The sequence below is a fragment of the Petromyzon marinus genome, unplaced genomic scaffold (assembly GCF_048934315.1).
Source record: "Petromyzon marinus isolate PM22_M1 ecotype Great Lakes invasive population unplaced genomic scaffold, UKy_Petmar_22M1.pri1.0 PM_G_Scaffold_91, whole genome shotgun sequence".
Lineage (NCBI taxonomy): Eukaryota > Metazoa > Chordata > Hyperoartia > Petromyzontiformes > Petromyzontidae > Petromyzon > Petromyzon marinus.
Window position 1 is genome coordinate 579,838 of NW_027423048.1, and position 72,089 is coordinate 651,926.

The following is a 72,089-nucleotide window of genomic DNA, read 5'->3' on the forward strand; positions in this document are numbered from 1 at the left end:
TGGCTCTGCCTTGAATAACTCACCCACGAGCGAGGAGGGCCTTTGACAGACCGCGCGGTGTTGTACGGTAGAGCGTAGTGACCCGTGAGAGTGCAGCGATCACTCAACATAGACGTTGGACTTCTTTCGCGCCGTACGTGGCAATCCAAACAATTCCTTACATGGGAAAAAAACCAATGAATAACGATTGAATGATTACCAATCTATTATATAATTACAATACCCGCTCCGCCTCAAATCACCGCACCAGACTGGGTTAAATGATGACGTCACCCTGCTGCTGCTCTATTTAAGACCGGGAGCAAGTGGAGAGGGCTTCACCATTCTGGCAAATCGCCCGTTGATACTGAATGTAATTACCAGCGAAACGTCGTACTACTCAAAAAATTTAAATGATGTTGATTCACTCTTCAACACACCGATTGGCTAAAGCAGTGAACTATTTGTCTTTTTTAAACGTGACACTTTTTTTACTGTTTGGCCGTGTCGGGTGGTGGAGAGTTAAAACACATTAAATAACACGATCTAACCCAAAAACCTTGATTGTGAATAATATTGGTCGCGAAAGCCTACGTGTTAAACTCAACATAAATAATATGTCGAGAAAACCACGTTTACGCATCTGCGTGAACGTGGACACAACGTTGCGGACATAACCCACCCCCCAAGTCTATCACTGTGGCAGTCAGAGTGATGGCGTTGGGGGCAGGGTGTCTCTTGATTGATGAGGAGCGAGGGACGCACGTGGGGAGGGGGGCAGGGCTTTGTGGAAAGTGGCTGCAGGTGTGTGTGGGATGAGATCATCTCGGGAGCACGTGGACTCGTGATGAGCACGCCGTGATGACTAATTTGACAAACAACAAGATCTATAAAAGGGCCCTCCGCTGACACTGCGGGGGTGTGGATTCCACTGCCTGCCTGCCCGCCTACCTGCCCGCCTGCCTGCCTGCCTACCCGCCTGCCTGCCTGCCCCACCTGCCTGCCCTGCCTTCCTGCCTGCCAGCCTACCTACCTGCCTGCCAGGCTGTGTACCTGCCTGTGCACCTGCCAGGTGAGACTGCCGACGACGGGGAAACTCGTCCACGGCCCGTGGAGCACGTCCCGAAGTGTCGCACCGTTTGCAATCGGAATGGCGCCACATTGCGGGCGAGTTTTTTTTCGTCTTCACGCGAAAGGATTTCGCTCCTTAGCCGCTTCGCCCCGAAGGGAGCGAGCGAGTGGTCAAACTTCCGGCCTTAAAAATATAAATCTGATGAACGTAGGTGGAGTCAATTCTTGACCCGATTTCAGTTCCCTCGCTCACGGCCAACGCCAGTGACGATTATCTGAACCGGTCCTGGGCCTCCCCTAGGTATACTCGGCCTCAAATGAGCACACCTGGTGCGATGGGTAGACCTCGCCACAGGGGAGACAAAGGCGGCCGAGCGTGGCGCCGCTACTCGCTAACGGTACTTGCCTCGACGGTCTAAGGCTTGCACGGGGGACCTTTGTCTTTGTGTGTGCGTGTGCAAGTGTTTCACGGTGGGGAGCATGAAACTCCCCGGCCCATCGCGCTCTTCAGACGATACCGGGGAGACTCATCATCCTCACATGCCCTCACCCCCCTCCACCAGCAGCCACGCTCCATTGAGACTACCGTAGTTTCAAGCATGTAACCCGCAGAAATTCAGATAGCCCGCACCTCCATATACCCCGCATGCATTCATAGATTTAACGTCGTTACCGCAGCTTAATTCCATCGTACCCACCAGAGTGACGGCAGTCGAGTTGGTCACGATCACTGTGGCTAGGAGATGTTAACTCCCTCGCCTGGTACGCAAGCGGTCGTGGGTTCGATCCCGCGTACCACGCGAGGTAATGAACATCTCCCAGCCACCATGGTGGTGATGATGATGATGATGAGCGAGACGTGAAAACTCAAAACATACGGCAGCGGGCATCGTCAGGGTCGAACCCACGACCTCTTGTGTACCAGGCGAGGGAGTTAACATCGTCACCACCGGGCCGCTTCTCTTCTGCGCAGCGCCGCTGACCACGAGGATTTCGATGGATCCCCTGCGACGTGTGGACTGGTTCCCGCTGGGGCTCTGCGCCTTGGCACAGCTGTGGGCAGTCGCCAGCGCCTCCTTGTGGTGACCGCAAGCCGCCGCCACTGCCGCTGTCTTCGTCCTCACTGCTGCGATGAGAGCTCACAAGTTTCGACGTCGATTTGAGCACCCTTCTTACCTTGCCTCTATTTTGCACACTCAATACGGTTGTTGTACGGGATTTTTTTTATCGTGTGCGTGTATATACATCACATATACAGTATCTAGCGCGGTATATTGGGGCACCATGGTGGCTAGGAGATGTTGACGACCTCGGCTGTTATGCAGGAGGTCGTGGGTTCAATCGCGACCTTGACACATGCCGTATATTTGGAGTTGCTATATTTTTCCCCGTGGTCGTCTTAAGAATTTTTATTCCGGGGTCCTCCGATTATTCCCTCCACATTTAGAAGCACGCGTTGAGAGTGTTTGCCTACTGCTGTAAGTGTCAGCGTGATGATCGCCAGGTCGCCGCTGAGGAAAGAGTCACTTGGCTCGGCCGGGGTCTTGCGCGCTAAAAGACAATCGCTTGTTTCCCATCCTGCGCCCATGTAGCGTCCTCCTCCGGCGTGCGGCACGCACACGCACAGTCGGAGACGATGCAGTCGCAGGAGGCACCGTCTCTTATTTCCGTTACACCAACTCCGGCCTCTCTCTCTCGACCACGCTGCCGTACAGCCGCGGCCCAGACACGACCCTGAACCGCGTTGCGTCGACCGAGACGACCAACCGCTGTCCGGCCGCACAATTACCGGTGAAGGCGACAATGAGAAGAAGAGTCCATTCCCAGTACCGGCAGCCCGGAGCGCTCTCACCGCTGCTTTTATATTGCCCCTGGCCCCTGGCCTGGCCTGGCCCCGCCCCTGGCCCTGCCCTGGCCCCGCCCCTGGCCCCACCTCCCTTCTCAAACCAACCAGAGGGTTCCAGGGGCCTCCCTCCCTGTGAGGTCTTCCGTGACCCTTGCCCCGGTTCCTCCGCCCTGCCGGCACGCAGCGGCCGTGTGTAGACTCTCGACGGCGTGAGTGCACTTGCTGTCCACAGCAGTTGCCGCCGCTGGACAGCGGTCGGCGCTGTGTCACTACACAACTTCAGAGAAGAATAACTCGTGTGTGTGTGTGTACATCGTGTAATATTCAAATTTACAAACCTGTAGAAATTCCACAGATATTTGCTCTATTTAACTTTTTATCATGTAGCACTTTTTCAGGAGAGGCCTGGCTATCGCACTTTATAGCTCAAGAAAGTGGCCGATATCATCATCACGTGCTGATTTATAGCAGCAGCCAAATCACTCCAAACGCGTAGAGACGTTGATTCTAAACCAGAGGGACCTGGAGATGAATCCACGCAACCACGGGGAGAGACATGCAAACTCAAAACGTACATGCAGCAGCAGGCATTTTTTAAGGGGTTGGGATCGAACCCACAACTGCCTGCGTACCAGGCGAGGTAGTCAACATCCCCCGGCCACCGTGACTTCCGCCCCCATCCCTCTGCAGGTCGCTCGCACTGTGGGCCCCCAACTTTGACCCCTCCGAGTATCGGCCGCTGTGCATTTGGGTGCCGGGGCTGTCTCCCGCACAGCGCAGAATATGCCTGCGGCACCGGGACCACGTGGCGCACGTGGCCGAGGGCGTCCACCTGGCGCTGTCCGAGTGCCGGCACCAGTTCCAGGGCAAACGGTGGAACTGCACCGTGCCTAGCGCGGAGGACGCACTGGACCTCGTGGCCGAGTCGGGTAAGGGGTCAGAGCGAGCCCGCCACATCCACTCGCACCTAAGGTGCCCGACCGCTTCCCCGAGACACGCACACAGAAGCTTTTTTTGGGGGGGAAAGGGGGTGGGGTCGCCCACCTCCCACCCCTACGCGACTCTGCTTCGGAGTTCCCGCGTTCCTCCTCCAGGGGTTTCCCCCTCCCCTACGCGACTCTGCTTCGCAGAGTTCCCGTCCTCGGGCAGCAGGAGATGTCCGCGGGCGGCCCAAGCGGCCGCCCCGTTATCCCGATGGCAACCGCCTTCGCTCTGGGCCAGTGCCAGGCTGCGGCTCGCTCGCTTCACTGCTCCTGACGCTCCTGGCACGCCTCTTGGGGGTCCCGGACGTCCCACCGGCCCTAGTTCGCTCCCCAGGTCGGCCGCTGTAAAAGCAGCGATCGTAATACCCGTCACCTGATCGTTTCCCTGTCCCGAGATCTATTCCGCGGAGTTGGAGACGGCGCTCGGCTCCTACCCGCGGCGACGATCCCCCTGGTCCCCACTCGTGTCGGTCCTTGAGGGTGGGAGCTCTCCCCAGCCGCTCGTGCTGCTGCCGCTTCTGAGCTGCGCGCCCCCACGCCGCCGATTCGGGGGCTCTCCTTTCGCAGGGCCGCGGAGCCCATTGTTCGGTCCCCGGGCAAATCCCGTGAGAGGGGTCTGTCTCTAAATAGGCGACGTTTTCCCTACCACCTGCTTGGCGTGTTCTCCCCCAAAACCCCTTCCCACACCGGTCTGGCCGCACCGTCTCCAGCTGACGGGGCGGGCTTCACGCACGACGCCCCCCTGGGAGTCTCCCCAGGCTCGCGCGAGGCCGCGTTCGTCTCCGCCGTCACCGCTGCCGGAGTGGCCCACGTGGTGGCGCGCGCCTGCCGCCAGGGGGCCCTGCAGGGTGCTTGCTCCTGGGTCGTTCCCCACGCCATGAAGCTACCGCCGGATGCTCGGCGGGGCGGCTCCGGAGACGACGTCGAATACGGATACCAATTCGCCAAGTGGTTCGTGGATGCGGGCGATCACAATCGTGGCAGCGGGCAAGGAGGGGAGTCTTTGGCGATGAATTTGCACAACAACGAGGCCGGCCGGCTGGTGAGTGGGTGAACGGGTGGGTTGTGCATGTGTGTGTATTGTCATTAAAAAAACAAATGTAATGGAAAAAAGTTATTTTATGCGATCAATGCAAATTAGGTTCGGCTTTGTCGGCTCGGGTTGTATTACCAATCGTGATTGATGCAATGATTCTCGCTTTAACTTTCACCGGTTATATTCTTGGTTCTTTCGGTGAAGTCATGTAGAAGGGAAACAATAAAATAATAAAAAAATAAAAATATGAACATTAAAATTCTCACGACGTTTCGACTGCAACACAAACAATCATCATCAAAATTTGAAGAAAAAAACACAACTTTTTTCAAATTTTCTTGCTGTGGTTTTCACACCTGATGATTGCTTGTGTTGCAGTCGAAACATCGTGAGAATTGAATTGGCTTATATATTTATTTATTATTTCATTTTTCCCTTCTACGTGACTTTACCGAAAAAACCAAGAATATGAATCCCTGCAATCACGAAAGCTTTAAATCAAAATTTTACCGGTTTATGTTTCAAGTACAATAACGTCTGGTCGCAGGATACAGTTCTTACATTTAAGATTATTGTTATGCATGAATCTTGATTTGAAGCTTTCGCGACTGCAGGAATCCACACCCCTTTGGGTTCTTTCGGTAAAGTCATCACGGAGGTAGAAAAAATAAAACGTCCACGCTGCTTTGATCGCAACACCACAAAGCGGTCGTCTTTAGGGCGAAAAAGCATACCCCAGCAGTTGAACTGCTGGAGCAGCGAGAGAGCCGTTACACACAGCAAGAGGTGATGTTTGTGGCGAAGGGCACGCTGGGTCTGAGCTGGAAAGGAATTCCATCCCCGGACGCAGGCACAGGTGCCGTCGTGACGTCACCGCCACTTGTTAGCGAACGGCGGTTGGTAGTGGCGATTATGATGGTGGCGGTGAGTGTGGTGGTGGTGGTGGTGGTGACGATGATGACGGTGGTGGTGGTGGTGCTGCAGGCGGTGTACAATCTGGCGTACATGGGCTGCAAGTGCCACGTGTTATTTGGCACCTGCATGCTGAAAATCTGCTGGCAGCAGCTCGCCGACTTTCGCAGCGTTGGGAACTTTCTGAAGGTGAGCTCACGGCTGCAGGTGATGAGACTGCACCCAGAGGAGGTGAGTGTGGGGTGGGAGTGACGAGGATGAAGCCTTCTAGATTTGAAGTTTCATGACCGCAAGGATATTTCGGTAAAGTCACGGAGGTAAAGAAAATAAAAAATAAAAATATTTAAAAAATCACGACGTTTCGATTGCAACACAAGCAATCGTCATCAGGTGTGACAACCACAGCAAGAAATTTTGCTGAAGTGGGAAAGAAGCCGGAGTCAAGGGGTTTATACTGGGCATGGTGGGGGTGGGGGAACCATCACGTCACCATACATAGCAGGCGTTACCAAAAAGATTTCCAAAATCTTAAAAACAAGCACAAGATCCAGGTCCGATTCAGTACAGTACACAACCCCTGATCTAATCCCATCTGTGAAGGATGTCATTCCTGACATGCAATACCCTGGAGTTTACAAACTGAGTTGCATTTGTTTCGATTGTTACATTGGGGAAATGAAATGTCATGTCTCAGACCGTATCCGCGAGATTTGAAATACGGCAGGACTAAATTTTCCGCCGTGGCTGATCACTGCTACAACGCCGTGGGCTCCCATGATATTGTTTTCTCCGAGACCAAAGTGCTCTGCAAGCCGTCTGGCTACCATCAAAGATTTGTTCATGAAGCCATCCAGATATACAAACACAGACATAACTTCAACCCAGAGGACAGATACAAACTGAGCAATCATTAAAATGTGTTATTAACCAAGTAAAATTGAACAGTTCATAGTTGTTCCCTCTTATTTACCGGATACTAGTTTATTTTACAGAGTTAATTACATCGTCAGCGCTTGGCAGTGCGGCTATTTTGTTGCGAGTGCCACCATCCGTGTTGGCGGCAATCGTTGTAGATGCGTGGCTCTCTCCCCACTGGCCCCTCTTCCTGCACCTACAGCCCCGCCCACTCCCCCCCCCCCTACCATGGCCAGTATAAACCCCTTGACTCCGGTTTCTCTCCCACTTCAGTAAAATGTTCTTGCTGTGGTTGTCACACCTGATGATGATTGCTTGTGTTGCAATCGAAACGTCGTGATTACAATTTTTTATCTTTTATTTTCTTTACCTACGTGACTTTACCGAAAGAACCAAGAGTGAGGATGAATCCATAGGAGGGTTACAGACGGGGGTGGGGGGTGGGGGAGGGGGGGGGTCCCTCACAGCTAAGGGAGCTCCCCGCATTCACTCAACAACCACCACATCCCCTGATGACGACGATTATGGTTGCCGCAGGAAAAGTACGACAGAAGTTCCGCCGTGCAGCTGGTAAGCCACAACGGTGGGGGCAGTGCCGGAGGCGCCAACGGCGGCAGGGGCGGCGCCGCCCGCTGGCCCCGCCGGCGTCTGGAGGCGGTGAACGAGCGGTTGACGGCGCCCACGGCGAGCGACCTGGTTCACGTGAACGCCAGCCCGGAGTATTGCGAGCGCGACGAGACTCACGGCGTCCCCGGCACGGTGGGGCCGCAGTACAGCATCACCTCGGAGGGGGCCACCGAGGGACGCTCCGTCACGTGCTGTGACAGAGGATACGACACCTCTCAAGGTGCACACCTCACCCCACCCACCCCCCCTCCCCTCCCCGAAAATAAACTAAAACTATTCATTAAAAAGCGGCAACTATTTCATATTACATAAAATCCGTGATCTAATCCCATCTGTGAAGGATGTCATTCCTGACCTGCAATGCCCTGGAGTCTACAAACGAAGTTGCACATGTGGTGATTGTTACGTTGGGTAAACGAAACATCACGTCTCTGACCAGATCCGCGAGCACAAGGCAGATCTGAAACGCTCCAAACATACAACAGCGGTCATTGTCAGAGTTGGGATTGAACCCACGACCCCTGCATATCAGGCGAGATAGTTAACATCTACTAGCCACCGTGATGATGATGAGACGCAGACTCCAAATATGCAGCAGCAGGGGCAGGCATCGAACCCACAACCTCTGATGTCTCTCTCTACATGTGTGTCACATTTCAGTGAAAGGACATTTTCGGAATTTTTCTAATCTGGTATCGAGCAAAAATGTACAACTCAAACGTAGCAGCATTTATTGTTGAAATTACGGACGGCCGAAACACGGAATTGGGAGCCCGCGATCTGAAACGGAGTCAGCCATTTTGATTCCGCTCAGCCACTCGGCTTTCCACAAATAAACCACGGTAAAAAAAATGATCTCGTCCAGGAGCGTGAACCGTTGGAACAAACTCCGGTCATCTTGGTAGCAACGGCTTTTTGGCTCGGCCATCGAACAAAGGCGGTGGTCACTGCATCATTGCGCAGCGCTCTCGGATGTGCTTCTGTGGCCGTCTGGAATGCTCTTCCGATATTAGAAGGCGCTTAGATTTAAAGCTCTTCTTTAGAAGCACTTTTAGTGTTTGCCCTTCCCCCGCACCTCCTGAGCATGGTTAGCTACGTACGGTGTGAAGAAGTTCAGCACGCACACTATACACTGCAATGCACGACTACACATCACACACTATACCAGTGGTTCTTAACCTTGTTGGAGGTACCAAACCCCACCAGTTTCATATGCGCATTCACCGAACCCCTCTTTAGTGAAAAATAAAATGTGATTTTTTTCAAATTCAAGACATAGATATATTTTTTACTGGTACACAAAATGAGCCGTGCATGAACATTACCTTGTTCAAAGAATAAAACCAACACAATGCATAAACTCACAACAAATTACATACCTGGAAATCAATGTGACTTCTGCTGTTGCCTTTGAGAGATCAGTTCAGATATGCGTGGCTTCACCTTGGCAAGTGCCACTCTCATGTCATTTTCACAGCAAAGTCTGTTCCTTTTCTTCGTTTTTATGTCCAGCATCCTCGAAAAGGATTGCTCACAAAGATATGTTGTAACAAATGGTATAAAAAATCCAGGGCTTTCTTAGCAATAACTGGATACTTGTTCATTTGTCGACACCAAAACGTTGAGAGCGTTGTTGTTCTGAAGAGTTGCTGTTGAACCTGGCTCTGCTGAATTTCAATGATTTCGTCGAGGAATTCATCATTGACATCTGCTGTTTCAACAGCAAACGTGAACGGCTGTCTCACCCATGCTGGATATGACTCTCTTGTAGGGAAATATCCGTCGAGAGACTTTGCAAGCTCATCTAAGTGCGTGGCAATTGTTTGCTTCAGTTCCGTGGATACAGAAATATCTCCGATTCCAGACACATCTTCGATCTTACTTGCACAGTCGTCCAGAAGCGGGAAGTTTGCGAAGTTATTGTTCTATGTTCGTCGTTTCCATAACGGTAGCTTTTTTTGAAAAGCCTTCAGGTGTTCTTCCGCTTCCATGATATTGACTCCACCACCCTGCATCTGCTGATTGAGATGATTGAGAGCTGCGAATATATCAGCCATGTACGCTAAAATGAGAATGAACTCAGGATTTTTGAAGCAATCTGCATGGCAGTGTTGGTGCTCTTGCAAAAACAGGGCTAATTCCACACGCATGGCAAAAACACGATTCAGCACCTGTCCCCGGGATAACCACCGAATATTAGAATGGAGCAGAAGTACCTCAAATTCAGAGCCCATTTCTTTACACAGCTCACTGAAGATGCGGTGCCTCAGAGCACTTTTTCGCACATAGTTCACACATTCCACCACAGTTTTTAATACTTCTGCCATTTTTGGAGGTAAGTTTTTTGTTGCCAACGCATGCCTGTGCAGAATACAATGCGTCACAATGATGTGTGGTGCATCGGCCTTTACTAGCGCACCAAAACCAGACTTTCTTCCCAGCATGACTGGAGCTCCGTCCGTACAAACTGCAGAAACCATATCCCATGAAAGATTGTTGTCTCTGAAGAAGTCATCCACAAGCTTCTTCACATCGGCTGCCTTCGTTGTTGTTGTAAGAGGCTTACAAAATAAAAACTCTTCTTTAATCATGTCGTCTTTCACATAGCGTACAAAAACAGCAAGCTGGCTTAGATCAGAAACGTCTGTGGTTTCGTCGAGTTGAAGGCTGAATTTTGCCGGGCTTGAAATCAGATCCGCGACTACTTGAGCCAAGATGTCTTTACTCATGTCTTCTATTCTGTCACTGATGGTGTCATTTGAAAGGGGAATTTGGGATAATTTACCTTCGGCCGCTGTTCCGAGTATCAGATTCGCCATCTTTAATGCAGCTGGTTTCACAAGTGTTTCACCAATGGTGTGTGGCTTGCCCTGCTTTGCGATCAGGTAAGCAACTTCGTACGATGCTGTCAGGATCGGTTTGTTAACAGGTACAAATCCAAGAGCAGGCAGAGAGGCCCTTTCATCGAATCTGGCTCTCTTCACCCTGAATTCAGCAAGTGTTGTGTTCTTGTATTCCCCGTCTCCATGCAGCTTCAAGAAGTGTTCCTTTAGTTTTGCCGGTGCAAGACTAGAGTTGCTCAACTTGGCGTTGCAAATCATGCAGATAGGACGCTCACTCCCATCACGTTCCGTGATACATGAGAATCCATGTTGTACATATTCGTCCGACCACTTCTTTTGCCCGACATAGTTAGTATGGATAAAATATTAAAGAAATCACACGATGTACGACAACAACAGTCACATGTTGACTACTGAGTACGCACTAAATTCCCCGCAGCGCTGATTGGCCAAGCAGTGTTGCATGATCATCTGCAGCCAGTGATGGCCAAGCGGGCCGTGTGTGTCATCACAAATTTACACAATAATTCAAGTGTGTCCGGACCTCCGTGGCGGGGGCTCTGCCGAACCCCTGAGATCGACTCACCGAACCCCTGGGGTTCGATCGAACCCAGGTTAAGAACCACTGCACTATACACTACGCTGCATGCTACACTATACAACTATACACCAATCTACACTATTCTACACTACTGTAATGTCCCTCGGAAAACTTGCCTTTGTTCTTTTTTTTATTAGGGCGCATCGTGCAGATAACATACTTTCATATCCTACGGTACTTCGCTATGACCAGCATATACAGCGCTTGGGCTAGGATAGAAACAAATACTTGGGCTAGGATAGAAACAAAAACTTGGGCTAGGACAGCCACCCAAGCAACGCCGGCACGGAGACGGCGGCGTCAACGGCGATCGCAAGATTGCGATGAAAAAAATCTCGCGGTCAAAAAAAATATCTCGCGGTCAAAACGACGACGCTTCTCGCGTTCGTTTCGCACTCTCGCCCCGTGCTGTTCCCCCCCCCCCCCTAGTCACGGTGGAGAAGCAATGCGGATGCAAGGAACAACTCCACTGGAACGTCGATTGCGAGCTGTGCCCATGGACCGATCAATTCTTGTGCAAGTAGCCTCAAGCCGCAGCCTAGGGGTGGCCTCGGCTGAAATCGGACTCCATCTGGTTTCAGCCCCAGGTCCTGCGGGTGTTTGGTGACCCCCACGAAGTTTGTTTGGGGCACCACGGCATCCAGCATGCCCATCGCTACGAGCCGCGTCACACTATACATTACACTACTACAAACGCTACACGTTGATACGCTACACTTCACTACCCTACTATACACTTGTCAACATCCGCACATGGTGAATTTCCACAATGCAGAAGCACCGTTGTTTTTGACCGTCACCACTTGAATGCGGTTAGTGACTAAGTGGCCTTGTTGTTCCTTTTAACTCCGTTCTTGTTAACGCCGCGTTTTGCCAAATGTTAGAAACATTCACTCGGCACACTGAGGGTTCACAGTGCGGTTCGGTGACCCCTACAAAGTTGTTTAGGGAGCCGCCCCTGCAGCATCCGTCATACCCTTCACTGAGCCGCGTTGCACTGTATACACTTCACGCTACACTTGTAGACAACCTTGCCTATAAAAGTAATTTTCTGTGTGTCTATCTGTGTGTGTGGACGTCGGGGATGCGTTCCTGAGTATCGAAACGGCGTTATACCGAAGCGATTGATAGTGTGATGGTGGTGGTGGTAGTGGTAGTAGTAGGTGGTGGTGGTAGTGGTGGTAGTAGTAAGTGGTGATGGTGGTAGTAGGTGGTGGTGGTGGAGGCGAAGGGGCTGAGAGGCGATGGATAACGAGAGAGGACGAACGGTGATGCTGTCAGCGACGTGAGTGTGGGGGTTGAGGCGACGCAAATCGGGTGGCGAGGTTAATAAAGTGACCACGTAATTTGCGAAGCGACGTTAAATCAGAGTATCACTGTAATTTCTGTGCGTTTTGGATCTCGATTAAGTCGGCTGTAGTGTTCATGATGGCGTATAGTGGTGCACTAGTTCTGCATTGATTGCAAATGATAACCAAGGGGGGGGGGGGGGGAGAGTGGGCGTCATGATGGATACCGTAACGCTCTCCAGCAACGCCTTATCCCACTGGAACAGTTTCATTATCGATAAACTAGAATCGCGCAACATTCACGAGTTTCCCCTCCATCTGTCCACACGCGCAGGGGCGGAGCCATGATTTTGACTTTGGGGGGTTGCTGACTTCAACATTCTGCGATATCCAGTTTATGTTTTCCAATGGGCGCCACAAATGTATGAAACACATTTTATTGGATTTGAACGCGGAGTTTATTATTAGGTCGGAGCCGCTGACGTGGCCGATAAGTTCGAAAGGCTGCCGCTCAAGCAGCCTGCAGGGCAGCACACAGGGTGGCAGCACAAGGTGGCAGCCTGCAGGGCAGCACGAGGTGGTAGCCTGCAGGGCAGCACTAGGTGGCAGCCTGCAGGGCAGCACAAGATGGCAGCACAAGGTGGCAGCCTGCAGCATTTTGCAGCAGCCAGATATCGGGTTATCCCGATTACCGACTTTCCCAAAATTTCAGGGGGGGCTAAGCCCCCCCCCAGCCCCCCCCCCCTGTGGCTCTGCCCCTGCACGCGCGTGATGCCTCCCCAAATCGGTACATCAGATGACAGCAAAAATAACAACTGGGTGCGGAGTGTAAATGATGATAATTTAATTATCCAGGAAGTTACACAGAATGAGCAATGCCTGAATCCTTACCCTTGGGGTTCCTCTAGAAATGGCAAAAAGCCACTGAGAGTGGCCACGTGGAGGAGAGGCTGCTACTCTGTACAGAGCTGGACCGGTACCGCCTGGATCTCTGTGGCATTCGGGAGATCCAGTGGACTGGCTCTGACTCCAATCATCATGAGGGGTGCAGAGTCCTCCACTCAGGGCAGGAGAATGCCAAACAACAAGGAGTGGCTCTTATTCTGAAAAAAAGAATGAAGGCGGCGTGGGAAGGTGGCGGCGAGGTGTGGGAAGCTGTAAGCCCCAGGCTACTTTGGGCTCGCCTCCCCATCAACAGGAGGCAGAGAATGGTGGTGGTGGTTGCTTACGCCCCCACCGAAGATGAACATCAGTGGAGGGATGCATGCAAGCCCGTGGATTCAGATTCCTTCTATGACCTCCTGTCACAGGTGTTAGCTAAAAGTGGCCCCTCCTGATAGAGTCATCCTGTTGGGTGACTTCAATGCCCGAGTTGGTGATGATGCTGGCACCTGGTCTGGAGCTATTGGAAGGCATGGGCCAGATCAACTCAATAACAATGGTAGGAGGCTGTTAGACTTCTGTGCAGCCTTTGGGCTTCTCATTTCCAACAGGCTGTTCTGGCATCTGTGCATCCAGACAACATCGTGGATTCACGCCGGGTCCAAGCAAGAACATCCGCTGGACTATATAGCAGTGGACCAGCTAATGCAGGCCCATGTCCTTGACACCAGAACCTACAGTGCTGCTGACCTCACTGACCATTAGCTTTTCATATGTAAGATCTGTGGGCTGGGTAAATCTGTGAGGAGGAGCGAGGTACAATTAAGCTCCCAAGCATTCACTACGTTATAAACAACATTTGCACTCATAAGTCGCTTGCCTAATTGCCTCAGCAACTCGGTGTTTCGTATTGAATTTCAAACAATCGAAGGGTGCCCCTAAGTGGCAGCTGCCCCTGTGTAGCACAAGGTGGCCCTCCACCGGCCTGCACGTGGCATAATTCTGTCTGTAGGGGGCGATCATTGACGCGTCATTTCCGTTGTAGAGTTTCCGAATGTTTTGGAATTAACCACAATTTTGACCGTGACACCAACATGCAATGACCTGTGCGTTGTGAGTGACACAATACTCTGTTTGACATCCGCCGTGAAGCAGAACAGCGCATATTGTGGTGAATGTTACTGGGGTAGCCAGGTGTGCCTGTCGGATTTGAACTTTGAACCTCTGCAACAAATAGAGAATGCGCTACCATATTCCTGGTTCTTTCGGTAAAGTCACGTAGATAGAAAACAAAAACATAAACAAAATAAAATATTAAAAAAATAAAAAATGTAATGCAAATAACAAATAAAAATACATTTTAAAAAATAAATTGATGAGAAGATGCCATGGGTCGACTGACTGAGATGACTGGCCAATACACCGCCTTTGCTCCCCACTACACGCACACACAGTGTGTACGTACACACAGTGTACACACACACACAGTGTGTACGTACACACACAGTGTGTACATACACACTGTGTGTGGGGAGCAAAGGCGGTGTACACACACACTGTACACACAATAATGTTCACGTTGTTGTTGCTGAGTTCACGCACCCAAGGGAGGGGGCAATGGAAAATGAATCTAAATCAACTTAAAATCCATCCCCGTTCTGTGCCGTCACCACTCAGCATGACCTCATCGGCATGAAGTGCCGGCGGGAGGTGTACCTCGCTAGTGATGTCATGTCACCAAGGTATTCACACTCGTTACAGAGCCGCTCATTATGGGAGGGGCGTGTCTCTTGCCCCGGAAGTGACGTCACGTTACCTGCTTACCCGCGTGACGTCGCGAGGTAACAGGAGGCTGCCGATCCACGCTTGCACTGAAATCCGAGGTGAGAAATTCTCATGGTGGTAGTGGTGGTCGTTGTGGTGGTTGTTGTGGTGGTGGTTGTTGTTGTTTACCAAGGTAGAGCCTCTCTCTCTCAGGGATGTCAGTTGAGTAGCAGCGAGCATGGGAATCGATGTCCAGGTTGGAACTTTACAACGCGGGGCCTAGCCACGCGGGGCCTTGCCTCCTGCCCTCGCCTGATTGCATTCACTTTATCTCGCTTAAGTTTAATTTGTCTTCACCCGGCTCGCCACTTTGTAACTTTGTTTTATTGTAAATATTCACGCAGTTTTTATTTTCTTTTGTTAGCAGGCCAAGCCCGCTTGAGCTGCTATACCGCTCTTGTTATCAGAAGCGACCTGCCCACAACAACACAAGGTGAGGCTTTGTCAACGTGTGTGAATGTTTTGACTTAAAACTTTGGTGACTGCAGGAATTAATATTCTTGGTTCTTTCGGTAAAGTCACGTAGATAGAAAATAAAATGAAAATAACAGATACTAATTTTTTTAAATGAAGCAAAAAACCCCACAACGTTTCTATGGCAACATTAATGTTGAAGATGCGAGGGCTTACAGGAATATTTATGACATTTGCCCTCTCATTGCGTGCCATGACAGTGCTGTTTGCACAGTCACACATAGTCACTGTAAGATGATTTTCTTGGTCGTGTTTTTGTTTTGTTGCTTGTTGTGGTTGCACCCGATTCAAGAGCCGAATGGCTCACGGGACTATAACCAAAATAAATCAAACTGAAAATCAAAAAACTGAAACCGCGTGATGAATTTTGGGAAAGTTTTTCACTGCATCTCCAAATATATATAAAAGGCAAAGTTGTGATTGTGTGTGTTGTCTGTTCAAAATGTTTAGCGTACTTCCCGACATGCAACAAACTGGAAATTTGCCATGTGGGTACTTTCCAGACTGTACACCGTGCAAACATTATACAAATACACTTTTGTGTTTTCATGGGGGGAAGGGAGCTCAATAATGTATAGATTTTTTGGACGGCAAGTGAGCTGTGACGTCAAATCTGTCACGTGACCCTCGCATGTGGAAGAGTTACGCATTGTAGTGTAGCGGTTAGCGTTGTCTGTGTGTTTGCGTGTGTGTATGTGTGTCTGTGTGTGTGTATCTGTGTGTGTGTGTGTCTGTGTGTGTGTCTGTGTGTGTGTGTCTGTGTGTCCGGCAAAACAACCCCCTACCTCCTCGCGGTGCCGGACGGGCAACTCTGTCGTGGACAGCGCTGTGGGGGGAGATCCAATTTTGATTGGCTCCTCCCCTCATGGCATATGCGTCCACCACAGGGGCTAAACGGGGGCTCTGGACGGGTGCGAGGGGCTGGTAACCCCTCCACCTTCAATTAATTACCACGAAACTACGAATTAAACTGAAATATGTAACAACTAAGCTTGTGCCGGAGGCCCCGGGGGGCCAGGCGTCTATGACGTCTCCTGGCCAAACCCCAATTGGCGGAGCCAGGAGATTGAATAACTACCCTCGGGGCTACTCCAGAAACAACGAAAAGCCACTACGGTTGGCCACGTGGAATGTTCGAACGCTCACTGCAGAGGAGAGGCTGCCACTCCTCTGTCGGGAGCTGGACCGGTACCGCCTGGATCTATGCGGCATTCAGGAGGTCCGGTGGACCGGCTCTGGCTCCTGCCACCATGAGGGGTGGACAGTCCTCTACTCGGGGCAGCAGACTGCCAAACAACAGGGTGTGGGTCTTCTTTTGAACAAAAGAATGAAGGGGGCGTGGAAGCGTGGCGGTGAGGTGTGGGAAGCTGTAAGCCCCAGGCTACTTTGGGCTCGCCTTCCCATCAACCGGAGGCGAGGAATGGTGGTCGTGGTTACTTATGCCCCCACCGAAGATGAACATCCGTGGAGGGATGCAGGCAAAGCCGATGAGTCAGATGCCTTCTATGACCTCCTGTCACAGGTGCTGGCTAAAGTGGCCCCTCGGGATAGAGTCATGTTGGGTGACTTCAATGCCCGAGTTGGTCATGATACTGGCACCTGGTCTGGAGTGATTGGAGGGCATGGGCCAGATCAGCTCAATAACAACGGTAGGAGGCTGCTAGATTTTTGTGCAGCCCATGGGCTTGTAATTACCAACACGCTGTTCCGGCATCGGCGCATCCACACAACATCATGGATGCATGCCGGGTCCAAGCAAGAACATCTGCTGGACTACATAGTGACGGACCAGCGAATGCGAGCCCATGTCCTTGACACCAGGACCTACCGTGGAGCTGATCTGCCCTCTGACCATCGACTAGTCATCTGTAAGATGCGCCTGCCATTCTTCCACTCCGGTGGTGGGTGTACACCCAGGACCCCATTCCAACCTAAAGTGGCCTGGTCTCAGTTATCTGATGAAAGTTGCAAGCGAGAATTTCATCATCGCTTGCGGCTGGGATTGGCATCGTCCCCGACTCCTCCTGATGTCGAGGGTAAATGGGCGAGGTTTAGGACTGTGACTCATGCAGCTGCAATGGCTGCTTTGGGTACGCGGTCCAGACCTCCCCAGACACCCTGGATGACAGAGGAGTTGTTCACGATGGTTGAGAAAAAGCGACAGGCCCACTGTCATCGGCTACAGAATCCCACGTCAGAGAATGAGGAGGCTTACCGCAGCCTTCGCTCGGAGGTTCGGAGAGCCGTGAGGCGCTGCAAGGATGGGTGGTGGTCGCGGGTTGCTGAGGAGATGGAGTCTGCCTCAGTGGCCCGTGATCACAAATCTCTATTTAACTCCATCAAAAAAGTAACCTGCAGCGCCACACCTATTACCATCATTAGGGGAAAAAACGGTGATCCAATTTCCGACCCCCAGGAACAGGTTCGCAGATTTGCTGAGCATTTCTGTGAGGTCCTGGGGGAGGGAAAATCCCTCAGCCAGGAAAACATCGTGGCACAAAGTGAGGATGACCCTGCTGAGGCTGCGGTGCCTCAAATATTGGATGAAGTCACCCCCTGTGAGTGGCTGGCTGAGGCGCCATCTGCTGAGGAAGTATTGAAGGCGATCCGGAGTCTGAGACCAGGAAAGGCAGCGGGCAGAGATGATCTCCCAAGCGAAATGCTGAGGGAGGGTGGCGTTTGTGCACAGACTGCCCTATATGACATCATAACAACAGTCTGGACCACTGGACGGGTTCCGCAGGATTGGAAGGATGCCCTGGTGGTCCCCCTTTTTAAGAAGGGGGACCGCACAGACTGTAACAACTACAGGGGCATCTCACTCCTCAGTGTGCCGGGAAAGGTCCTGGCAAGGATTATTCAGCATCGCCTTGCCAGGCACGCTGAGGAGAGGCTTGCGGAGCCCCAATGCGGTTTCAGGAAAGGGCGGTCCTGCACAGATGCCATATTTTCTGTCCGTCTGCTACAGCAGAGGTGTAGGGAATTCCAACAAGACCTACATCTCTGCTTTATTGACCTGGTCAAGGCCTATGATACCATCAGTAGGCCTGGGCTCTGGGTCGTTCTTCGTGCTTTTGGAGTACCTGACCCTCTGCTCACGATCATTAAGGACCTTCATGATGGTGAGCGGGCCCGGGTAAAACTACGTGGCCGGGAGTCAGAGCCATTCCCTGTACACCTTGGGGTGCGACAGGGATGTCCTCTGGCTCCCACATTATTTAACATCTATTTTGACCACGTAGTTCGTGAAGCCTTCAATAGCTGTACCGGGGGAATCTCCATATGGTACAGATATAATGGGAGGCTAATCGATGCCCGGGTGCGGTCAAGGGATGGCTCCCTATTGCTCAACCACGTTATGTATGCTGATGACTTGGTAATAGCTGCTCAGTCAGAGGAGGAGTTGGAGACGCTGCTGCTGAGACTGGAGCGTGCCACTAAGAGGTGGGGCCTTACCATCAGCCCCACCAAAACTAAGCACCTGCCTGGGTATTTTGTACCATCGGACACTCCACCCCCACAACTCCGAATCGGTGATGGGGCAGTTGTGGAGAGAGTGGAGAGTTTCCCATACCTGGGCAGTGTGCTTATGACTGGCTCCAGTTTAACAGCAGAGGTCTCACTCCGAATCAGTCGAGCGGCAATATCTTTTCATCGGTTGCGTAACGCTGTGTGGAAGCTACCTGGTCTGTCGCTCCGCACTAAGCTTCAGGTCTTCTCGGCCACGGTCATTCCCTCCCTTCTCTACGCTTGCGAAACGTGGACCCCCCTAATGGAACATCTTCGCCGGTTAGAAACATTTAGGCTGGCCTGCCTACGATCCATCCTGGGTTTAACCAGACTGGATTGTGTGAGGAGCTCACAAATCCTTGAAAGATCTGGGCAGGGTCCCATCGGTGAGCTCCTCCGGCAGGCAAGGCTGCGATGGCTGGGTCATGTAGCCCGCATGCCCAGCCACCGCATGCCGAAACAGCTTTTGTTTGGCCGGATTGAGGGGGCTAAGCGGGCGCGGCACGGGCTAGAGAAGAGATGGAGTGATGTGGTACAGGAGGACGTGGAGCTGAGTGGACTTGCCGATGACTGGTACCAGCGGTGTCAAGATCGGCCTCTGTGGAGGAGGCTCGTGAAGGATGCTACTGGGCAGTTGGAGGCAGTCGCCCTCCAACCACAACGGAGGGCGGAGGAGCGACACTCACAACAGCGAGCGGAGCGCCGGGTGGCTAAAGCACAGCAGGTTGGCACAGTCGGGGGCACAGGTGGTGCATCAGCCAGTCATCTCAGTCAGTCGACCCGTGGCACCTGGGTCTGCCCCGTGACCTCCTGCCAGCGGGCGTTCGACACTTCACGTGGCCTCAGGGTGCACATAGCCTGGCACAAGCGTCGTGGTGACGTCACCGCCACTTAGTGGCGAATGGCGGTTGTTGTTGTTGTGTCTGTGTGTGTGTCTGTGTGTGTCTGTGTGTGTGTGTGTGTAAGCGTAACGCATTGTAGTGTAGCGGTTAGCGCTACGCTGCGCAACGAACCCGGTGACCCGAGTTCGATTCCCGCTCACGGCCACCACCGGTGATGATTATTTGAACCGCTTCTGGGCCTCCCCTAGGTCGACTCAGCCTCAAACGAGTAACTGTTGTGGTGTGAACATCGCCACTGGGGAGATATAGGCGGCCGGACGTGGTAGATCCAAGTCCCGGGCGAAGCCGGGTAGTACAGCTAGTGATGAATACATGAATGAATATAGACGTGTAAGTCACATGTGACTGTATATATTCATTCCTCCATGGCTCGATACTGACGTGTAGATGGTGTGGATATTCTTATTTTCTGTGTGCAGCTGACGCTGGTCTGATGGAGCAAAGGCCCTCAGCACAGCATCTCGGTACGACAAGTCAACAATGTGACCAGCGTGCATACAGCACGGATCGGACTGGAAATTTGACACAGCACCAGAGAAGTCACACAGGAGAGAAACCCTTCAAGTGCAGTGTGTGTGGGAAGACATTTTCAGATTCATCTACTCTTAAAACACACCAGAGAACACACACGGGAGAGAAACCCTTCAAGTGCACTGTGTGTGGGAAGAAATTTTCAGGTTCATTTGCTCTTAAAACACACCAGAGAACACACACGGGAGAGAAACCCTTCAGGTGCAGTGTGTGTGGGAAGACATTTTCAGATTCATCTACTCTTAGAACACACCAGAGAACACACACGGGAGAGAAACCCTTCAAGTGCACTGTGTGTGGGAAGAAATTTTCAGGTTCATTTGCTCTTAAAACACACCAGAGAACACACACCGGAGAGAAACCCTTCAGGTGCAGTGTGTGTGGGAAGACATTTTCAGATTCATCTACTCTTAGAACACACCAGAGAACACACACGGGAGAGAAACCCTTCAGGTGCAGTGTGTGTGGGAAGACATTTTCATGGTCATCCGCTCTTAAAACACACCAGAGAACACACACAGGAGAGAAACCCTTCAAGTGCAGTGTGTGTGGGAAGACATTTTCAGATTCATCTACTCTTAAAAGACACCAGAGAACACACACAGGAGAGAAACCCTTCAGGTGCAGTGTGTGTCGGAAGACATTTTCACAGTCATTTGCTCTTAAAAAACACCAGAGAACACACACGGGAGAGAAACCTTTCAAGTGCAGTGTGTGCGTGAAGGCATTTGCACAGTCATCTGATCTTGTAAAACACCAGAGAACACACACAGGAGAGAAACCCTTCAAGTGTGCTCTGTGCAGGAAGCCGTTTGCAGATTCATCAAATCTTCGAAGACACCAGAGAACACAAAAGCATCACAAGGAGCGGAGTCGGCGTCTGAAATCAGCTTGTGAAAGTCAAAGTGCCGCAATGAGCCCATCATGAAACAAGAACCGGACGAAAATCCCAGCTTGGACACTTTTAAAGGTATAAAGGTGAAATATGAAGAGGTGAAGGTGAAATATGAAGAAGTGATGAGCGAAGAAGTGAAGGTAAAATGTGAAGATGACGATTCAACTCCAAAATGGGACCTTCACATCGTAAAGCAGGAGGAGAATTCTGACTGTGAATCAGAGTGAGGCAACTCCCAGCAGTTTGTGGAAGTGGAGGTGTGGGTGGACGTGCTCCTAGACAATACAAAGTCAAGTGGAGACCCGGTAGATGTGTAAGCCAGAGACGATGTCGCTACAATAGATGCACCTTTGTCACAGGCCTTTAATGACAAGAATGTGAAGTTGAACACTCAGCTCCTAGGTTCAACCTGCAGAGTAAGAGCGAGCGGCCAGTCTTTGTGGACCTGTGGATTGGGGAGATCTCTGACCAGGAGCGAGAGCCAAGAAGCCCCCAAGCATTCACTATGTTACAATAATTGCTTTTACACGGTGCTCACTTAATCGCCTCAGCAACTCGGAGTTTCGTATCTCGTCTGAAACACTCGAAGAGCATCCCCAAGTAGCAGCGGTCCCTGTGTGGCACAGGGTGGTGGCCCTGCACCGGCCTGCATTTATTATTTTTTCCGCCTGACGACGACCGCTTGTGTTACGATCGAAACGTCGTGATCTATTATTATTTTGTCTACCTACGTGACTTTACTAAAAGAACCAAAGAGTATGTGAACAAGAGGCTGTCAGTAGGGGGCGATGATTGATGTTTCATCTCAGTTTTGTAATTTGTCGCTAATGTTTAGAATTCGCCAGCATGCAATGGCCTACAAGTTTTGAATGACACAATAGTATTTTTTACATCCACTTTTAAGCAGACCATGCGTATTTTTAAAATAGCTTCTTGTTAATACGATGTAACCTGATGCAGGATATTTCACTGCAGTAAATCAATTTTGTTAATATGCCTGTCAATAATTAAGAATGAATACTTGTCTGATTGTGCGTGTACATGTAACATTTTGTCTATGAGGGTCAAACATTGATTAAGTGTTCAAATCGAGATTGATTAAGTGATGTTAGGACAAAGTGTGTGTGTGTGTGTTTGGAAGTAACCTGTATAGATATCTCGGGTGAGACACGTTCCATGTGATACAGGTCAAAGGGTACTTTTGTGTTTCACGAAGCGTCTGGAGCAACTCATCGTCTTTGAAATAGGGAGCACCCTCGGATCATTCATCAGTTACAAGGCATACCACTTAAAAGTTACACGTATAGGAGGAGGTACATTCTCTACAACACGAATTATAGTTTTGTGTTACGTGTTGACGTAGATTTTGTCTAACTGGGACTAGAAATGCACCTTGCTGATTCGCGTCTGGATGTTCGTATCTATTGGTTGAAGCAAGCCCCACTTCTGTTGTTGAGACGCTGTGCACCAATGAGGGTCCAAGCATTTTAGGGCCTTCGGCCAGGAAAGTCACAACATTTACGGCACACGAAGGACGCATTCACGCCAGCGCCCCGTGCTCCGTTTTGAAGTTTTAAAATGAAACATCTTTGAATTGTGTTGTGTTTTGAATTAGATGATTGTTATTTCTTCATTAAAAGCTTGTATCAATTTACATCCGGAAGGCTTCGTTGAGAAGGACATTTCGTGTGAATTTTCTCTCGTCGTTAAGTAGACGATGGCCTTGCCGGGGGTTCGGTTCGATGCGGACTTTCACCTGGTAGGGGATCGAGGGATCGAGATGAGGCGACAGGGAGCTGCTGGCCGTCTGCAGATCGATTCCAATGTAATCGAGCGTCTGTCCCTGCGCGTCCGTCGTTCGCATGCAGGGGGCGCGTGTAGGTTTACAGCGCCCACTGCATGAAAACGACAAAGTGCAGCGTTCATCACGGATAAAGTTGTGCGCTTTTATTTTAAATGTTATTCTTTTATAAGGTGATGTTGATATCGAAAACTGACACATAGCCGGCATGCCATAAATAGGAAATTAACTCTGCTTATTCGAATCAACGTATTCATATATGTTGATGAACTGTTTTTATGCAGATTTTGTGTCTCTAACGGCGACTACAGGGACCACGTGATTGTTTAAACATGTCTTTGATTATGACTATAATTGCCTACAATTCGTCATGTGTAGCTTCTTTAGACTATAATTTATTCACTACCCAAAATGTATTTACTTGAAAACATTGAGCTGATATTTATTCTTGTTCTTTCGGTAAAGTCACGTAGAAGGGAAACAATAAAATAACAAAACTATAAAACGATTAAATTCTCACGACGTTTCGACTGCAACACAAGCAATCATTATCAGGTGTCACACACAGGCACACACACAGAGACTCAGGCACACACACAGTGTGTACACACACACAGTGTACACACACAGTGTACACACACACAGTGTACACACACAGTGTATACACACAGTGTACACACACACAGTGTACACACACAGTATATACACAGAGTGTGCACACACACAGTGTATACACAGTGTATACACATAGTGTACACACACTGTGTACACACAGAAACAGTGTGTACACACAGTAATGTCCACGTTGTAGTTGCTGAGCTCACGCACGCAAGGGGTCTCTGTTTAAGAGATGGAGCAATGGAAAATGAATCTAAATCAACTTAAACTCCATTCCCGCTCTGAGACGTCACCACTCAGTATGACCTCATCGCTGTGAAACGCCAGGGGGAGGTGTGCCTCGCTAGTGACGTCATGTCACCAAGGTATTCACCCCACCCCCGTCCACCGCGCCCTTGAGCGTGACGTCACCTCTTCTTGGTCACTGCCGATATCTGTTCCGGTACAATCCTTATTTGAGCAAAGCTACGCCCAGTGACTGGCGGGTCATTAACATAATGAGTTCGTGAAAGCCGTCGCGAGTTGATTGGGACGGGTTCAGCAACCACGCCCCCATCCCTCGACATATGGCCCGGGCTCATTAACATAATTTTATTCAGTTACGGAGCCGCTCGTGGGAGGGGTGTGTCTTGTACCCCGGACGTGACGTCATGTCACATGCAACTGCCGCGTGACGTCACGAGGTAACAGGAAGCCATCGCTTTGCTCTTGCACTGAAATCCGAGGTGAGAAATTATCATCGTGTTGGTTGTTGTGGTGGTGGTTGTTGTGGTGGTTGTTGTTGTTTACCAAGGTAGAGCCTCTCTCTCTCGTAGGGATGTCAGTTGAGTAGCAGCGAGCATGGGAATCGATGTCCAGGTTGGAACTTTACAACACGGGGCCCTGCCACGCGGGGCCTTGCCTCCTGCCCTCGCCTGATTGCATTCACTTTAATTATCTCGCTTAAGTTTAATTTGTCTTCACCCGTCTCGCTACTTTGTAACTTTGTTTTATTGTAAATATTCACGCAGTTTTTATTTTTTTCACCAGGCCAAGCCTGAGCTGCTATACCGCTGTTGTTATCAGAAGCGACCTGCCCACAACAACACAAGGTGAGGCTTTGTCAACGTGTGTGAATGTTTTGACTTAAAACTTTGGTGACTGCAGGAATTAATATTCTTGGTTCTTTCGGTAAAGTCACGTAGATAGAAAATAAAATAAAAATAACATAATGAAAATAAATAAAAAAATATTGTAAATAAAGCAAAAAAACTCACGTTTTGATCGCAAGACAAGTAGTCTTTATTTAATGTAATTGTATTATCTGTTATTGTTATTTTCTATCTACGTAACTTTATCGAAATCAACAAGAATATGTGTGTCAATGTCTATCGGTCAAAGATGCTAAACGGAGTGACGCGCAAACTCCAAATATACAGCAGGTGTCAGGGTCGGGATCGAACCCACGACTTCCTGTATACCAGGTGAGGTAGTTAACATCTCACCACGGAGAGAGACACGCAAACTCCAGTTAGCCTCGGATATGTTCGTTGATCCTCAATTAATTACTTGGTGGAGTGAGGAAGCATTCATGCCAAGCAGATGAAGGTGGCCAGGCGTGATTCTAGACACGCCATCGCCTGTTTACCCAGTGACAGTGTACAGTTTGTGTTTGCAGTAACGTCTATTAACTCTGTTGAACACGGAGGTTATAGCGTAACAATAGTTTACTTTTGTTTTCCTCTGGAACTCTTCATATAAATGGAAACAGGAAGTTAACACAGCACACACATTCAGCTGAAGTCGGAACTGTTCATCCCAGCATTCAAGGACATCTGAGCCTGGATTCACACCTCTAAGTTGCGATTGAACGTTGATTTATGCATTTCTGCCTAACACAAATAGTATTGTTTTCAACACCCTTTGCTATGTCAGCTGAATTTAGCTCTCATATATATTCCTTTTGTAGCCAGACTGCCGAAATTGTGTGCTTAGAGGTATGGGTGAACATTCATTTTGAAGATACGAGGGCTTCCAGGCATATTTATAACCATTTGCCCTCTCATTGTGTGCCATCACAGACCTGTGATGAATTTGGGAAACGTTTTTACTACATCATGAATATATGAATAAGTATAGACGTGTAAGTCACATGTGACTATATATGCATTCCTCTGTGCCTCGATACTGTCGTGTAGATGGTGTGGATATTTTTTTCTGTCTGCAGCTGACGCTTCCTCTGACGCTTCCTCCGCAGAATTGGTCTGATGGAGCAAATGCACTCAGCGCAGCTCGGTATGACAAGTCAACAATGCGACCAGCGTGCATACAGCACGGATCGGACTGGAAATTTGACACAGCACCAGAGAACACACACGGGAGAGAAACCCTTCAAGTGCAGTGTGTGTGGGAAGGCATTTTCACGGTCATCTGTTGTTAAAAAACACCAGAGAACACACACAGGAGAGAAACCCTTCAAGTGCACTCTGTGCGGGATGGCGTTTGCACAGTCTCCACATCTTCAAGTACACCAGAGAACACACACGGGAGTGAAACCCTTCAGGTGCACTGTGTGTGGGAAGGCATTTGCACATTCATCAAATCTGCAAAGACACCAGAGAACACACACGGGAGTGAAACCCTTCAGGTGCACGATGTGCGGGAAGGTGTTTGCACATTCATCAAGTCTGCAAAGACACCAGAGTACACACACGGGAGAGAAACCCTTCAAGTGCACTGTGTGTGGGAAGGCATTTTCACAGTCAACTGTTCTTAAAAAACACCAGAGAACACACACAGGAGAGAAACCATTCAAGTGCACTGTGTGTGGGAAGGCGTTTTCACTGTCATCTGTTCTTAAAAAACACCGGAGAATACACACAGGAGAGAAACCCTTCAGGTGCATTTTGTGCGGGATGATGTTTGCACATTCATCAAATCTTCAAGTACACGAGAGAACACACACGGGAGAGAAACCCTTCAAGTGCACTCTGTGCGGGAAGGCGTTTACACAGTCACCACATCTTAAAGTGCACCAGAGAACACACGGGAGAGAAACTTTTCAGGTGCAGTGTGTGTTGGAAGGCGTTTGCACATTCATCTCCTCTTGTAACACACCAGAGAACACACACGGGAGAGAAACCCTTCAGGTTCACTCTGCAGGAAGGCGTTTACACATTCATAAAATCTTCAAGTACACCAGAGTACATGGAAGCATCAGAAGATCTGCAAGGAGTGGAGTCTGAAATCAGCTTGTGAAAGTCAAAGTGCCACAATAAGCCCATCCCTCATGAAACAAGAACCGGAAGAAAATCCCAGCTTGGACACTTTTCAAGGTATCAAGGTGAAATATGAAGAGGTGATGGTCAAGAGGGAAGAAGTGATGGTGAAGAGGGAAGAAGTGATGGTGAATAGCGAAGAAGTGAAGGTGAAATGTGGAGATGAAGATTCAACTCCAAAATCGGACCTTCACATTGATGGAGGCAACGTCAAGCAGGGGGTGAATTCTGACTGTGAGGCAGAGCGAGGCAACTCCCGGCAGTTTGTGGAAGTGGAGGTGGAGTTACTCCTAGACAATACAACGTCAAGTGGAGACCCGGTAGATGTGTAAGCCAGAGACGATGTCGCCACAATAGATGCACCTTTGTCACAGGCCTTTAATGACAAGAATGTGAAGTTGAACACTCAATTCCTAGGTTCAACCTGCAGAGTAAGAGCGAGCGGCCAGTCTTTTTGGACCCGTGGATTGGGGAGATCTCTGACCAGGAGTGAGAGCCAAGAAGCCCCCAAGCATTCACTATGTTATAATAATTGCATTTACACGGTGCTTGCGTAATCGCCTCGGCAACTCGGAGTTTTGTATTTCGTCTGAAGCACTCGAAGAGCATCCCCAAGTAGCAGCTGCCCCTGTGTGGCACAGGGTGGTGGCCCTGCACCGGCCAGCATTTATTATTTTTTCCGCCTGAGGACGACCGCTTGTGTTACGATCGAAACGTCGTGATCTATTATTATTTGTTCTACCTACGTGGCTTTACTGAAAGAACCAAAGAGTATGTGAACAAGAAGCTGTCAGTAGGGGGCGATGATTGATGTTTCATCTCAGTTTTGTAATTTGTCGCTAATGTTTAGAATTCGCCAGCATGTAATGGCCTATTCGTTTTGAATGGCACAATAGTATGTTTTACATCCACTGTTAAGCAGATTGTGCGTATTTTTAAAATAGCTTCTTGTTAATACGATGTAACCTGATGCAGGATATTTCACTGCAGTAATTCAATTTTGTTAATATGCCTGTCAATAATTAAGAATGAATACTTGTCTGATTGTGCGTGTACATGTAACATTTTGTCTATGAGGGTCAAACATTGATTAAGTGTTCAAATCTAGATTGATTAAGTAATGTTAGGACAAAGTGTGTGTGTTTGGAAGTAACCTGTACAGAGAACTCAGGTGAGACACGTTGTTCTTGTGATACAGGTCAAAGGGTACTTTTGTGTTTCACGAAGCGTCGGCCTCTGCAGCAACTCATTGTCTTTGAAATAGGGAGCACGCTCGGATCATTAATCAGTTACAAGGCATACTGCTTAAAAGTTACACGTAGAGGAGGTTCATTCTCTACAATACGAATTGTAGTTTTGTCTTACGTGTTGACGTAGATTTTGTCGAACTAGGACGTGAAATGCTCCTTGCTGATTCACGTCTGGATGTTCACGACCAAGGGTTGAAGCAAGCCTGCGGCGCCCCTCTCAACCATTTGCGGCCTTGGGCCAGGAAAGTCACGAAAAAAATTGCACAAGAACGATGCCTCCACGCAAGCTCCCGATGCTCCGTCTTGAAGTTTGAAAATGAAACAGCTTTTAATTGTATTATGTCTTGAATTGTATAATTGTATTTCTTCATTAAAAGCTTATTCATTGAAAACGATATTTCGCGTTAATTTTCTCTCGTCGTTAAGTTAGACGATGGCCTTGCCGGGGGTTCGGTTCGATGCGGACTTTCACCTGTTTGGGATTGCGGGATCGAGATAAGGCGACATCGAGCTGCTGGCCGTGCGAGAAGACCGGCGTCTGCAGATCGATTCCAACGTAATCGAACGTCTGTCCCTGCGCCTCCGTCGTCCATGCAGGGGGTGCGTAGGTTTGCAGCGCCCCCTGCATGAAAACAACGGAAAGTGCAGCGCTCATCACAGATAGATAAAGTTGTGCGCTTATATTTAAAATGTTATTCTTTTATAAGGTGATGTTGAAATCGAAAAGTGTTTAGCCAGTTGATGATTTCAATCAGATTGATTAATTTATTATGAACCAATATCTGAGCTTTTGTGGTCCTGTTGAGCTAAAGTTGGAAAAAGTCCGTGACTATAACTTCGCTAAATATTGTAAATGTGTTTCTATTATTTAGTTATTGTTTAATACAAAGTACTTCAGATAATGGGTTTCAAGATGTACTTGAATGGCACGTTCGTTGTTCCGGTGTTTAATGGCTTGGACGTCATGGCAAATGGCTTCCATCGATGTGGAAGTCAATGGTGGATGATAATTTGACATTTCGGTGTTGATTTGGAGTAGATTGTTTAACTGTTGCATACCGGTTGGTGAAGTGCTTTGCCGAGTACCTGAACTGTTTGACCAAGTGAATTCATGAAGAGTTCGATACGAGTTTGAGCGTTAATATTCTTGCGGAACAACAAAGGTCTGATATTTTAAAGATTCCTGATCGTACGTTTATTGCGACAATGTTTACGGGGAACACGTGTGCAGGAGAGTTCCAGGTGAGGTCTCCCCTTACCTGGCAACCATGGTGGCTGTCCGTTGATCACTCTCGCTCCGTCACATCTACGAGCTGTAGGGACAGGATTCTCCACTCTGGCACTGTTTTAATTCATAGCACCAAGAGCGGAGAGCCTCATCCCTGCAGTTCCCTCCTGTTGTGCCGCATCATTTATCGCGTAACGAGGCAACTTTTTCATGAGCAGTGCGTTCCACTACACACCCACACGAGCGAACCATGTGTAACTGTGCGTACATACAGACACGAACAAACACGCGGGTGCACATGCACACACGAGCGCTTACTTGCAGACATGGACGAGTGGACATGCACGCACGGGTGTGGTCACCACCTGGCTAGCTACACTAGTCACGTAATAACTAGTATGCTAAACTATACACTACACTATACACTACAATAAACACTATTATACACTACACTTATATACACTACACTATACACTACACTATACACTACACCACTATACACTACGCTATACACTACACTAAACACTTTTATACACTACACTAAACACTATTATACACTACACTATAAACTACAATAAACACTATTATACACTACACTATACACTACAGTACTACACACTACACTATACACTTATACACTACTATACACTACACTATACACTACTATACACTACACTATACACTACTATACAATACACTATTATACACTACACTATACTATACACTACACTATACACTACACACTATACACTACACTACAATATACACTACACTATACACTACACTACTATACACTACTATACACTACACTACACTATACACTACTATACACTACACTATACTACTATACACTACTATACACTACACTATATACTACACTATACACTAAACTACTATACACTACACTATACACTACTACACACTAGTGCTGCACTAGTCCCCAAACTGCAAAGACAAAGGCTCCCCAATGTAGACTGACGCATCCACAGACCCACACGTGGACCCACGGACTCACACAGAAACCCACGGACTCATCGACTCCCACTGGGCGTGCGCTGTTAGCGAGCAACGGTGAGGGTCGTGATGGAACAACACCAGGGGCTGGCGTGGACAGAACCACGTCTGGCCGCTCGTCTCTCCAATTCTGATGTTAGCACCCCCACCCACCTCACCACCTCCTTAATTATGGCTGAGTCCACCTAAGTGACGCTCAGGACTGCTTCAGGTAAGGGGCCGACCTTAAATGACGTCACGCGATTTTAGAGGATTTTTGACCCCGCCCCCATCATCACACGACGTCACAAAGTCAGACCCCTCCCCCCTCAATTATGACGTCACAAAGCTCTGCCCCCCCCCCCAAAAAAATATAAAACATGCTTCAAACCGCTTTAAACTATTGTTGTCACTGTAGTGCGTAGTTAATGTGGCGCTGCATACTGATGTAGGTAGAAAACATTTATTACAAAGTCTAATTAAGTTGAACGTGTTTATATTTATTTAAAGTTGCGCAATTTGATGTGACGTCACTTTTCTCAACCCCCCCCCCTTGTCACACATCGTCACAAACGTCTGACCCCGCCCCCCCCCCCCCCTAGGTGCGTGACGTCATTCACGGACGGCCCCTAATTGTCGCTGGTATTGGCCGTGAGCGAGAATGGCGCAGCGCCGCTAACCGCTACGCCGTGATGGTGCCCTTACCTGCATGAACGGAGACGCGGTCAGACGATGCGTGAGCCGCTGGTGCGGGCAGGACGAGTATCTCGGGCGTACCTCCTGACGTGGAAGGCGAGGGAGGTCGGAGTGCGCGAGTGAAGAGAGACGGCAAGGGGCGGGAGGAGAGGGGGGCGATCGGACGGAGCGGAAGCAGGAGGACGAGGGCAGGAGAGACAGCGGAGCCGTGGAGGAGTCTGGGCGCGCTTGATGGTGAAAGTTGACGTGGATGCACGCCGCAGAAGTGAAGAAAATCTTCACGCTCGGCGCCACACACAGCCACACGTAGCTCACCTCATCCGTCTTGCTGACGATGTGTAGGACGACTAGACTCTGATTGTCTTGTAGCTCTGTGGAAAGAAGGAGAGGTGTCTTGGGTCCAACAAGGCCCTCTGCCACCGGTGTGGGCGGGGGGGGGGGTACCCTAGTGGAGGGCTGAGCGTGGGAGTGAGTCGAGGGGAGGGTGAGTGGTGGTTGACATGAATATGAATTCTTATACATGCTATGTATTGTAACATTTATTGTCGTATGGGTTTACATATGGTAGAACATATAGGCTATTAGACGAGGACCAATTCAGTGCTTACATCGTTAACACGGACCCAAATCGTGATCAGGGACCCACATCATCAACAGGGATGCTCGCCTCGTCAATAGAGACCCACATCAAAAGGGACGCTCACCTCTTTAATCCGGACCCATATCTTCAATCAGGACCCACAACATGAATATGGACACTCACCTCGTCAGTAGGGACCCACAACATGAATATGGACACTCACCACGCCACTAGGGACCCACATCGTCAACAGTGACCCACAACATGAATATGGACACTCACCACGTCACTAGGGACCCACATTGTCAACAGCGACCCACAACATGAATATGGACACTCACCTCGTCAGTAGGGATCCACGTCAACAGTGACCCACAACATGAATATGAACACTCACCTCGTCAGTAGGGACCCACATCGTCAACAGTGACCCACAACATGAATATGTTCACGTTTTTGTTTTGTTGCGGTTGCACCCGAGTCAAGGGCCTCACGGCTCACAGGGCTCTACACCTGACACGTGAAACTTAAATTAAACTGAAGACGACGTCCCGTCAGCATGCATCTATCCTCCACTCGTGGCTTCTGTCATGCGACTTCCACGATTTCACCTGAGAGTCTCCCGCCGCGTGCCCCCATAGGTCTTCTCCATCGGTCGCTCGACTCGCGTAGACCATTCATCCGCGTGGTCCACGTGGTCAAAGAAGAAGTTGGTACCAGCCGAGGCAGCACAACACCAGTCACACAGACTCATGTTAATGGTCGATAAGAGTGAAGTACAGTCAGTCTTAACCCACTCATTTCAAATGCTTGCCACATTATTCGTTGCTATTGGTCACATAAAGAACTTGGAATTGCTAATGCTATCCCAACCTCAGGTTCTAAGGCAAAGTGAAATGTCTGCTCTGGGCCGGTCAAGAACACCATTTCTGGGATGAAACTATCACATTCACGACACGTGATGAAGCATATAAGCAGTATGCAATGCTGTAACCTTAGCAGGTACCCACCACAGTCAGTATGCACTGCTGTAGTGAAAGCAGGTACCACCACAGTATGCACTGCTGTAATCATATCAGGTACCAACACAGTCAGTATGCACTACTGTAATTATAGGTACCACCACAGCCAGTATGCACTGCTGTTATAGCATAAAAAATATAACGATACTATCATAGAATGTTAACTAAACGAGCATACATTATTAACTAATTTAGGATAAACATTAAACTTAATGAGTATGGATAAATATACCGCATTAGCATACAGATTAAAATTAATTAGCATACCAAAATTAGCATAGGACAACCGTTGACCAATCGCTGCGCACCATCGCCGGAGACGCGCCCAGGTTTGCCTCTCGACCAATCGGATTGCTGGCCCTCCCCCCCTCCCCACTTTGGCACGCGGCGACCAATCAGATCGCGGGAGGACGCTACCATTTTTAATGCCCTACACGCTGAACGCCGCGCGCCCATGTGCGTGCGAGTGTTTAGTTTTGTTTTAATTATTTTAATCATTAAAGTTCGCGAGTGTCAAGGTAAGCTACGTTGACTTTATTTTTTTAAGTATTTTCTCAAGAGAACCGTTGTTGCTGCTGCTGCTGTTGTGAAAGGCCCGGTACGCCCTGAGGCCTTGCCTAGACTAGGACAGCTTTGATGTCACGTGGGTCCACACTCTTTGCGTCTTTCGGTAAAGTCACGGAGGTAGAAAATAAAAACAATGTATTATTTAATTTAATTACATTTTATTTTATACCTACGCGAAAGTTTGTATTATTAATTTAATTAAAATTTATTTTATGCCTACGTTAAATTTAATTTAAAATGTTAATTAATTAAAAATTTATTTTATACATACGTAATTTTTTATACATGATTATTTTTTTATAATTTTAATTAATTTTATTTTTTACTTACGTTAAATTTAATTTAAATTTGTAATAAAAAAATTATTTTATACATACGTTAAATGAAATTGAATTTTTTAATAATTTAAATTTATTTAAATTTATTTTATACCTACGTTTAATTTAATTGTTAATGAATTACATTTATTCAAATTACATTTATTTTATTTTATACCTACGTTAATTTAAATTTTTAATAAATTACATTTATTTAAATTTATGTTATACCTACGTTAAATTTCATTTTTTAGTGAATTAAATTAATTTTATTTAAATTTATTTTATACCTACGTTAAATGAAATGTTTTAATAAATAAAATTTATTTTATTTAAATCTATTTTATTTCATACCTACATATGTACAGTCATTTTAACTGCTTTGACTGCTACAAGCTAAGTGCGGCCTGGAAGCGTATTATTAAGTAATACATTTTACAATTACAATTCCTTATAGAGGAACCCCATACTAATTAACTGACTACGTATCTATATAATTAAAAGACCGCACGCAGATATCGCAAAAGCGGACCCCGTTGTCAATGATATAATTCGATGTACGTACAGCAGTTGCTGTACGTACATCATTAAAATGACACCGATTGCAATACGTCACCAAAGACGACACAATTTTTATTTGACCCCCGGGTCTGATCGCGTTAACTGTGCAGGTGGCGGGTCGAGAGGTTACTTGCACGTGTGTGCAGCTTGTTGAATAATGACGTGCGATGACTTGTGGAGAGGAAGAATGATGATGATGATGGCGATGCAAGTCTTGAAGTCTGACGCTGTGCTCCGAGTCGTGTAGCCTACCGCGTGCGACTTTGGGGATTGCTGCGTAATGTCATTTTAGTTTCCTCTGTGGAACTTTTTATTTTGTTGATCATAACGCTTTAACTAACGTAGGGCGGGCTTGGGAGCGGCGTTGACGATGTGTTTTGGCGTTGCACCAACCAGCACCTTTGCATTCAGAAGTTGGAGGTGCTTTGATTGTTACAGCGAGAGGTGGAATCGTCACCGTCATGGGTTTAAGTGGGCACGGAGCCCGTCAAGGGAATGGGTAGGTAGAGGAATGGGGTTGGAGAGTATACACAACTTGCATTTCTAGTAATTTCAACAATTTATGGGCATGCGCATCATTAACAGTATCCTGATTGATGAGCAAAACAAAATCGCAATTTAATCATCAATCTATTGTCATAAATGAGTCCGAAATATCAATAGTCATGCTCAAAACCGCATTCCTATTATAAAAAATAATTGAACCCCCATTCATGACAATTCCAATATGGTCATTATGATGCTCAGAATTACACTTATATTCTCAGAATCATGAACATTTATTAAAACAGTAGTGTGCTCAAAATGCTCATTTACCAATTTCAACATGTACACAATCAATTCCAAGATTCTAATCAAAGTAAGTCCTATGTATCGTGGAGTTTTCATGCTTATCCATTATTGCGTGGCCCCCCAAAAAAATATACAAAAGTCTATTTTTATAATGTTTGCATGGTGTACAGTCTGGAAATTACCCACATGGCAAATTTCAAGCTTGGTGCGTGTCGGGAAGTACGCTAAACATTTTAAACAGACACACACATTCACAACTTTGCCTTTGATGTATATGCAGATTAGTAATAAATTGTTAATTTAACTACTTTCATGTTGACGGATTGGAAATAGGAATAGCACTGTCTCACCACGGGGCTTATCGCGTGGTATCTGGGCACTTTATTTGAAACGTAAACCCCACAGTGTTTGAGTACAATTCCTCGCAAGTTGCGTCCACAGAGACAGACAGACAATGACGTTTCTAGTGTGTACTGTTCGTGTGTGTGTATTGTGCGTGTGTCGTGTGTGTGTGTACCGTGTGTGTGTACTGTGCGTGTGTGTGTACTGCGCGTGTGTACTGTGCGTGTGTGTGTACCGTGTGCGTGTGTGTGTACCGTGCGTGTGTGTGTGTACTGTGCGTGTGTGTGTACTGTGTGTGTGTACTGTGCGTGCGTGTGTACTGTGTGTGTGTACTGTGCATGTGTGTGTATTGTGTGTGTGTGTACCGTGTGTGTGTACCGTGTGTGTGTACCGTGTGTGTGTGTAGTCTAGCGGTTAGTGCGCTGCTCTACAAACATGACGACCCGAGTTTGATTCCCGCTCACAGCCAACACCCAGTGACGATTCTTTAGGATATGTTTTTCAAACGAACAGTTGTTTGGGTTGCGTTGTGTTCATTAAAGTTACTTGCAATTCAAATACAGGTGTGTTGTTGGTGGTTGTGATGCCAGACGATAACATTGCGAGGAGCAATGCCTGAATCCTTACCCTTGGGGTTCCTCTAGAAATGGCAAAAAACCACTGAGAGTGGCCACGTGGAGGAGAGGCTGCTACTCTGTACAGAGCTGGACCGGTACCGCCTGGATCTCTGTGGCATTCAGGAGATCCAGTGGACCGGCTCTGACTCCAATCATCATGAGGGGTGCAGAGTCCTCCACTCGGGGCAGGAGACTGCCAAACAACAAGGAGTGGCTCTTATTCTGATAAAAAGAATGAAGGCGGCGTGGGAAGGTGGCGGCGAGGTGTGGGAAGCTGTAAGCCCCAGGCTACTTTGGGCTCGCCTCCCCATCAACAGGAGGCAGAGAATGGTGGTGGTGGCTGCTTACGCCCCCACCAAAGATGAACATCAGTGGAGGGATGCAAGCAAGCCCGTGGATTCAGATTCCTTCTATGACCTCCTGTCACAGGTGTTAGCTAAAAGTGGCCCCTCGGGATAGAGTCATCATGTTGGGTGACTTCAATGCCCGAGTTGGTTATGATACTGGCACCTGGTCTGGAGCGATTGGAAGGCATGGGCCAGATCAACTCAATAACAACGGTAGGAGGCTGTTAGACTTCTGTGCAGCCTGTGGGCTTGTCATTGCCAACACGCTGTTCTGGCATCTGTGCATCCAGACAACATCATGGATTCACGCCGGGTCCAAGCAAGAACATCCGCTGGACTATATAGCAGTGGACCAGCGAATGCGGGCCCATGTGCTTGACACCAGAACCTACAGTGCTGCTGACCTCACTGACCGTTAGCTTTTCATATGTAAGATCTGTGGGCTGGGTAAATCTGTGAGCAGGAGCAAGAGACAATTAAGCTCTCAAGCATTCACTACGTTATAAACAACATATTTGCACTCAAAAGTCGCTTGCCTAATTGCCTCAGCAACTCGGTCAGTGGTTCTTAACCTGGGTTCGATCGAACTCCAGGGGTTCGGTGAGTCGATCTCAGGGGTTCGGCAGAGCCCCCGCCACGGAGGTCCGGACACACTTGAATTATTGTGTAAATTTGTGATGACACACACGGCCCGCTTGGCCATCACTGGCTGCAGATGATCATGCTACACTGCTTGGCCAATCAGCGCTGCGGGGAATTTAGTGCGTACTCAGTAGTCAACGTGTGACTGTTGTTGTCGTACGTCGTGTGATTTCTTTAATATTTTGTCCATACTAACTATGTCGGGCAAAAGAGGAAAGTGGTCGGACGAATATGTACAACATGGATTCTCATGTATCACGGAACGTGATGGGAGTGAGCGTCCTATCTGCATGATTTGCAACGCCAAGTTGAGCAACTCTAGTCTTGCACCGGCAAAACTAAAGGAACACTTCTTGAAGCTGCATGGAGACGGGGAATACAAGAACACAACACTTGCTGAATTCAGGGTGAAGAGAGCCAGATTCGATGAAAGGGCCACTCTGCCTGCTCTTGGATTTGTACCTGTTAACAAACCGATCCTGACAGCATCGTACGAAGTTGCTTACCTGATCGCAAAGCAGGGCAAGCCACACACCATTGGTGAAACACTTGTGAAACCAGCTGCATTAAAGATGGCGAATCTTATACTCGGAACAGCGGCCGAAGGTAAATTATCCCAAATTCCCCTTTCAAATGACACCGTCAGTGACAGAATAGAAGACATGAGTAAAGACATCTTGGCTCAAGTAGTCGCGGATCTGATTTCAAGCCCGGCAAAATTCAGCCTTCAACTCGACGAAACCACAGACGTTTCTGATCTAAGCCAGCTTGCTGTTTTTGTACGCTATGTGAAAGACGACATGATAAAAGAAGAGTTTTTATTTTGTAAGCCTCTTACAACAACGAAGGCAGCCGATGTGAAGAAGCTTGTGGATGACTTCTTCAGAGACAACAATCTTTCATGGGATATGGTTTCTGCAGTTTGTACGGACGGAGCTCCAGTCATGCTGGGAAGAAAGTCTGGTTTTGGTGCGCTAGTAAAGGCCGATGCACCACACATCATTGTGACGCATTGTATTCTGCACAGGCATGCGTTGGCAACAAAAACCTTACCTCCAAAAATGACAGAAGTATTAAAAACTGTGGTGGAATGTGTGAACTATGTGCGAAAAAGTGCTCTGAGGCACCGCATCTTCAGTGAGCTGTGTAAAGAAATGGGCTCTGAATTTGAGGTATTTCTGCTCCATTCTAATATTCGGTGGTTATCCCGGGGACAGGTGCTGAATCGTGTTTTTGCCATGCATGTGGAATTAGCCCTGTTTTTGCAAGAGCACCAACACTGCCATGCAGATTGCTTCAAAAATCCTGAGTTCATTCTCATTTTAGCGTACATGGCTGATATATTCGCAGCTCTCAATCATCTCAATCAGCAGATGCAGGGTGGTGGAGTCAATATCATGGAAGCGGAAGAACACCTGAAGGCTTTTCAAAAAAAGCTACCGTTATGGAAACGACGAACAGAGAACAATAACTTCGCAAACTTCCCGCTTCTGGACGACTGTGCAAGTAAGATCGAAGATGTGTCTGGAATCGGAGATATTTCTGTATCCACGGAACTGAAGCAAACAATTGCCACGCACTTAGATGAGCTTGCAAAGTCTCTCGACGGATATTTCCCTACAAGAGAGTCATATCCAGCATGGGTGAGACAGCCGTTCACGTTTGCTGTTGAAACAGCAGATGTCAATGATGAATTCCTCGACGAAATCATTGAAATTCAGCAGAGCCAGGTTCAACAGCAACTCTTCAGAACAACAACGCTCTCAACGTTTTGGTGTCGACAAATGAACAAGTATCCAGTTATTGCTAAGAAAGCCCTGGATTTTTTTTATACCATTTGTTACAACATATCTTTGTGAGCAATCCTTTTCGAGGATGCTGGACATAAAAACGAAGAAAAGGAACAGACTTTGCTGTGAAAATGACATGAGAGTGGCACTTGCCAAGGTGAAGCCACGCATATCTGAACTGATCTCTCAAAGGCAACAGCAGAAGTCACATAGATTTCCAGGTATGTAATTTGTTGTGAGTTTATGCATTGTGTTGGTTTTATTCTTTGAACAAGGTAATGTTCATGCACGGCTCATTTTGTGTACCAGTAAAAAACATATCTATGTCTTGAATTTGAAAAAAATCACATTTTATTTTTCACTAAAGAGGGGTTCGGTGAATGCGCATATGAAACTGGTGGGGTTCGGTACCTCCAACAAGGTTAAGAACCACTGAACTCGGTGTTTCGTATCGAACCTCATCTCAAACAATCGAAGGCCGCCCCCTAGTGGCAGCTGCCCCTGTGTGGTACAAGGTGGCCCTCCACCAGCCTGCACGTGGCATGAGTCTGTCGGTAGAGGGCGATCATTGACGCGTCATCTACATTGTGGAGTTTCCGGATAATGTCTGGAATTAACCACAATTTTGACCGTGACACCAACATGCAATGACCTGTGCGTTGTGAATGACACAATACTCTGTTTGACATCCGCCGTGAAGCAGAACAGCGCATATTGTGGTGAATGTTACTGGGGTAGCCAGGTGTGCCTGTCGGATTTGAACTTTGAACCTCTGCAACAAATAGAGAAGACGCTACCATATTCCTGGTTCTTTCGGTAAAGTCACGTAGATAGAAAACAAAATAAAAGATTTTAAAAATAAAAAAATTTATACAAATAAAAATAAATTTAAATAAATAAGTTGATGATAAGATGCCATGGGTCGACTGACTCAGATGACTGGCCAATGCACCGCCTTTGCCCCCCACTACACACACAGTGTGTGTACGTACGTGGACAATAATGTCCACGTTGTTGCTGAGTTCACGCACCCAAGGGAGGGGGCAATGAAAAATGAAGCTAAATCAACTTAAATTCCATCCCCGCTCTGTGACGTCACCACTCAGCATGACCTCATCGGCATGAAGTGCCAGCGGGAGGTGTACCTCGCTAGTGACGTCATGTCACCAAGGTATTCACACTCCCCCAACCTGCTTTCGCGTGACGTCGCGAGTAACAGGAGGCTGCCGATCCGCACTTGCACTGAAATCCGAGGTGAGAAATTCTCATGCTGGTGGTAGTGGTGGTTGTTGTTGTTTACCAAGGTAGAGCCTCTCTCTCTCGTAGGGATGTCAGTTGAGTAGCAGCGAGCATGGGAATCGATGTCCAGGTTGGAACTGTTGTATATGTAGTGATTGTAGAATCACTACTGTGTACACACGCACAAGCGTGACGTCACTATGCGGGGGAGCGTCATGACCACGCGGGTCTACACACACGCATGACGTCATCCCGGCTGGAGGCGGGAATGACGTCAGGGCCGGTTCTGGGCTCCGGGAGGCCACGAGGGTGGTGTGAGGCCGTGGCACTCTCTGTGACCCCGGCTGGACACGTGACTGGACCCCAGTGGGGGCTGGGGGCCTAGGGGGCACCTCGGAGGGCACGTGGACAGCAGGGGGGCTTCGAGAGGGTTCTCGAAGGGAGGCGTGGCCGGGGTGGGGCCCGGGCACACCGAGGCCCATATAAGCAGCCTCCTCACGAGGTTCGAGGCTGCCCGTATCAAGAACGAAGATGCATCGTGAAGACGCCAAGAAGAGTCAAGCCTCCAGTCAGCGGACCTGGCAGTAGCCACCTGGCTGGGTCACGCTAGAGTATTTGAGAAGTATCTGTTAGCTAGAGTAGGTCGGTGGTCACCATCTTATGTGCAGTGTTATATTACTTACCGTTCTAATAAATCAGCGTTGCCTCCCAAAGGAGTCGTGTGTGCACCTAATTCGAACTCACTACATTTGGTGTCAGAAGTTGCGGAAAAATAAATAACGTTAGGTGTTATCCTAGTCAGTATAATATGTGCACGATTACTACAACTTACCTGCTCGCTTTCACACGACGAGGAGGCGAGACGATCATCTTCGGGGCAGCCCCGGGGTTCTGCAGCCTCGGTGAAGGAGGGAGATGGCGCTGCAGGCGGGGCAGCAGCACGCACGTCACGTCGCTGCTTCGCCGCCATCGAGAGAGAGGAGAGAGAGTGACGGAGCTGGAGGAGAGAGGACGCCGCCGCCGCCGCTGCTGCGGGTGCCTGGGCGGGAAATTCGCGCGCGCATGGTGCACGCGCGGCCGCCATCTTGGCGGGCGGTCGGGACGCGGTTCCCGCCAAAACGCCGCTCCCGCCATTCTCAACGCCTGTGGAGGGAGATCTTGGGCCGTCTTGGTGGCATCCTGTGCTCACCATCCAAGAGTCTTCAAGTTCCACAGTGCAGCCTCCGTTCCTCACAGCCTCTCAGGCGAGTCGTGACACAATGCACCCGGCCCTAAAAACACACTTCACCCATCTTGCGTGCACCGGGTTGCGATTAGGTGTTTTTTTTACTCGCTGGGTTGTGAAGCGTGTTAGTTGGGTTGGGTGCGTGGCAGATTGATGCGGCGCCCGTGCATGTGTCTGCTTTGTAACAGTGTTAAGTACTGCGTCGGGATTGTTATCTTAAGGAGCCAGTTCATTATTAATTCGGCTATGTGGGGGGTCTCGGGCTCCGTTAAGGTCCAGTGAATTGCCGGGTTAATGATTTGTTGACACTTTGTTTGATTGCCGTTGCGGAGTCGCGATTGTTTTTGGATATACAGTATGGAGCTTCGCTCGTGAATGTTGTCAATGTGTGACTGTGCGAAACTTTGCTTGTGAGTGTTAACAATGTATGCTTTGTATGGAGCTTTGTTCGTGATTGTTAATATATAGCTTGTGCCACATTTGTTAAGGAAGTGTTTGTATGGGATTTTTCTCGAGATCGCGATGTGTGGACTGTATGTACTGCATAGACTCTCTCTCTGCACTGATACGGGTTGTGACGTACATTGTTGTGATCCTTGGTACGGATCGTTAAATTGTGATGATGACATGGTGCCAGTGATTTGGATTGTGTGCTGGCTGTGGCTAATCTGGGCCAAAGATCCTGACCAGAATGCCCCTGTCATTGTTGCGTGTTGACACGAGTGTGGTCCCGTCATAGTGTGGCTGACGGCTTGACCTGACAGCCCGGAGATTGAGACACTCCGTGGCGTGTCTATCCTAGTGGGCAGTTCGCTCACATGGCTCGGAGAGTGTGGTCCCGTCATGCTGTGGCTGATGGCTTGACCTGGCGGCCCGGAGATCGAGACACTCCGAGGCACGTCTGAGACAGTGAACCAGAGGCTCAGGGAGCTTGTGGTGAGTTGCTCTCTCAGCTCGGTTGGTACAGCTAAATGCTGCAATGCGAGGCTTGGAGAGAGGGGTTGGTGTGTCCTCTCAACCCGGTTGGGACAGCTGATTGCTGCAATGCCAGTCCTGGAGAGAGGTGTTCTTGGCTTCTCAGCTCGGTCGGAACAGCTACATGCTGCGATGCGAGTCTTGGAGAGAGACTGGGTTATAATTCCCCCGATACGGCCGACACGTGCGCGTCGGAAAGGCGGGGGGTGCTACCGAGTGGCATGAGATGTCTGGGTTGGCCTTCAAGGGAGGGCTTCTGAGTTGTGCGAGCGCGGAAAACGCGCGTGGGGCTGCCATTTTGTGTGAGCGCGGGAAACCGCAGGGGATGCGGCTCGTGCATGCGGCCGCCATTTTGTACGTGCATGGGTATTTGTGTGAACCATTTCTGGGCAAGAGCAGGCATTTTTTTGTCACGTCGATTTAACATTTTTTTTTACAAAAAATGTAGATACTGAGGCAACGCTGAAGTGCGACTTCTTTGCCCAGTACATGGGTCAACCTGGAAGCATGACTTCCTTGACCCGGGATGTTGTACAACATCCAACGGTTGTACCTTTGGTTGCAGCATACTGGCTCGACCTTGGAAGAGTGACTTCCTTGAGCCAGTACATGGGTCGACCCTGAAGTGCGACTTCTTGACCTGGGACGTAGGGAGACGTCCGGAATGTTAAGTGGTGTTTGTAGGTGGGTGTTAGACTTTCGGTCTTCGCCCTATTGCCACCTGTGTGGTGGAACGGTAACAGGGCGGTGTGAGACCCTGCCATCTATGGGGTGGTTGTGTGGTTTTGGTTTGATTTACCGGTGTTGGTTGTGCATACAACGCGTCGGAATCTATGTATTTTTGTTTTTATTTCTTCCGCCGGGCGGAATACGATCATCTCCACTTCCCTGGGCCGGGTGGCAATCGTGTCCGATGAGCTGAGGCGTGGGCTTGTGGTGCTGTGCCTCAGGAGGTGGTTTCTCCTTGTCACAGGATTCCTGCACCTGCCGCCCTTGGAGTCGCCGGTTGTGCTGACCGGATGTGGACTTGAAGGGAGGAGTGGAGCGCCCGTACGTCACTCCTGCTCATCCTGTTGCCCAACTCCTGGGGAGGGGCCGTGCCCTTTTTGGGCCTTTTTCAAGTTCCCCCAGGACCTCCAGGGAGAGCGTGCTCGCCTCCCCTGGAGGCTCGGCCACGCGAATTCGTTTGAAGACTGGCCGCTGTCCATGACTCTCACACCTTGTTGATTGCCTACACCGTTGTAAAGCAGCCACATTCATATGTCGGTGCATGCGTACAAATTCACACGGATGGGCTGTGCTAAGGGATAAGTGGGTTGACCAGTTCTTTTGGTGTACATGTTGTTGTTGGTTCCCCTCATTCCATACATTCTTCCCTTCCCCTCTCGGTGTGTGTACGTATGTTTCTCGGGGTGATTATTGTCGGTCGCCGGTTGTTTGTTGACGTTGTTGTTGGAGGCACACTGGTTTTTTTCCTGTATTGTCACAGCCGAGACGGCTGGTTTTTTTTTACATGGGGGAGGGTGATGTAGTGATTGTAGAATCACTACTGTGTACACACGCACAAGCGTGACGTCACTATGCGGTGGAGCGTCATGACCACGCGGGTCTACACACACGCATGACGTCATCCCGGCTGGAGGCGGGAATGACGTCAGGGCCGGTTCTGGGCTCCGGGAGGCCACGAGGGTGGTGTGAGGCCGTGGCACTCTATGTGACCCCGGCTGGACACGTGACTGGGGGCCTAGGGGGCACCTCGGAGGGCACGTGGACAGCAGGGGGGCTTCGAGAGGGTTCTCGAAGGGAGGCGTGGCCGGGGTGGGGCCCGGGCACACCGAGGCCCATATAAGCAGCCTCCTCACGAGGTTCGAGGCTGCCCGTATCAAGAACGAAGATGCATCGTGAAGACGCCAAGAAGAGTCAAGCCTCCAGTCAGCGGACCTGGCAGTAGCCCACCTCGCTGGGTCACGCTAGAGTATTTGAGAAGTATGTGTTAGCTAGAGTAGGTTGGTGGTCACCACCTTATGTGCAGTGTTATATTACTTACCGTTCTAATAAATCAGCGTTGCCTCCCAAGGAGTCGTGTGTGCACCTATTTCGAACTCACTACACACCCAAGGGAGGGAGCAATGGAAAATGAATCTAAATCAACTTAAACTCCAACTCTGTAACGTCACCACTCTGCATTACTTCATCAGCGTGAAACGCCAGGGGGAGGTGTACCTGGCTAGTGACGTCATGTCACCACGGTATTCATCCCTCCTCCGTCCACCGCGCTCTTGAGCATGACGTCACCTCCGTTTGGGTCACTGCCTATATCGTTCCAGTGGCAATCCTTATTTGGGCAAAGCTACGCCCAGTGACTAGTGGCTCATTAACATAATGTGTCCGTTAAAGCCGTCGCGAGTTTATTGCGACGGGCTCGGCGCTCACGCTCCCATCCCTCGCAGTTTGGCCCGGTCTCATTAACATAATTTATTCAGTTAGAGAGCCGTTCGTGGGAGGGAAGTGACGTCATACTACTTCCTGCTGTCGCGAGGCAACAGGAAGCTGCCGTGTGTGCGCTTGCACTGAAATCCGAGGTGAGAAATTCTCATCGTTGTGGTGGTGGTCGTGGTGGTGGTTGTGGTGGTTGCTGTTGTTGTTTACCAAGGTAGAGCCTCTCTCTCGTAGGGATGTCAGTTGAGTAGCAGCGAGCATGGGAATCGATGTCCAGGTTGGAACTTTACAACGCGGGGCCTAGCCACGCGGGGCCTTGCCTCCTGCCCTCACCTGATTGCGTTCACTTTAATTATCTCGCTTAAGTTTAATTTGTCTTCACCCGGCTCGCCACTTTGTAACTTTGTTTTATTGTAAATATTCACGCAGTTTTTATTTTTTTGTTACCAGGCCAAGCCCGCTTGAGCTGCTATACCGCTCTTGTTATCAGAAGCGACCTGCCCACAACAACACAAGGTGAGGCTTTGTCAACGTGTGTGAATGTTTTGACTTAAAACTTTGGTGACTGCAGGAATTAATATTCTTGGTTCTTTCGGTAAAGTCACGCAGATAGAAAGTTAAATGAAAATAACAATGAAAATTAACAAATAATTGTAAATAAAACAATAGGAATAGGTTTTACCCTTTTAACTGGCACAAAAACTGACACCTTTATTCAAGGCATGTTTGCAATAACCACAACACAAGCAGTCAAAATGCAAACAAAAAAGACAACTCTGATAATAATATGCACTGTCCTTGAATTTGATTGGTCCACACCCGAGACAGCTTTTCTTAGAGCCTAGTCTCCATTGATGTTGGACCAGAAGACGCCAAAAGGCGTACAACTCAAAAACAGCGCACAATCAGAGTATTGAGGGCTCGGGGTGAGCATTAACATTATGAGACCTCCTTTGCCAGAAACAAGATATAGGAATTGGTTTTACCCTTTTAACTGGCACAAAGATTCAGGACAATCAAATTCAAGGACAGTGCATATTATTATCAGAGTTGTCTTTTTTGTTTGCATTTTGACTGCTTGTGTTGTGGTTATTGCAAACATGATGCCTTGAATAAAGGTGTCAGTTTTTGTGCCAGTTAAAAGGGTAAAACCTATTCCTATATCTTGTTTCTGGCAAAGGAGGTCTCATAATGTTAATGCTCACCCCGAGCCCTCAATACTCTGATAGTGCGCTGTTTTTGAGTTGTACGCCTTTTGGCGTCTTCTGGTCCAACACCAATGGAGACTAGGCTCTAAGAAAAGCTGTTTCGGGTGTGGACCAATCAAATTCAAGGACAGTGCATATTATTATCAGAGTTGTCTTTTTTGTTTGCATTTTGACTGCTTGTGTTGTGGTTATTGCAAACATGATGCCATGAATAAAGGTGTCAGTTTTTGTGCCAGTTAAAAGGGTAAAACCTATTCCTATATCTTGTTTCTGGCAAAGGAGGTCTCAATGAAAAAAGCAAAACAACTCACGTCGTTTTGATCGCAACACAAGTAGTCTTTAATTTTCGATTTAAAGCTTTCGTGACTGCAAGGATTCATCTTCTTTGGTTCTTTCGGTAAAGTCACGTAGAATGAGAATAAAATAATAAATTGATGAAATAAAATAACACAATAATATTCTCACGACGTTTCGGCCACAACAATGAAGGCCGCTTGTGTTGTGGCCGAAACGTCGTGAGAATATTATTGTGTTATTTTATTTTATCAATTTATTATTTTATTCTCATTCTACGTGACTTTACCGAAAGAACCAAAGAAGAAGTAGTCTTTATTTAATGTAATTGTATTATCTGTTATTGTTATTTTCTGTCTACGTAACTTTACCGAAAGAAACAAGAATACGTGTGTCAATGTCTATCGGTCAAAGACGCTAAACGGATTGACGCGCAAACTCCAAATATACAGCAGGCGTCAGGGTCGGGATCGAACCCACGACTTCCTGTATACCAGGTGAGGTAGTTAACATCTCACCACGGAGAGAGACACGCAAACTCCAGTTAGCCTCGGATATGTTCGTTGATCCTCAATTAATTACTTGGAGTGAGGAAGCATTCATGCCAAGCAGATAAAGGTGGCCAGGCGTGATTCTAGACACGCCACCGCCTGTTTACCCAGTGACAGTGTACAGTTTGTGTTTGCAGTAACGTCTATTAACTCTGTTGAACACGGAGGTTATATCATAACAATAGTTTACTTTTGTTTTCCTCTGGAACTCTTTGTAAGAATGGAAACAGGAAGTTAACACAGCACACACATGCAGCTGCAGTCGGAATAGTTCATCCCAGCATTTAAGGACATCTGAGCCTGGATTCACATTTCTAAGTTGCGATTGAACGTTAATTTATGAATTTCTGCATTACAAAAATAGTATTGTTTTCAACACCGTCTGCTATGTCAGCTGAATTTAGCTCTCATAAATATTCCTTTTGTAGCCAGACAGCTGAAATTGTGTGCTCGGAGTTTTGGGTTAACATTCATTTTGAAGATACGAGGACTTCCAGGCATGTTTATAACCATTTGCCCTCGCATTGTGTGCCATAACAGCCCTGTGATGAATTTGGGAAACGTTTTTACATCCTGAATATATGAATAAGTATAGACGTGTAAGTCACATGTGACTATATATGCATTCCTCTGTGCCTCGATACTGACGTGTAGATGGTGTGGATATTTTTTTTCTGTCTGCAGCTGACGCTTCCTCTGACGCTTCCTCCGCAGAATTGGTCTGATGGAGCAAATGCACTCAGCGCAGCTCGGTATGACAAGTCAACAATGCGACCAGCGTGCATACAGCACGGATCAGACTGGAAATTTGACACGGCACCAGAGAACTCACACAGGAGAGAAACCCTTCAAGTGCACTGTGTGTGACAAGGCATTTTCAGATTCATCGACTCTTAAAAAACACCAGAGAACACACACGGGAGAGAAACCCTTCAAGTGCAGTATGTGTGTGAAGACATTTTCAGATTCATTTGCTCTTAACACACACCAGAGAACACACACGGGAGAGAAACCCTTCATGTGCAGTGTGTGTGGGAAGGCATTTCCAGATTCATCTAATATTAAAAAACACCAGAGAACACACACGGGAGAGAAACCCTTCAAGTGCAGTGTGTGTGGGACGGCATTTTCATGGTCATCTGCTCTTAAAGCACACCAGAGAACACACACAGGAGAGAAACCCTTCAAGTGCACTGTGTGTGGGAAGAAATTTTCAGATTTATCTACTCTTAAAACACACCAGAGAACACACACGGGAGAGAAACCCTTCAAGTGCAGTGTGTGTGGGAAGGCATTTTCACGGTCATCTGCTCTTAAAACACACCAGAGAACACACACGGGAGAGAAATCCTTCTTGTGCAGTGTGTGTGGGAAGACATTTTCTGATTCATCTGCTCTTAACAAACACCAGAGAACACACACGGGAGAGAAACCCTTCAGGTGCAGTGTATGTGGGAAGGCATTTTCAGATTCATTTGCTCTTAAAACACACCAGAGAACACACACGGGAGAGAAACCCTTCAAGTGCAGTGTGTGTGTGAAGGCATTTTCACAGTCATCTGCTCTTAAAACACACCAGAAAACACACACGGGAGAGAAACCCTTCAAGTGCAGTGTGTGTGGGAAGGCATTTTCACAGTCATCTGCTCTTAAAACACACCAGAGTACACACGGGAGAGAAACCCTTCAAGTGCAGTGTGTGCGGGAAGGCATTTGCACATTCATCAAATCTTCAAGTACACCAGAGAACACAGAAGCATCAGAAGATCCACAAGGAGTGGAGTCTGAAATCAGCTTGTGAAAGTCAAAGTGCCGCAATGAGCCCATCCCTCATGAAACACGAACCGGAAGAAAATCCCAGCTTGGACACTTTTAAAGGTATCGAGGTGAAATATGAAGAAGTGAAGGTGAAGAGGGAAGAAATGATGGTGAAGAGCGAAGAAGTAAAGGTGAAATGTGGTGAAGTGATGGTGAAGAGCGAAGAAGTGAAGGTAAAATATGAAGATGAAGATTCAACTCCAAAATGGGACCTTCACATCGTGAAGCAGGAGAATTCTGACTGTGAGGCAGAGCGAGGAAACTCCCAGCAGTTTGTGGAAGTGGAGGTGTGGGTGGACTTCCTCCTAGACAATACAAAGTCAAGTGGAGACCCGGTAGATGTGTAAGCTTGAGATGATGTCGCTCCAATAGATGCACCTTTGTCACAGGCCTTTAATGACAAGAACGTGAAGTTGAACACTCAGTTCCTAGTTCAACCTGCAGAGTAAGGGCGGCCAGTCTTTGTGGGCCCGTGGGTTGGGTAGATCTTTAACCAGGAGCGAGAGACAATAAGCTCCCAAGCATTCACTATGTTATAATATTTGCATTTACACGGTGCTTGCTTCACCGCCTCAGCAACTCGGAGTTTTGTGTCGTACCTCGTCTGAAACACTCGAAGAGCATCCCCAAGTAGCAGCTGCCCTTGTGTGGCACAAGGTGGTGGCCCTGCACCAGCCTGCATGTGGACAAGAGCCTGTCAGTAGGGGGCGATGATTGATGCGTAATCTCAGTTGTGTAGTTTGTAGGCAATCTTGATTCGAAGCTTTCGTGACTGCAGGAATCCACACTCTTGAGTTCTTTCTGTAAAGTCACCACGTGGGTAGAAACATAACAGATCATGGCGTTTAGATCACAACACAAGCAATCGTCATCAGGTGGGACAACCACAGCAAGAGAAACTGCTGAAGTAGTAGGCGCCTACTCCAGCAGTTTGTTCTTATTGCTGCTGTGCTTGTCCCACCTGATGACGATTGCTTGTGTTGCCATCGAAGTGCCCTCATCTATTATTTGTAGCGTAATGTTTAGAATTTGATACATTTTGACCCAGACGCCAGCATGCAACGGCCTACTCGTTTTGAATGACGCAACAATAGTACGGTGTACATACACTTTTGATTTAAAGCTTTCGTGACTGCAGGGATTCATATTCTTGGTTGTTTTGGCAAAGTCACGTAGAAGGGAAACAATAAAATAATAAAAATATAAAACAATAGAATTCTTACGACGTTTCGACTGCAGTGAGAATTTTATTGTTTTATATTTTTTATTATTTTATTGTTTCCCTTCTACGTGACTTTACCGAAAGAACCACGAATATGTACATACACTGTTAAGCAGACGGTGCGTATTTTTAAAAATAGCTTCTTGTGAATACGATGGAACCTGATGCAGGATATTTCACTGCAGTAATTCAATTTTGTTAATATGCCTGTCAATAATTAAGAATGAATACTTGTCTGATTGTGCGTGTACATGTAACATTTTTTTCTATGAGTGTCAAACATTGATTAAGTGTTCAAATATAGATTAAGTGATGTTAGGACAAAGTGTGTGTGTGTGTGTGTGTTTGGAAGTAACCTGTACAGATCACTCGGGTGAGACCCGTTGTTCTTGTGATACAGGTCAAAGGGTGTTTTGTGTTTCACGAAGCGTCGGCCTCTGGAGCAACTCATCGTCTTTGAAATAGGGAGCACGCTCGGATCATTCATCAGTTACAAGGCATACCACTTACAATTTACACGTAGCGGAGATGCATTCTCTACAACAAGAATTGTAGTTTTGTCTTATGTGTTGATGTAAATTTTGTCTAACTGGGACTAGAAATGCCCTTTGCTGATTCACGTCTGGATGTTCGTACCTATCGGTTGAAGCAAACCCCACTGCTGTTGTTGGGACGCTGTGCACCATTTAATGGTCCAACACATTGACGGCCTTCAGGCCAGGAAAGTCACAACATTTGCACACGAAGGACGCATTCACGCAAGTTCTGAAGTTTTAAAATGAAACATCTTTGAATTGTGTTGTGTTTTGATTTAGATTATTTTATTTCTTCATTAAAAGTTAATTTTACATCTGGAAGACTTCGTTGAAAAGGACATTTCGTGTGAATTTTCTGTCATCGTTAAGTAGACGATGGCCTTGCCGGGGGTTCGGTTCGATGCGGACTTTCACCTGGTAGGGGATCCCGGGATCGGACACACACAGGAGAGAAACCCTTCAGGTGCACTCTGCAAGAAGGTGTTTGCACATTCATAAAATCTTCAAGTACACCAGAGAACACAGAAGCATCAGAAGATCTGCAAGGAGTGGAGTCTGAAATCAGCTTGTGAAAGTCAAAGTGCCACAATAAGCCCATCCCTCATGAAACACGAACCGGAAGAAAATCCCAGCTTGGACACTTTTAAAGGTCTCAAGGTGAAATATGAAGAGGTGATGGTGAAGAGGGAAGAGGTGATGGTGAAATGTGAAGATGATTCAACTCCAAAATCGGACCTTCACATTGATGGAGGCAACGTGAAGCCAGAGGTGAATTCTGACTGAGGCAGAGCGAGGCAACTCCCAGCAATTCATGGAAGTGGAGGTGTGGGTGGACTTGCTCCTAGACAATACAAAGTCAAATGGAGACCCGGTAGATGTGTAAGCTTGAGACGGTCGCTACAATAGATGCACCTTTGTCACAGGCCTTTAATGAAAAGAATGTGAAGTTGAACACTCAATTCCTAGGTTCAACCTACAGAGTAAGAGCGAGCGGCTAGTCTTTGTGGGCCCGTGGGTTGGGGAGATCTCTGACCAGGAGCGAGAGCCAAGAAGCCCCCAAAGCATTCACTATGTTATAATAATTGCATTCATTCGGTGCTTGCTTAATCGCCTCGGCAACTCGGAGTTTCGGATCTCGTCTGAAACACTCGAAGAGCATCCCCAAGTAGCAGCTGATACTGTGTGGCACAGGGTAGTGGCCCTGCACCGGCCTGCATTTATTATTTTTTTCCGCCTGAGGATGACCGCTTGTGTTACGATCGAAACGTCGTGATCTATTATTATTTTTTCTACCTACGTGACTTTACTGAAAGAACCAAAGAGTATGTGAACAAGAGGCTGTCAGTAGGGGGCGATGATTGATGTTTCATCTCAGTTTTGTAATTTGTTGCTAATGTTTAGAATTCGTCAGCATGCAATGGCCTGCTCATTTTGAATGACACTACAATAGTATGTTTTACATCCACTGTTAAGCAGACGCTGCATATTTTTTTAAAAATAGTTTCTTAATCAGATGTTATCTGATGCAGTATATTTCACTGCAGTAATTAAATTTTGTTAAAATTCCTGTCAATAATTTAGAATGAACACTTGTCTGATATTGTGTGTACATGCATCACTTTATTTTTTATAAGGGTCAAGCATTGAATAAGTGATGTTAGGACAAAGTGTGTGTGTGTTTGGAAGTAACCTGTATAGATAACTCAGGTGAGACCCGTTGTTCTTGTGATACAGGTCAAAGGCTATTTTTGTGTTTCAGGAAGCATCTGGAGCAACTCATTGTCTTTGACATAGGAAGCACACTCGGATAATTCATCAGTTACAAGGCATACCACCTTAAAGTTACACGTAGAGGAGATACATTCTCTACAACACGAATTATAATTTTGTCTTATGTGTTGACGTAGATTTTGTCGAGCTCGGACTAGAAGTGCTCCTTGCTGATTAACGTCTGGATGTTCACAACCATGGCTTGAAGCAAGCCCCACTGCTGTTGAGACATTGTCCACCTAAACCGGTCCACAGTTGGCTTGCACACACAGTGTACACACACACAGTGTACACACACACTGTACACACACAGTGTCCACCAAAACCGGTCCACAGTTGGCTTGCACTGAAGCAATGCTGCAGTAATTATGGACTTGCACGAAGGCCGTGGGATTTATATTTCGTGTTCAACATTCCTTTGTTTCGTGGAGAGACCGATTAAATTAAATACGTCTTGTCTGCTAATCTTGTTCATATCTGTGTACATCGATATCCCACATTGCTTGCACGTACACACCACACGCAATTAAATCAATAAAAATAAGAACGACTTCCGGGCATTGCGAAGATCGAGGAATCTCTTTCAATGGAGCGAGTTCAGTGTGTTCGATTCAACATCTCTCTGTCTCTGTCCGTCTGTGTCATATGTTTGCCTCTGTGTTTCTCTTTGCCTGTGTCTCTCTGTCGTCTCTGTGTTCCTCTTGTCTGTGTCTGTCCGCCTGTCTTGTCTGTGTGTGTGTCTATCAGCGTCTATCCAACCGTATTCAACGACTGTCAGTAGCAACACGCGCCCGGTCAACTTGCACGCCCCGTGACTTAAACTTGCTCAAAGGAGTGTTTATCTGTAATTTATTTCGCACCGTATGTTGCCAACCGTGATAATCGATGGGTCTCTGTGTGAGTCTCTGTGTGTGTATCTGTGTGTGTATCTGTGTGAGTCTCTGTGTGTGTATCTGGAACTTATTTCGCACAGTACATAACCGAACCTGCCCAGGAGGAGCGTCTGGTATCTGTGGAGCTGTGGGCTGGGTAAATCTGTGAGCAGGAGCGAGAGACAATTAAGCTCCCAAGCATTCACTACGTTATAAACAACATATTTGCACTCATAAGTCGCTTGCCTAATTGCCTCAGCAACTCGGTGTTTCGTATCGAACCTTATCTCAAACAATCGAAGGGCGCCCCCTCGTGGCAGCTGCCCCTGTGTGGCACAAGGTGGCCCTGCACCGGCCTGCACGTGGACATGAGTCTGTCGGTAGGGGGCGATCATTGACGCGTCATCTCCCTGTGGAGTTTCTGGATAGAGTCTGGAATTGCCACAATTTTGACCGTGATACCAACATGCAATGTGCGTTGTGAGTGACACAGTGGTTTGTTTGACATCCGCTGTTAAGCAGACTGCGCATGTTGTTGTGAATGTTACTGGGGTAGCCAGATATGCCTATCGGATTTGAATCTTGAACCTCGGCAATAAATAGAGAAAGCGCTACCATATTCCTGGTTCTTTTGGTAAAGTCACGTAGATAGAAAAATAAATTATAAAAATAATAAATTAACATTTTAATAATAAATAAAAATAATAAATTGAAAATAAATTGATGAAAAGATGCCATGGGTCGACTGACTGAGAAGACTGGCCAATGCACCACCTGTGCCCCCCACTACACACACACAGTGTACACACACAGTGTACACACACACAGTGTACACACACACATTGTACACACACAGTGTACACACAGTGTGTATGTACATACATAGTGTATATACGTACACACAGTGTACACACACACTGTACACACACAGTGTACACACTGTACACACACACTGTATACACAGTGTACAAACACCTTACACACACAGTACACACAGTGTACACACACAGTGTACACAGACACAGTGTACACACATTGTGTACACACAGTGTACACACACACAGAGTGTACACACACAGTGTATACACACAGTGTACACACACACGGTGTACACACACACGGTGTACACACACAGAGTACACACACACAGTGTACACACACACGGTGTACACACACACACAGTGTACACACACAGAGTACACACAGTGTACACACACACACAGTGTACACACACACAGAGTACACACACACAGTGTACACACACACGGTGTACACACACACAGTGTACACACACAGTGTACACACACACAGTGTACACACACACACAGTGTACACACACACGGTGTACACACACACAGTGTACACACACACATTGTACACACACACAGTGTATACACACAGTGTACACACACAGAGTACACACACACAGTGTACACACACACAGTGTATACACACAGAGTACACACACAGTGTACACACAGACACAGTGTACAAACACAGTACACACACACAGAGTGCACACACAGTGTACACACACACAGTGTACACAGACACAGTGTGTACACACACACAGTGTACACACACACAGTGTACACACACACAGTGTATACAAACACATACACAGTGTACACACACACAGTGTACACACACAGTGTACACACACACAGTGTACACACACAGTGTATACACAATAATGTCCACGTTGTTGTTGTAGCTGAGCCCACGCACCCAAGGGAGGGAGCAATGTAAAATGAATCTAAATCAACTTAAACTCCAATCCCGCTCTGTGACGTCACCACTCAGCCTTACTTCATCGGCGTGAAACGCCAGGGGGAGGTGTACCTCGCTAGTGACGTCATGTCACCACGGTATTCCACCGCGTTCTTGAGCGTGACGTCACCTCCGCTGGGGTCACTGCCGATATCGTTCCAGTGCCAATCCTTATTTGGGCAAAGCTACGCCCAGTGACTGGCGGCTCATTAACATTATGTATCCGTTAAAGCCGTCGCGAGTTTATTGCGACGAGTTCAGCACCTACGATATATCGGATGATGTCAATGCCGCTGATGACACCGCAACAACTGATGGTGGCAATGTCAATGCCGCTGCTAATGAAGATGGCCATGTTTTTGTTTATTGTAGTACGGAGTTAGACTGATGGCCTTAATCTTAGTTTTCTTGTGGTTGTTGTTGTTTGACTTGCATCCCACTGGGATTTTTGCACACAGCGTTGGTGTACGGTGCTATCTCAGGAATATTTTGATGTTTTTTTCTCCTGGATTTTCTGTTTGGACAGTCACATGATCACTTTAAGATGTTTTCTTGTTCATGTTTTTTGTTTGTTGCGGTTGCACCCGATTCAAGAGCCGAATGGCTCACAGGGCTATACCAAATTAATAGAGCTATGGGCTATGTGACATTAACATAATATAATAATTCTCTAATTTATTTATCTACGGAGCAGCTCATTGTGGGAGGAGCGTGTCTCGTTTCCCGGAAAGTGACGTCATGTCACCTGCTGCTGCGTGACGTCACGGGGTAACAGGAAGCTATCGCTTCCTGCACTGAAATCCGAGGTGAGAAATTCTCATTGCGATTGTGGTTGTTGTGGTGGTGGTTGTGGTGGTTGTTGTTGTTTACCAAGGTAGAGCCTCGCTCTCTCTCGTAGGGATGTCAGTTGAGTAGCAGCGAGCATGGGAATCGATGTCCAGGTTGGAACTTTACAACGCGGGGCCTTGCCACGCGGGGCCTTGCCTCCTGCCCTCGCCTGATTGCGTTTACTTTAATTATCTCGCTTAAGTTTAATTTGTCTTCACCCGGCTCGCCACTTTGTAACTTTGTTTTATTGTAAATATTCACGCAGTTTTTATTTTTTTCAGCAGGCCAATCCCGCTTGAGCTGCTATACCGCTCTTGTTATCAGAAGCGACCTGCCCACAACAACACAAGGTGAGGCTTTGTCAACGTGTGTGAATGTTTTGACTTAAAACTTTGGTGACTGCAGGAATTAATATTCTTGGTTCTTTCGGTAAAGTCACGTAGATAGAAATTTAAATAACATAATAAAAATAAAAAATAGTAAATAAAGCAAAAAAAACACGTTTTGATTGCAACACAAGTGGTCTTTATTTAATGTAATTGTAGTATCAGTTATTGTTATTTTTTATCTACGTAACTTTACCGAAAGAAACAAGAATACGTGTGTCAATGTCTATCGGTCAAAGACACTCAGCGGAGAGACGCGCAAACTCCAAATATACAGCAGGCGTCAGGGTCGGGATCGAACCCACGACTTCCTGTGTACCAGGTGAGGTAGTTAACATCTCACCACGGAGAGAGACACGCAAACTCCAGTTAGCCTCGGCTATGTTCGTTGATCCTCAATTACTTGGAGTGAGGAAGCATTCATGCCAAGCAGATGAAGGTGGCCAGGCATGGTTCTGGACATGCCACCGCCTCTTGACCCATGCCAGTGTGTGACAGTGTCAAGTTTGTGTTTGCAGTAAAGTCTATGCTAAATTATCCTGTTATGTAAACCCCTTTGTCAAGGTGCCTCACTTCTCTCAACCAGCTTAAAAGACGCTGCGAATCTTAGCAGCGTTCATTGTAGCTCTGTCGTCCTGACAGGTTTGTTCCTTTCACCTGAAGAAGGCCACTTGTGTTGTGGCCGAAACGTCGTGAGAATTTTGTTTTATTTTATTATTTTATTCTCATTCTACGTGACTTTACCGAAAGAACCAAAGAAGATCTATTAACTCTGTTGAACACGGAAGTTATATCAAAACAATAGTTTATTTTTGTTTTCCTCTGGAACTCTTTGTAAGAATCGAAACAGGAGGTGAACACAGCACACACATTCAGCTGAAGTCGGATCTGTTCATCCCAGCATTTAAGGACATCTGAGCCTGGATTCACACCTCTAAGTTGCGATTGAACATTAATTCATGCATTTCTGCAAAACACAAATAGTATTGTTTTCAACACCCTTTGCCGAAATTGTGTACTCGGAGTTTTGAGTTAACATTCATTTTGAAGAGACGAGGACTTCCAGGCATATTAATGATATTTGCCCTCTCATTGTGTGCCATAACAGCCCGTGTGAGGAATTTGGGAAACTTTTTCACTGCATCATGAATACATGAATAAGTATAGACGTCGAAGTCACATGTGACTATATATGCATTCCTCTGTGCCTCGATATTGACGTGAAGATGGTGTGGATATTCTTATTTTCTGTCTGCAGCTGACGCTGGTCTGATGGAGCAAAGGCAGTCAGCGCAGCTCGGTACGACAAGTCAACATTGCGACCAGCGTGCATACAGCACGGATCGGACTGGAAATTTGACACAGCACCAGAGAACTCGCACAGGAGAGAAACCCTTCAAGTGCACTGTGTGTGACAAGGCATTTGCATGGCCATCAGTTCTTGAGACCCACCAGAGAACACACACAGGAGAGAAACCCTTCAAGTGCAGTGTGTGTGGGAAGGCATTTTCACAGTCATCTGCTCTTAAAAAACACCAGAGAACACACACGGGAGAGAAACCCTTCAAGTGCAGTGTGTGTGGGAAGGCATTTCCAGATTTATCTAATCTTCAAAGACACCAGAGAACACACACGGGAGAGAAACCCTTCAAGTGTAGTGTGTGTGGGAAGGCATTTTCACGGTCATCTGCTCTTAAAAGACACCAGAGAACACACACGGGAGAGAAACCCTTCAAGTGCAATCTGTGCGGGATGGCGTTTGCACAGTCCCCACATCTTCAAGTACACCAGAGAACACACACTGGAGAGAAACCCTTCAAGTGCACTGTGTGTGGGAAGGCGTTTGCACATTCATCAGTTCTTCAGACCCACCAGAGAACACACACGGGAGTGAAACCCTTCAGGTGCACCTTGTGCGGGAAGGCGTTTGCACATTCATCAGTTGTTCAGACCCACCAGAAAACACACACAGGAGAGAAACCCTTCAAGTGCAGTGTGTGTGGGAAGGCATTTTCACTGTCATCTGTTTTTAAAAAACACCATAGAACACACACAGGAGAGAAACCCTTCAGGTGCACTCTGTGCGGGATGGCGTTTGCACAGTCATCACATCTTAAATTACACCAGAGAACACACACAGGAGAGAAACCCTTCAGGTGCACTCTGTGCGGGATGGCGTTTGCAGATTCATCAAATCGTCAAAGACACCAGAGAGCACACACGGGAGAGAAACCCTTTAAGTGCAGTGTGTGTGGAAAGGCATTTTCACAGTCATCTGTTCTTCAAAAACACCAGAGAACACACACAGGAGAGAAACCCTTCAAGTGCACTCTGTGCGGGAAGGCATTTTCACAGTCACCACATCTTAAAGTACACCAGAGAACACACACGAGAGAGAAACTCTTCAGGTGCACTCTGCAGGAAGGCGTTTACACATTCATCAAATCTTCAAGTACACCAGAGAACACAAAAGCATCAGAAGATTCACAAGGAGTGGCGTCTGAAATCAGCTTGTGAAAGTCAAAGTGCCGCAATCAGCCTATCCCTCATGAAACAAGAACCGGAGGAAAATCCCAGCTTTGACACTTAAAGGTATCGAGGTGAAACGTGAAGAGGTGATGGTGAAGAGGGAAGAAGTGATGAGCGAAGAAGTGAAGGTAAAATGTGAAGATGAAGATTCAACTTCAAAATCCGACCTTCACATCGATGGAGGCAACATGAAGCAGGAGGAGAATTCTTAATGTGAGGCAGAGCGAGGCAACTCCCAGCAGTTTGTGGAAGTAGAGGTGTGGGTGGACTTCCTCCTTGACAATACAAAGTCAAGTGGAGACCCGTTAGATGTGTAAGCTTGAGACGATGTCGCTACACTAGATGCACCTTTGTCACCGGCCTTTAATGACAAGAACGTGAAGTTGAACACTCAGCTCCTAGGTTCAACCTGCAGAGTAAGGGCGGCCAGTCTTTGTGGACCTGTGGGTTGGGTAGATCTCTAACCAGGAGCGAGAGACAATAAGCTCCCAAGCATTCACTATGTTATAATAATTGCTTTTACACGGTGCTTGCTTAACCGCCTCAGCAACTCGAAGTTTCGTGTCGTACCTCGTCTGAAACACTCGAAGAGCATCCCCAAGTAGCAGCTGCCCCTGTGTGGCACAAGGTGGTGGCCCTGCACCAGCCTGCATGTGGACAAGAGCCTGTCAGTAGGGGGCGATGATTGATGCGTCATCTCAGTTGTGTAGTTTGTAGGCAATCTTGATTCGAAGCTTTCGTGACTGCAGGAATCCACACTCTTGAGTTATTTCGGTAAAGTCACCACGTGGGTAGAAACATAACAGATCACGGCGTTTAGATCACAGCACAAGCAATCGTCATCAGGTGGGACAACCACAGCAAGAGAAACTGCTGAAGTAGTAGGCGCCTACTCCAGCAGTTTCCTCTTATTGCTGCTGTGCTTGTCCTACCTGATGACGATTGCTTGTGTTGCCATCGAAACGCCGTGATCTATTATTTGTAGCGTAATGTTTAGAATTTGCTACATTTTGACCCAGACGCCAGCATGCAACGGCCTACTCGTTTTGAATGACGCAACAATAGTACGTTGTACATACACTGTTAAGCAGACGGTGCGTATTTGTAAAATAGCTTCTTGTTAATACGATGTAACGTGATGCAGTCAATTTCGCTGCAGTAATTCAATTTTGTTTATATGCCCGTCAATTATTTAGAATGCATACCGTGTCTGATTGTGCGCGTGCATGTAACATTTTGTCTGAGGGTCAAACATTGAATAAGTGATGTTAGGACAAAGTGTGTGTGTGTGTTTGGAAGTAACCTGTACAGATCACTCGGGTGAGACACGTTGTTCTTGTGATACAGGTCAAAGGGTATTTTTGTGTTTCACGAAGCGTCTGCCTCTGGAGCAACTCATTGTCTTTGAAATAGGGAGCACGCTCGGATCATTCATCAGTTACAAGCCATACCATTTAAAAGTTACACGTATAGGAGGAGGTACATTCTCTACAACACGAATTGTAGTTTTGTCTTACGTGTTGACGTAGATTTTGTCTAACTGGGACTAGAAATGCTCCTTGCTGATTCACGTCTGGATGTTCGTACCTATCGGTTGAAGCAAACCCCACTGCTGTTGTTGAGACGCTGTGCACCATTTAATGGTCCAACACATTGACGGCCTTCAGGCCAGGAAAGTCACAACATTTGCACACGAAGGACGCATTCACGCAAGTACCTCATGCTCCGTTTTGAAGTTTTAAAATGAAGCATCTTTGAATTGTGTTGTGTTTTGAATTAGATTATTTTACTTCTTCATTAAAAGCTTGTATCAATTTACATCTGGAAGGCTACATTAAAAAGGACATTTCGAGTGAATTTTCTCTCAACGTTAAGTAGATGGCCTTGCCGGGGGTTCGGTTCGATGCGGACTTTCACCTGTTTGGGATTGCGGGATCGAGATAAGGCGACACGGAGCTGGCCGTGCGAGAAGACTGCCGTCTACAGATCGATTCCAACGTAATCGAACGTCTTTCCCTGCGCCTCCGTCGTCCATGCAGGGGTGCGTAGGTTTACAGCGCCCCTTGCATGAAAACAATGGAAAGTGCAGCGCTCATCACAGATAGATAAAGTTGTGCGCTTATATTTAAAATGTTATTTTTTAAGGTGATGTTGAAATCTAAAAGTGTTTAGCCAGTTCATGATTTTAATCAGATTGATTCATTGATTATGCACCACATATCTGAGCTTTTGTGGTCCTGTTGAGCTAAAGTTGGAAAAAGTCCGTGACTATAACTTCGCTCAATATTGTAAACGTGTTTCTATTATTTAGTTATTGTTTAATACAAACTACTTCAGATAATGGGTTTCAAGATGTACTTGAATGGCACGTTCGTTGTTCCGGTGTTTAATGGCTTGGACGTCATGGCAAATGGCTTCCATCGATGTGGAAGTCAATGGTGGATGATGATTTGACATTTCAGTGTTGATTTGGAGTAGATTGTTTAACTGTTGCATACCGGTTGGTGAAATGCTTTGCCGAGTACCTGAACTGTTTGACCAAGTGAATTCATGAAGAGTTCGATACGAGTTTGAGCGTTAATATTCTTGCGGAACAACAAAGGTCTGATATTTTAAAGATTACTGATCGTACGTTTATTGCGACAATGTTCACGGGGAACACGTGTGGAGGTCGAGTTCCAGGTAAAGTCTCCCCTTACCTGGCAACCATGGTGGCTGTCCGCTGATCACTCTCGCTCCGTCACAGCTACGAGCTGTAGGGACGGGACTCGCCACCCTGGCGCTGTTTTAATTCACAGCACCAAGAGCGGAGAGCCTCATCCCTGCAGTGCCCTCCTGTCGTGCCGCATCATTTACCGCGTAACGAGGCAACGTTTTCACGAGCAGTGCGTTCCACTACACACCCACACGAGCGAACCATGTGCAACAGTGTGCGTACATACAGACACGAACAAACACGCGGGTGCACATACACACACGAGCGCTTACTTGCATACACGGACGAGTGGATATGCACGCACGAGTGTGGTCACCACCTGGCTAGCTACACTAGTCACGTGATAACTAGTATACTAAACTATACACTACACTATACACTACACTACTATACACTACACTATACTAAACACTATTATACACTACATTATACACTACACTATATACTACTATACAATACACTATTATACACTACACTATACACTTATACACTACACTATACACTACTATACACTACACTACTATACAATACACTATTATACACTACACTTATACACTACAATATACACTACACTATACACTACAATACACACTATTATACACTACACTATACACTTATACACTACTCTATACACTATTATACACTACACTACTATACAATACACTATTATACACTACACTATACACTTATACACTACAATATACACTACAATATGCACTACTATACACTACACACTACTATACACTACACTATACACTACACTATACACTACACTACTATACACTACACCATACACTACTATACACTACACTATACACTACTATACACTACACTACTATACACTACACTACTATACACTACACTATCCACTACACTATACACTACTATACACTACACTATACACTACACTATACACTACACCATACACTACTATACACTACACTATACACTACTATACACTACACTATACACTACTACACACTAGTGCTGCACTAGTCCCCAAAATGCAAAGACAAAGGCTCCCCAATGTAGACTGACGCATCCACAGACCCACACGTGAACCCACGGACTCGCACAGAAACCCACGGACTCATCGACTCCCACTGGGCGTGCGCTGTTAGCGAGCAACGGTGAGGGTCGCGATGGAACATCACCAGGGGCTGGTGTGGACAGAACCACGGCTGGCCGCTCGTCTCTCCAATTCTGATGTTAGCACCCCCACCCACCTCACCACCTCCTTAATTATGGCTGAGTCCACCTAAGTGACGCTCAGGACTGCTTCAGGTCAGGGGCCGACCTTAAATGACGTCACGTGATTTTAGAGGATTTTTGACCCCCCCCGCCCCCATCGTCACACGACGTCACAAAGTCAGACCCCTCCCCCTCAAATATGACGTCACAAAGCTCTGCCCCCCTCCGCCCCCTCCACCCAAAAAAAAGATAAAACATGCTTCAAATCGCTTTAAACTATTGTTGTCATTGTAGTGCGTTGTTAATGTGGCGCTGCACTCTGATGTAGGTAGAAAACATTTATTACAAAGTCTAATTAAGTAGAACGTGTCTATATTTATTTAAAGTTGCGCAATTTGGTGTGACGTCACATTTCTCAAACCCCCCCCCTCGTCACACATCGTCACAAACGTCTGACCCCGCCCACCCCCCCCCCCTCTAGGTGCGTGACGTCATTCACGGACGGCCCCTAATTGTCGCTGGTATTTGCCGTGAGCGAGAATAGCGCAGCGCCGCTAACCGCTATGCCGTGATGGTGCCCTTACCTGCATGAACGGAGACGCGGTCAGACGATGCGTGAGCCGCTGGTGCGGGCAGGACGAATGATCTCGGGCGTACCTCCTGACGTGGAAGGCGAGGGAGGTCGGAGTGCGCGTGTGAAGAGAGACAGCAAGGGGCGGGAGGAGAGGGGGGCGATCGGACGGAGCGGAAGCAGGAGGACGAGGGCAGGAGAGGCAGCGGAGCCGTGGAGGAGTCTGGGCGCGCTTGATGGTGAAACTTGACGTGGACGCACGCTGCAGAAGAGAAGAAAATCTTCACGCTCGGCGCCACACACAGCCAGACGTAGCTCACCTCATCCGTCTTGCTGACGATGTGTAGGACGACTAGACTCTGATTGTCTTGTAGCTCTGTGGAAAGAAGGAGAGGTGTTTTGGGTCCAACAAGGCCCTCTGCCACCGGTGTGCACGGGGGGGGGGTACCCTAGTGGAGGGCTGATCGTGGGAGTGAGTCGAGGGGAGGGTGAGTGGTGGTTGACATGAATTTGAATTCTTATACATGCTATGTATTGTAACATTTATTGTCGTATGGGTTTACATATGGTAGAACATATATGCTATTAGACGAGGACCAATTCAATACTAACATCGTTAACACGGACCCACATCGTCATCAGGGACCAACATCGTCAACAGGGATGCTCGCCTCGTCAATAGAGACCCACATCAAAAGAGACGCTCACCTCTTTAATCCGGACCCATATCGTCAATCGGGACCCACATCGTCAACAGTGACCCACAACATGAATATGGACACTCACCTCGTCAGTAGGGACCCATATCGTCAACAGTGACCCACAACATGAATATGTTCACGTTTTTTGTTTGTTGCGGTTGCACCCGAGTCAAGGGCCGCACGGCTCACAGGGCTCTACACCTAAAACGTGAAACTTAAACTGAAGACGACGTCTCGCCAGCATGCATCTATCCTCCACTCGTGGCTTCTGTCACGCGACTTCCACAATTTCGCCTGAGAGTCTCCCGCCGCGTGCCCCCATAGGTCTTCTCCATCGGTCGCTCGACTCGCGTAGACCGTTCATCCGTGTGGTCCATGTGGTCAAAGAAGAAGTTGGTACCAGCCAAGGCAGCACAACGCCAGTAACAGACTTATGTAAATGGTCGATAAGAGTGAAGTACAGTACGTCATAACCCACTCATTTCAAATGCTTGCCACGTAATTCGTTGCTATTGGTCACATAAAGAACTTGGAATTGCTAATGCTGTGCCACCTCTGGTTCTAAGGCAAAGTGAAATGTCTGCTCTGGGCCGGTCAAGGACACCATTTCTGGGATGAAACTATCACATTCACGACACGTGATAAAGCATATAAGCAGTATGCACTGCTGTAACCTTAGCAGGTACCACCACGGTCAGTATGCACTGCTGTAGTGAAAGCAGGTACCACCACAGTATGCACTGATGTAATTATAGCAGGTACCACTAGTCAGTATACCTGCTGTAATCATAGCAGGTAACACTAGTCAGTATGTACTGCTGTAATCATAGCAGGTACCACCACAGCCAGTATGCACTGCTGTTATAGGATAAAAAATATAACGATACTATCATAGAATGTTAACTAAACGAGCATACATTTTTAACTAATTTAGGATAAACATTAAACTTAATGAGTATGGATAAATAAACTACAATAGCATACAGATTAAAACTAATTAGCATACCAAAATTAGCATAGGACACCTGTTGACCAATCGCTGCGCACCACCGCCGGAGACGCGCCCAGGTTTGCCTCTCGACCAATCGGATCGCTGGCCCTCCCCCCTCCCCACTTTGGCACGCAGGGCGACCAATCAGATCGCGGGAGGACGCTACCATTTTTAATGCGCTGCACGCTGAACGTTGCGCGCCCATGTGCGTGTGAGTATTTAGTTTTGTTTTAATTATTTTAATCTTTAAAGTTCGCGAGTGTCAAGGTAAGCTACGTTGACTTTTTTTTTAAAGCATTTTCTCAAGAGAACCATTGTTGCTTCTGCTGCTGTTGTGAAAGGCCCGGTACACCCTGAGGCCTTGCCTAGACTAGGACAGCCTTGATGTCACGTGGGTCCACACTCTTTGTTTCTTTCGGTAAAGTCACGGAGAAAAAAAATAAAAATTATTAATTAATTAATTTAATTACATTTTATTTTATACCTACGTTAAATTTCATTTACATTTTTATTTAATTAAAATGTATTTTATACCTACGTATTTTTTTATAAATGAATGAGTTTTTTTATTTAAATTAAATTAATTTTATTGTATACCTACGTTACATTTAATTTAAATGTATTTTATTTCATACCTACGTTAAATTAAATTGAAATTTTTAATAAATTTATTTTATTAAAATAACATTTATTTTATTTAATACCTACGTTTAATTTATTTATTTTAAATTAATTTCATTTATTTAAATTAATTTTATTTTATACCTACGTTAAATTATTTTTTTTATAAATTAAATTTATTTTATTTCAATTAAATTTATTTTATACCTACGTTAAATTAATTTTTTACATTTTTTTTTATTTAAATTAAATTTATTTTATACCTAAGTTAAATTAAGTGTCTGTATGTAAGTGTCTGTATGTTAAGTGTTTGTATGTAAGTGTCTGTATGTAAATATCTCAGTGTCTGTATGTAAGTGTCTGTATGTAAGTGTCTGTATGTAAGTGTCTCAGTGTCTGTATTTAAGTGTCTGTATGTAAGTGTCTGTATGTGTCTGTATGTGTCTGTATGTAAGTGTATGTAAGTCTCTGTATGTAGGTGGCTGTATGTAAGTGTCTGTAAGTGTCTGTATGTAAGTATCTGTATGTAAGTGTCTGTGTGTAAGTTTCTGTATGTAAGTGTCTGTTTGTAAGTGTCTGTATGTAAGTGTCTGTATGTAAGTGTCTGTATGTAAGTGTCTTCGTGTCTGTATGTAAGTGTCTGTATGTAAGTGTCTGTATGTAAGTGTCTCAGCGTCTGTATGTGTCTGTATGTAAGTGTCTGTATGTAAGTGTCTCAGTGTCTGTATGTAAGTGTCTGTATGTAAGTGTCTGTATGTAAGTGTCTGTATGTAAGTGTCTCAGTGTCTGTATGTAAGTGTCTCAGTGTCTGTATGTAAGTGTCTGTATGTAAGTGTCTCAGTGTCTGTATGTAAATGTCTGTATGTAAGTGTCTGTATGTAAGTGTCTTACTGTCTGTATGTAAGTGTCTGTATGTAATTGTCTGTATGTAAGTGTCTTTATGTAAGAGTCTGTAAGTGTCTGTATGTAAGTGTCTAAGTGTCTGTATGTAAGTGTCTTTATGTAAGAGTCTGTATGTAAGTGTCTGTATGTAAGTGTCTAAGTGTCTGTATGTAAGGGTCTGTATGTAAGTGTCTGTATGTAAGTGTCTGTATGTAAGTGTTTGTATGTAAGTGTCTGTATGTAAGTGTCTCAGTGTCTGTTTGTGTCAGTATGTAAGTGTCTGTATGTAAGTGTCTATGTAAGTGTCTGTATGTAAGTGCCTGTATGTAAGTGTCTGTATGTAAGTGTCTGTATGTAAGTGTCTGTATGTAAGTGTCTCAGTGTCTGTATGTAAATGTCTTTATGTAAGTGTCTGTATGTAAGTGTCTGTATGTAAGTGTCTGTATTTAAGTGTCTCAGTGTCTATAAGTAAGTGTCTAAGTAAGGGTCTGTATGTAAGTGTCTGTATGTAAGTGTCTGTATTTAAGTGTCTCAGTGTCTGTAAGTAAGTGTCTAAGTAAGTGTCTGTATGTAAGTGTCTGTATGTAAGTGTCTGTATGTTAAGTGTTTATATGTAAGTGTCTGTATGTGAATATCTCAGTGTCTGTATGTAAGTGTCTGTATGTAAGTGTCTGTATGTAAGTGTCTCAGTGTCTGTATGTAAGTGTCTGTATGTAAGTTTCTGTATGTAAGTGTCTGTATGTAAGTGTCTGTATGTTAAGTGTCTGTATGTAAGTGTCTGTATGTAAGTATCTCAGTGTCTGTATGTAAGTTTCTGTATGTAAGTGTCTGTATGTAAGTGTCTCAGTGTCTGTATGTAAGTGTCTGTATGTAAGTGTCTGTATGTAAGTATATGTATGTAAATGTCTGTGTGTAAGTGTCTTAGTGTCTGTATGTAAGTGTCTGTATGTAAGTGTCTGTATGTGTCTGTATGTAAGTGTCTGTATGTAAGTGTCTGTATGTAAGTGTCTGTATGTAAGTGTCTGTAAGTGTCTGTATGTAAGTATCTGTAAGTGTCTGTATGTAAGTTTCTGTATGTAACAGTCTCTATGTAAGTATCTGTATATAAGTGTCTGTATGTCAGTGTCACAGTGTCAGTATGTAAGTGTCTGTATGTAAGTGTCTGTATGTAAGTGTCTGTATGTAAGTGTCTGTGTGTAAGTGTCTGTATGTAAGTGTCTCAGTGTCTGTATATAAGTGTCTGTATGTAAGCGTCTGTATGTAAGTGTCTCAGTGTCTGTATGTAAGTGTCTGTATGTAAGTGTCTGTATGTAAGTGTCTCAGTGTTTTATGTAAGTGTCTCTGTGGGGAGCGATAGTGTAGCGGTTAGCGCGCTGCGCTATGAACCTGGCGACCCGGGTTCGATTCCCGCTCACGGCCAACACCAGTGACGATTATCTGAACTGGTCCCGGGCCTCCCCTAGGTCGACTCAGCCTCAAATGAGTACCTGGTGCGGTGTGTAAACATTGCCACTAGGGAGACAAAGGCGGTCGGGCGTGGTGCTGGCCACCCACCCCCTCGTGTACCGTTCCGGCCTTCATAGGTGCTCGCTAACAGCACTTGCCCCTACAGTCTGTTAAGGCTATATGGGGGATCTTTGTCTTTTTTGTATGTAAGTGTCTGTATGTAAGTGTCTGTATGTAAGTGTCTTAGTGTCTGTATGTAAGTGTCTGTATGTAATTGTCTGTATGTAAGTGTCTTTATGTAAGAGTCTGTATGTAAGGGTCTGTATGTAAGTGTCTTTATGTAAGAGTCTGTATGTAAGTGTCTGTATGCAAGTGTCTAAGTGTGTGTATGTAAGGGTCTGTATGTAAGTGTCTGTATGTAAGTGTCTGTATGTAAGTGTCTGTATGTAAGTGTTTGTATGTAAGTGTCTGTATGTACGTGTCTTAGTGTCTGTATGTAAGTGTCTGTATGTAAGTGTCTGTATGTAAGTGTCTGTATGTAAGTGTCTCAGCGTCTGTATGTGTCTGTATGTAAGTGTCTGTATGTAAGTGCCTGTATGTAAGTGTCTGTTTGTAAGTGTCTGTATGTAGATGTGTGTATGTAAGTGTCTGTATGTAAGTGTCTGTATGTAAGTGTCTCAGTATCTGTATGTAAATGTCTTTATGTAAGTGTCTGTATGTAAGTGTCTGTATGTAAGTGTCTGTATGTAAGTCTCAGTGTCTGTATGTCAGTGTGTGTTTGTAAGTGTCTGTATGTAAGTGTCTGTATTTAAGTGTCTCAGTGTCTGTAAGTGTCTAAGTAAGTGTCTGTATGTAAGTGTCTGTATGTAAGTGTCTGTATGTTAAGTGTTTGTATGTAAGTGTCTGTATGTGAATATCTCAGTGTCTGTATGTAAGTGTCTGTATGTAAGTGTCTGTATGTAAGTGTCTCAGTGTCTGTATGTAAGTGTCTGTATATAAGTGTCTGCATGTAAGTGTCTCAGTGTCTGTATGTTAAGTGTCTGTATGTAAGTGTCTGTATGTAAGTATCTCAGTGTCTGTATGTAAGTTTCTGTATGTAAGTGTGTGTATGTAAGTGTCTGTATGTAAGTGTCTGTATGTAAGTGTCTCAGTATCTGTATGTAAATGTCTTTATGTAAGTGTCTGTATGTAAGTGTCTGTATGTAAGTGTCTGTATGTAAGTCTCAGTGTCTGTATGTCAGTGTGTGTTTGTAAGTGTCTGTATGTAAGTGTCTGTATTTAAGTGTCTCAGTGTCTGTAAGTAAGTGTCTAAGTAAGTGTCTGTATGTAAGTGTCTGTATGTAAGTGTCTGTATGTTAAGTGTTTGTATGTAAGTGTCTGTATGTGAATATCTCAGTGTCTGTATGTAAGTGTCTGTATGTAAGTGTCTGTATGTAAGTGTCTGTATATAAGTGTCTGTATGTAAGTGTCTGTATGTTAAGTGTTTGTATGTAAGTGTCTGTATGTAAATATCTCAGTGTCTGTATGTAAGTGTCTGTATGTAAGTGTCTGTATGTAAGTGTCTCAGTGTCTGTATTTAAGTGTCTGTATGTAAGTGTCTGTATGTGTCTGTATGTAAGTGTCTGTATGTAAGTCTCTGTATGTAGGTGGCTGTATGTAAGTGTCTGTAAGTGTCTGTATGTAAGTATCTGTATGTAAGTGTCTGTGTGTAAGTTTCTGTATGTAAGTGTCTGTTTGTAAGTGTCTGTATGTAAGTGTCTGTATGTAAGTGTCTGTATGTAAGTGTCTTCGTGTCTGTATGTAAGTGTCTGTATGTAAGTGTCTGTATGTAAGTGTCTCAGCGTCTGTATGTGTCTGTATGTAAGTGTCTGTATGTAAGTGTCTCAGTGTCTGTATGTAAGTGTCTGTATGTAAGTGTCTGTATGTAAGTGTCTCAGTGTCTGTATGTAAGTGTCTGTATGTAAGTGTCTGTATGTAAGTGTCTGTATGTAAGTGTCTCAGTGTCTGTATGTAAGTGTCTCAGTGTCTGTATGTAAGTGTCTGTATGTAAGTGTCTCAGTGTCTGTATGTAAATGTCTGTATGTAAGTGTCTGTATGTAAGTGTCTTAGTGTCTGTATGTAAGTGTCTGTATGTAATTGTCTGTATGTAAGTGTCTTTATGTAAGAGTCTGTAAGTGTCTGTATGTAAGTGTCTAAGTGTCTGTATGTAAGTGTCTTTATGTAAGAGTCTGTATGTAAGTGTCTGTATGTAAGTGTCTGTATGTAAGGGTCTGTATGTAAGTGTCTGTATGTAAGTGTCTGTATGTAAGTGTTTGTATGTAAGTGTCTGTATGTAAGTGTCTCAGTGTCTGTTTGTGTCAGTATGTAAGTGTCTGTATGTAAGTGTCTATGTAAGTGTCTGTATGTAAGTGCCTGTATGTAAGTGTCTGTATGTAAGTGTCTGTATGTAAGTGTCTCAGTGTCTGTATGTAAATGTCTTTATGTAAGTGTCTGTATGTAAGTGTCTGTATGTAAGTGTCTGTATTTAAGTGTCTCTGTGTCTATAAGTAAGTGTCTAAGTAAGGGTCTGTATGTAAGTGTCTGTATGTAAGTGTCTGTATTTAAGTGTCTCAGTGTCTGTAAGTAAGTGTCTAAGTAAGTGTCTGTTTGTAAGTGTCTGTATGTAAGTGTCTGTATGTAAGTGTCTGTATGTAAGTGTCTTCGTGTCTGTATGTAAGTGTCTGTATGTAAGTGTCTGTATGTAAGTGTCTCAGCGTCTGTATGTGTCTGTATGTAAGTGTCTGTATGTAAGTGTCTCAGTGTCTGTATGTAAGTGTCTGTATGTAAGTGTCTGTATGTAAGTGTCTCAGTGTCTGTATGTAAGTGTCTGTATGTAAGTGTCTGTATGTAAGTGTCTGTATGTAAGTGTCTCAGTGTCTGTATGTAAGTGTCTCAGTGTCTGTATGTAAGTGTCTGTATGTAAGTGTCTCAGTGTCTGTATGTAAATGTCTGTATGTAAGTGTCTGTATGTAAGTGTCTTAGTGTCTGTATGTAAGTGTCTGTATGTAATTGTCTGTATGTAAGTGTCTTTATGTAAGAGTTTGTAAGTGTCTGTATGTAAGTGTCTAAGTGTCTGTATGTAAGTGTCTTTATGTAAGAGTCTGTATGTAAGTGTCTGTATGTAAGTGTCTGTATGTAAGGGTCTGTATGTAAGTGTCTGTATGTAAGTGTCTGTATGTAAGTGTTTGTATGTAAGTGTCTGTATGTAAGTGTCTCAGTGTCTGTTTGTGTCAGTATGTAAGTGTCTGTATGTAAGTGTCTATGTAAGTGTCTGTATGTAAGTGCCTGTATGTAAGTGTCTGTATGTAAGTGTGTGTATGTAAGTGTCTGTATGTAAGTGTCTGTATGTAAGTGTCTCAGTGTCTGTATGTAAATGTCTTTATGTAAGTGTCTGTATGTAAGTGTCTGTATGTAAGTGTCTGTATTTAAGTGTCTCAGTGTCTATAAGTAAGTGTCTAAGTAAGGGTCTGTATGTAAGTGTCTGTATGTAAGTGTCTGTATTTAAGTGTCTCAGTGTCTGTAAGTAAGTGTCTAAGTAAATGTCTGTATGTAAGTGTCTGTATGTAAGTGTCTGTATGTTAAGTGTTTATATGTAAGTGTCTGTATGTGAATATCTCAGTGTCTGTATGTAAGTGTCTGTATGTAAGTGTCTGTATGTAAGTGTCTCAGTGTCTGTATGTAAGTGTCTGTATGTAAGTTTCTGTATGTAAGTGTCTGTATGTAAGTGTCTGTATGTTAAGTGTCTGTATGTAAGTGTCTGTATGTAAGTATCTCAGTGTCTGTATGTAAGTTTCTGTATGTAAGTGTCTGTATGTAAGTGTCTCAGTGTCTGTATGTAAGTGTCTGTATGTAAGTGTCTGTATGTAAGTATATGTATGTAAATGTCTCTGTGTAAGTGTCTTAGTGTCTGTATGTAAGTGTCTGTATGTAAGTGTCTGTATGTGTCTGTATGTAAGTGTCTGTATGTAAGTGTCTGTATGTAAGTGTCTGTATGTAAGTGGCTGTATGTAAGTGTCTGTAAGTGTCTGTATGTAAGTATCTGTATGTAAGTGTCTGTATGTAAGTTTCTGTATGTAACTGTCTCTATGTAAGTATCTGTATGTAAGTGTCTGTATGTCAGTGTCACAGTGTCAGTATGTAAGTGTCTGTATGTAAGTGTCTGTATGTAAGTGTCTGTATGTAAGTGTCTGTGTGTAAGTGTCTGTATGTAAGTGTCTCAGTGTCTGTATATAAGTGTCTGTATGTAAGCGTCTGTATGTAAGTGTCTCAGTGTCTGTATGTAAGTGTCTGTATGTAAGTGTCTGTATGTAAGTGTCTCAGTGTTTTATGTAAGTGTCTGTATGTAAGCGTCTGTATGTAAGTGTCTATGTAAGTGTCTCAGTGTCTTTATGTAAGTGTCTGTATGTAAGTGTCTCAGTGTCTGTATGTAAGTGTCTCAGTGTCTGTATGTAAGTGTCTCAGTGTCTGTATGTAAGTGTCTGTATGTAAGTGTCTCAGTGTCTGTATGTAAGTGTCTGTATGTAAGTGTCTGTATGTAAGTGTCTGTATGTAAGTGTCTCAGTGTCTGTATGTAAGTGTCTGTATGTAAGTGTCTCAGTGTCTGTATGTAAGTGTCTGTATGTAAGTGTCTGTATGTAAATGTCTCAGTGTCTGTATGTAAGTGTATGTAAGCGTCTGTATGTAAGTGTCTATGTAAGTGTCTCAGTGTCTGTATGTAAGTGTCTGTATG

At 46.3% G+C, this 72,089-nt stretch overlaps 1 protein-coding gene and 1 long non-coding RNA gene across 2 annotated transcripts; both read left to right on the forward strand.

Annotated features, from left to right (window-relative positions):
* The first annotated feature begins 872 nt into the window (after nt 1-872).
* LOC142922068 (protein Wnt-5b-like) lies at nt 873-11,875 on the forward strand. The gene is made up of 7 exons (XM_076063207.1): nt 873-1,051; nt 2,024-2,132; nt 3,587-3,825; nt 4,590-4,921; nt 5,900-6,016; nt 7,280-7,589; nt 11,243-11,875. The coding sequence occupies exons 2-7, from the start codon at nt 2,047-2,049 to the stop codon at nt 11,335-11,337; spliced, it is 1,179 nt and encodes a 392-aa protein (XP_075919322.1). The 5' UTR covers nt 873-1,051; nt 2,024-2,046; the 3' UTR covers nt 11,338-11,875.
* Nucleotides 11,876-24,211: 12,336 nt separating this feature from the next.
* Nucleotides 24,212-25,984, forward strand: LOC142922071 (uncharacterized). Its single transcript, XR_012939808.1, has 3 exons — nt 24,212-24,264; nt 24,569-24,630; nt 25,776-25,984. It is a non-coding gene; the product is annotated as an uncharacterized LOC142922071 (long non-coding RNA).
* The last annotated feature ends 46,105 nt before the right edge of the window (nt 25,985-72,089 follow it).

Bases quoted from the DNA above. Each gene is read 5' to 3' on its own strand.
- LOC142922068 (XM_076063207.1), top strand. From the start codon at position 2,047: ATGGATCCCCTGCGACGTGTGGACTGGTTCCCGCTGGGGCTCTGCGCC. The intron at 3,826-4,589 runs GTAAGGGGTCAG...CACCGTCTCCAG, and splicing joins GGACCTCGTGGCCGAGTCGG to CTGACGGGGCGGGCTTCACG. The intron at 4,922-5,899 runs GTGAGTGGGTGA...GTGGTGCTGCAG, and splicing joins ACAACGAGGCCGGCCGGCTG to GCGGTGTACAATCTGGCGTA.